At 41.5% G+C, this 72,089-nt stretch overlaps 3 protein-coding genes across 3 annotated transcripts in view; 1 reads left to right on the top strand and 2 right to left on the bottom strand.

Moving 5' to 3' along the window:
- The window catches only part of fah (fumarylacetoacetate hydrolase (fumarylacetoacetase)), a 14,074-nt gene extending 9,257 nt beyond the window's left edge, over positions 1-4,817 (bottom strand). The window contains exons 1-5 of the mRNA XM_086107062.1: positions 4,259-4,817; positions 3,972-4,082; positions 3,414-3,535; positions 2,179-2,228; positions 1,043-1,133 (exon numbers count right to left, since the gene is read on the bottom strand). Coding sequence (XP_085963188.1) covers positions 1,043-1,133; positions 2,179-2,228; positions 3,414-3,535; positions 3,972-4,082; positions 4,259-4,339 — 455 coding nt within the window. The 5' untranslated portion in view covers positions 4,340-4,817. The remainder of the gene's footprint in view (positions 1-1,042; positions 1,134-2,178; positions 2,229-3,413; positions 3,536-3,971; positions 4,083-4,258) is intronic.
- A 3,191-nt stretch (positions 4,818-8,008) lies between these two features.
- On the top strand, positions 8,009-10,910 carry mthfs (5,10-methenyltetrahydrofolate synthetase (5-formyltetrahydrofolate cyclo-ligase)). Its single transcript, XM_086108177.1, has 3 exons — positions 8,009-8,273; positions 10,178-10,442; positions 10,635-10,910. The coding sequence occupies exons 1-3, from the start codon at positions 8,163-8,165 to the stop codon at positions 10,859-10,861; spliced, it is 603 nt and encodes a 200-aa protein (XP_085964303.1). The 5' UTR covers positions 8,009-8,162; the 3' UTR covers positions 10,862-10,910.
- Positions 10,911-19,448: 8,538 nt separating this feature from the next.
- Positions 19,449-55,383, bottom strand: emilin1b (elastin microfibril interfacer 1b). The gene is made up of 14 exons (XM_086107278.1): positions 54,937-55,383; positions 36,182-36,307; positions 35,075-35,301; positions 34,635-34,852; positions 34,095-34,268; positions 33,008-34,021; positions 32,115-32,418; positions 31,025-31,270; positions 30,692-30,940; positions 30,338-30,529; positions 21,777-21,884; positions 21,145-21,162; positions 20,784-20,918; positions 19,449-20,593 (listed from the first exon to the last, which is right to left on the bottom strand). The coding sequence occupies exons 1-14, from the start codon at positions 55,071-55,073 to the stop codon at positions 20,271-20,273; spliced, it is 3,471 nt and encodes a 1,156-aa protein (XP_085963404.1). The 5' UTR covers positions 55,074-55,383; the 3' UTR covers positions 19,449-20,270.
- Between the last annotated feature and the right edge of the window lie 16,706 nt (positions 55,384-72,089).

Raw genomic sequence — 72,089 nt, forward strand, 5'->3', positions numbered from 1 at the left:
CACCTATGGACAATTTAGAGCAGGGGTGCCCATTACGTCGATCCTGATCTACCGGTAGATCTAAGATAGGTCCCAAGTAGATCCGAGGAGTGTCAAGGAGAAAAAAAAAAACAAACAACTGGGTGTCTTTGTACATGTTAGAAATATATTTTTTGTTTTAATGTACGCTGCACCCTAATCATCCTATCAGTCTCATTTTCACAAAGTCTCATTTTCACAAAAAAATATGTAAAAAATAAAATAAAGCAGGTAAATCTTGAATTTACGGCGGCACGTGGTTACGTCACCGGAAGTTGTTAACGCTCAGCAGTCTGCAATTGCAGCTTGTGATCAGAGCTGTTGCGCTCTATCTATTATCGTCATTATTCTCATTAAAGAGTTTGCTTCGTGTACAATTCACCGGGGGCACGGGCAAAGAATAGGAATCTAGGAGGGCCCAGGGAAGCACTTTAAAACGGTACGTGTGAGCTACGATAGTTAACAGGCTGCAAAAGTGCATCGCATGCCTCAGTTTCAGGCTGTTTCTCATCATGGCGTGCCTGTGTGTGTGTGTGCGCGTGCGTGCCGGTAAGAATAGATCCCGGGAGGTTAGTTGATCGAAAAGTAGATCTTCGGTCCAAAATGTTTGGGCACCCCTGATTTAGAGTGTTCAATCAGCCTGCCGTGCATGTTTTTAGAATGTAGGAGGAAACCAGAGTACCCGGAGAAAACCCACGCAGGCACGGGGAGGACATGCAAACTCCACACAGGGAGGCAGGAGCTGGAATCAAATCCTGCACCTCTGCACTGTAAGGCCGACCAGCTAACCAGTCGACCACCTTGCTGCTCATTTGAGGGACATTGCTTCTAAAATACGAAAAGGAATGGTTACACAGCACACTACTGTGCTAGAATATGAGCATCATCTTCATCAATAAAATAATGTTCAACTGTTCCTCTACAGTGCATATCAGTGATGCAAAGAGTGCCGGGCAGTTGGTTTCACGCACTCCTCTCTCTCCACCAGCAATTGCCTGCAGATGTTGTGTTGATATTAGTTTACCAGTTTGGCATGAGAGCATTTTCTTTTCCCCGAAACATGGTGCCAACGTTAGTTGCATGATCCCTGGATGAATAGAAGTCGGTGTAATCACCTGTATTGAAAGACGCACACACATAAAAATATTTCAAACGATGACACAAAGTCAAAGAAATCACCTGCAACATGTACTTATGAACAGGCTATAAAACAGAGGTGGGCAAACTACGACCCGCGGGCCGAATCCGGCCCCTTGGTCTTTTTAATCCGGCCCGCCGAAGGTTGGTCCACAATTAAGGTTCGATGTGAATGATTGCATTCATTTCAATTGGACTTGTATTGACAGGCATTTCACCGCCAGGTGGCGCATTGATTTGAAGTTGCAGAACACGGGGGGGGGGGGATCTTTTCGACCACCTAGGACCTCTGTATCGCTCTACTTCTACTGGTCTGATCACAACCCATCTGCAGCGATGCACAGGCTAAAAGAGGTAATCAACAACACTGTTGTCATTTAAAAAAGTATATTAATACCGTACTTTCATGCTTTTGTTCTGTTGATGTTTGATATGGACTGTCAACAAATGCAGTTTTTTTTAATGTACCATAGCTCGTGCTGACCTGGCCCTTCTGTCAAATTTTAAAAGTCAATGCTGCTATAAAATGTAACATTTAAAGCACAAATTATCTTTGTTATTTCTACTCGTGTAAACCGGATGGGAATAGTCCTTTCCTGTCACATTAGAATGAAACACTGCAACCTAGTACTAAGAGTGTTCATGCATGAGCTCCTCATAACATCTTTAACAGCCTTGTCACTTTGGCAGCTCTGTCATTACACAGTACCGGTAATTATCATCATCATCATGTTTGACCTAAGGTCTGATCCTTTGGCTCATGACATGTTAGATCTACACACTTTTTGCCATCTCGTTACTAATATTCACCTTCAATCTCATCAACATCTCTTTGGATGATAAATTTCCATAGAAAGAATGACAGGTAACTCTGTGATTGGACACATTTTATTAGGACAACTGGGAACTGTCGTAAATTATGAAAAATCAATAATTCACAAAGACAATTTCTCATTTCTCCAAATAGAACATTTTTTTGTGTGTGTGACAGTGTTAGTTTTGTGCATTTGAGTGTGGACTGACCGATATCTGCGGGAAGATGCATTTTGGCTGCGCTCTGTGGGACAAAAGCTCTGCAGACACAAAAGAAAAACAAGTGAGAGGAAAACCAGAGTGGAATAAAATGAGCAAAAACAAAGTAAATATTTTCAAATTTGTAGGAAACACAAATGACGAAAAAAACTAATTAATGGATGTGAAAGGATTACACTTGAAACTTCTCTTTGCATTTACTGTGCCAGACAAAGAGGGGACGGGAAATGTCGATTAAGCAGCAACAAGTGTAGTCAGGAAAATTCCAAAATACAAAATGTCATGGAAAACTGTTGCTAATGAGAGTATGCAAAGAAAAAATAAATAAAACTGATAAAAAACAGTGAAGCCACATACAGGGTACTCAAAGTGACCAGTAAAAACAACAAATATCCAATTCAACAAACTGGTTGATGCAGACCTGACAGGGACAAAATGAAAACTGGAGATTAAATACACAATGATCAATCACGAGACAGCCATTTGGGCAAAAAACAAGTTGAAGGAAAAAGCTGATGGCATGTAGAAGGCAAGCAAATGAACAAGTGGCACAAGACAGGCACAAATAGAAGCTCAACAAAGGAGTGTCCGGAAACTAAATCGGGTCGACCTTAAAATCAGCATTACCAATGAGTTTGTGATTTTTTTTTTTAATTTAAATTTTTCTGATAAAATAATTCAAGAATCTACAAACAATAATTTGTAACATGGTATCATGACATCACAGTTGCTCAGGGCTCAGGTAACAACCAATCACGGCTCACGTTTTTCTGGGTTTGGTCATGTGACATTTGCAAACTGAGCCGTGATTGGTCATTGCTGTGCAACCGTGACGTAATTTTCAGTCGATAGCAAGTGTCAAAATGACTGGTGGATGAAAACGGATGGGTTTTGCTGCCTAATTCATATTCCTCAAATGCAATATAAATCAGAAAACAGTTTTTAGTCTAGTGGGCACGAAGGGAACATGTTATTGTCAAGAAAATTTTGGAGCGGACTCCTCCCTGCTTGATGGACACGCCGACTTGTTTAGGAGTCGATTTTACTACTACTAATGCCTTGAATCACAGTCCTGCACCTGAAGATGGAACTTGAGTTTGGCACAATTATGAGTGATACATTTTCCACGCTAAAAACACCTTGTGTGACTTCACTGATAGAATGTGACCATAATGCAAACATACAAAGCAGTAGCTTGGTGAAAATGATTAACTACACACACTCACCTACTGCGGAGAGTGCAGTCATCTCTTAGAGTGCTCTCATTGGCTGAGAGCAAAAACTGCAAAGTTCTTCTGGTCTCCTTCCATGCTTCATATCCCAGACCCATGAAAGCATTTAATGTAGGCTGACATATGGAACACAATATCATAGAAATGGTAACACACAACATTATGTAAAGGCATGTATGACTGGACAAGTCGTATGTATCATTGATTAATGTCACGGTGTATGATAAATATTCTGCCTTACAACAATTGTGAGGTGGAACCCATGCCGGGGTTTTAGAACGGATTAAAGAAAGATTATGATGCAACTGCGGTACCTTGTAGACACAGCAGCACGTGTCAGTCTGCCCTATGACACACTCTATAGGATAGCACTGGTAATTATACGTACTCGTTCCCAACTCAACATTGTTTTTGAAAAATGTGGATCATGTCATTGTTAAACTTTTAAAAGTAAGAGTAATACTGATTCAACTTGACACCAGTAATCCTCTGGCAAATCCGAGAGCCTTATTGAGGAATATACAATCTCTCACAATGCAAAACAACTACTACCTGTTGAAAGACATCCTGATGTTTGGCCATCACGGGTCCTTGAAACAGTGAGAGTATCACACTCAGGTCCAGAATCTGGTCTCCAATGGCGACCCCAATGCGACGTTTGGGCTGAGGACATCAGAATTTTCGAATTATTTATTTGATTCCTTGAGGGTTCATTCACATTTTAGCATGCTTCTCCAACTAAAAGTAATCAGGCAAGAAAGAAAATACTGTGATGAAAACCATACCTGGTCCTTTCTTGTTAAATGACAGTTCACAGAACAAAAACCAAAAGCACTTACATTGTCCAATGTGGAGAATACGCCATACGGTAGGTTGTGGAAAGAGAAATCAGATGCTGGATCTACGTTCACAAAAGACATTTTCTCTCCAGAGGTCGTGTTCCAAGGTAAACCTAGGTGAGTTTTTGAGTGGACAACATCTGTGAGAGTTTGCAGATGTTGCAGCCTTTGGACAGACCCGCCTGCGACGGCACATCCAATCACAGGCAGTCAATTGGATCCACCCTAACTTTGGGCACTCATACATTAATTTAAACCAGTTTGGGGGATGACTAAGCACTTCTTCCCATTCACATTCAAGTAATATATGTCAAGATAAATATATAATGTAAAGGTTGTGCATGAATAATTTTCCACTATGTTTAAGTGTAAATTAAAATACACGTCCATGTGTTTAATGTATTGTTGCGGTTGAAAGAGAAAGAAACTATTTTATGTTTACTGATTTGTTTTCAAAGGCGTTTGATTTTAATGATGGTTAGATGGAAAATGTTAAAGCTAAAGATAACGTTGCAACAGCAGTACGCTGCTATGCAATCTCCTCGTCCTGAATTGTAACGTTCACTTCTGAAAGCATTTCGAATATCACTTCCTCGTTGCTGCTGACGTATGAGTCATGCGTCATTGCAGTGCATACCTTACGCAAAGTTGCTTTGAGCACAATATGGTACGCCGACATTGCCGCCATATTTGATGTGGCAGAGCGAAGCAACAGGTGAGGATGGCTCATTAATTTGCTTCTTGGAGATGTGTATTTTCAGATTGACAAAGCCATTAAACTGAATAATTGCTTTTGATTGTACTTTTCCATGATTACATTACATCAAGATCAGTGATCATATTTCTCATTAATCAAATTGTTGATGTAAATCACTGAATATGAAACAGATTCATAAAATTCCATTACATGTAATGTAAACATTACAGTGCTCTTTATGCAGAGACCCAAATGCAGGGGTGCAAACATTTCAGAAGAAAAGTAGTTCGATAATGAATTGATCAATAGCGAAACTGAGCATAAAGGTTATTCATAGTGGTAAGAGAACTAAATAGCCAAACCGTCAAACTCTGCCTTAGTTAAAACACAATGGCAACAAAGTAGCTATACTGTATAATCAAATGCCCAATGGAAACATTTAACACACACAGCAAGCTTATTGATCACAAAATGGAAAGGTGGAAAGTTAAAAGTTTTTATTTTAAAGTCCAAATCTTGTGATTTCAGGCTGTCAAATGTGAATAGTTTGAACACAGAAAAAGGGTGCCATGGTGGTTTACCTCACAGAGCAGAGGTCTGGGGTTTGTTCCTGCCCGGCCTTCTTGTGTGGAGTTGGCATATTCTCCCCGTGCCTGTGTGGGGTTTCTCTGGGTACTCCGGTCTTATCCCACGTTCCAGAATGGCAGGGTAATGGAACATTCTAAATTGTCCCAAGGTGTGATTGTGAGCGCTTTTACCTGCACATTAAGTTAAGGCTAGCGAGCCCATTGGCCATTGCAGGAATGGATTGTTTTGTGATCAAGAACCCATTCGTAATCTGAGCCAGGTCATGAAGGAGCACCAGAACAATCGCTGTTTGCTGCTCTAAAGCCCCCTTTTGCAGCATGTCAATATAAATTTTACATTACAAATGGACATAATTTTTTTTCAATTTAATTTTTTAATTTAGAGTGTTGAGATCCGAATCATTAGACACAAGCTGCTTGCACTACTGCATACAGTATATTATTAATCACCCCATTTCTACGTTATTATGTTGTGATATGAAACAATATTGCCAGTGCATGTTTGCTTGCTTTTATTAAATATTGCATATGAATCATAAACGCACTGACACATTTTGGATAAATTGTCTGTTTTATGGCAGGAACATGGACGTTGTCCTTTGCTGTATCTGTTACCTTAGTGAAATTTTTTTGCAATTTCCCCTTGGACACTTGTATTAGGCTTAATTATTCATCCATCCATTCATTTTCATTTTCTATCCTCACAAGGGTCACAGGGCGTGCTGGAGCCTGTCCTAGCTGTCTTCGGGCAGTCGGCAGGATACACCCTGAGCCATTCGCAGGGCACACATTGACAAACAACCATTTGCGCTCACAATCACAACTAGGGACAATTGACAGTGTTCCATTAACCTGTCCTTCAGGAGGAGGAGGAGACCGGAGTACCCTGAAAAAACCCATGCAGGCACGGGGAGAACATGCAAACACCACACCAGAAGGCCGGTGCCAGAATCGAACCCTGCACCTCTGCACTGTGAGGCTGGCATGCCAACCAGTCGACCATCATGCCTCCCTTGGCTTAACTATTTAGTTGAATATTCATTCATTCATCCATTCATCTTCCGAACCGCTTTATCCTCACTAGGGTCGCGGGGGGTGCTGGAGCCTATCCCAGCTGTCCTCGGGCAGTAGGCGGGGGACACCCCGAATTGGTTGCCAGCCAATCGCAGGGCACACATAAACGAACAACCATGCACGCCCACACCCACACCTAGGGACAATTTAGAGTGTCCAATCAGCCTACCATGCATGGTTTTTTTTTGGAATGTGGGAGGAAACGGAGTACCCGGAGAAAATCCATGCAGGCACGGGGAGAACATGCAAACGCCACACAGGAAGGCCGGAACCAAGAATTTGAACCCATGACCTCTGCACTGTGAAGTCGACGTGCTAACCACTGGACCACCGGGCCGCCCTAGTTGAATATTCTTTTGCCAAATTTGGGTAAATACATATGAATAAAGTAAACCTCCGCCCCCCATGTATAAGTCAAACCACATGCAATCCTATCCCCCTACCTCCGCTCCCATCCCGCCTACCTCCGGCATAACCCAACCATTCGTAAACTGAAGAAAAAGTCTGGGAGCATGTCTGGTGTGTGTGTGTGTGTGTGTGTGTGTGTGTGTGTGTGAGAGAGAGAGAGAGAGAGAGAGAGAGGGGAATCAGTTCTTAAAAACAATACTTATGACGTTTAGTCAATTTTAGTCAAATTACTGGCATAATAGTGAATTTAATCCTATAATACCACTTGAAGGCTCTTTTTTTTCCCAAAAAATTCAAACAATCCAAATATGTGCCTACACTAACTCACAATGTTGGACATCAGTGTTGAAGTGCTTCATTCACCAGAACATTTAGTCAACATCCCTCAGGGTCATCAGTGTAATGACTCTCAAGTTGTGCCACTCTGAACTGACTCTGATCGGGTCTCATCTGGCCCCTGGGCCGACGAATAGGGATGCCAGAAACAGCTACTGATGATGCTCTACCACGATATCCCACGGGAAGCCCCAACCTGCACAAAATAATACGCAGATTAAAAGAGAAAATCGTCATAAATAAATCATCACGTTGTTCTAACAATATTTTTAGATGTCATAATGATCTGAGGGACAATCATCCACCCATCCATTTTCTCATCCGCAAAGTTTGCGGGCGTGCTAGAACCAATCCCAGCTGACTTAAGGCAGAAGGCACACTACACCTTCAACTGGTCGGCAGTCAGTCTAGAGTCACATGTAGAGACAAACAATCAATTACACCCACGCGGTCAGCAGGAGTAGGAAACGATCCCACGCTGACGGCGCGCAAGTCAAGCGAGCTCAACACCACACCATTCAGCCTTGGTCACATTCAACAAGGCGAAAGCCCTGACGTACGGTGGCAACGGGCTCACCACTTCAATGAGGGATCTGTGTATTTTAGGTCTGTGGCTGCAAGTCCACAAGCCGGAGGTTGCGTATTTGCAGAGCGCCTCGGACAATAAAGTTTGCTCCCCTGTCACATCCATTGCAGTTAATATTTAATAAGCGCAATGGCGCAACGGATGTGGAAATCAGTTCTGGTTCAGACATCCGAAGCATAGATAAAGTAGACTTTGCACTCAATCTCGAGAGGCAGAATGGCCGCTACACGAGCAGCTAAACAAGCGCTTAGGAAAGAAATAAAGCGTCGGGTCGCACTCTTAAGTCAACAGGAGAAACAGCGACAGTCTTTAATTGTTTGCCAAAAGGTAAGGAAATGGGACCCTGGCACTCATGTAAAGACGCTATTTTTCAATGGCGCCGCAAGTAAAGTACATTTCGGGCGAAAACGGGACATATGTTCATAATTGTAATGCAGTGGCATGGCGTTGCTCAAACAAAACTCCTACTTTCGCTCCACTGGTTTTAGCAAAGTTCATCCACATACAATTGTCTCAGATCACTGGGCGTCAAGTTGCATCGATTGATTAAGTTTTAATGTAAGTTTAGCAACTTGCTTTGCCCACTTTTATACAGTTTCAAAATATACATCATAAAAGTAATTGGCTCGGGAATTTGTACTACCCACATCAACACAATGGCACATTTACTTACATACATTCTTAAAAGAAAAACAGCAAATTAAACCCCTATAGATGGTAGTGATACAAAGGGTCGGGTGTAGAGAAAAAAGATACAGTATCGTGCAAAGGGTTACATGATTTTGTTGTGATAAGAATATGGTTAAATCATGGGCCATGAAAATAATTTCTGAATGTCTTTTGGCATTAACAGCACAGTACTGTTTGATAATCCCCTTACATTGAGGCGGGTTCCATAACAGAGCACCCCGCAATAAGTGAAATCAGCGATACAGAAACACACTATTTAAATATTCTACTGGTGGGTTTCTATGACCTATACAAAACATTTTTTATGTATTTAAAGACACTTTTATTGTCAAGGATCCATATCTGAACTGTTTATCCTCAGGGGGGCGCATGTTGACAGTGTCCAAGAGCAATGGTTAGCACATAAATATTGTACAGCCTGCTGCTCCTTCTCTGCGTTTCAAGGAACAGATCCTCTTTTATTCCAAACTAACAAAATTAACTGACCTCACATAATACACCATAAAGTTGTTGAAAGTGGAATTACAGTTCATATCAAATTAAAAAAAAAAAAAAATAAATCTAATTATATTAACTCTAAACACACAGTCTGTGAATAGCAGGACCACGAACCTGGAATCTGTTTTCGAGGGAAGTTTACTGTATCGTTTTCCCATGATGTCACACACCACAATTGGAGGTTGACTCATTATTTTTCTTCTTCTTCGATTCAACTGAGCGTTTGAATCGAGAATCTTTTTGATCTAAACTGCCAACATGGTGGACCAAAAATACTGATCATGTATAACTGTCTACTTTAGCGGATACGATGAAAACGAGTGATGGGGAAATTAAGCTTTGTGAAGCACTGAAGCTTTCCAGCCAGTTGGTTTGCCCATGGTTCAAAGCTTCATGTTGCTTCATTTGCTCTATGGAGCTATCATGTGGTCAAGAAGATCAAACAGTTACAAGATGTCTATAGGTAGCAATTTTCAAGTTTTGGTAGTAGGTGTGTCATGTAAATATGGCACAAGTGAGGAATATGACACTCTAAATACAATGTGGATGAATATACAGTAAATGAGTGTGAGTTTTAACCTGTCAAAATCTATTAAGGCGCTCAAACCCAGGACACTGTGACTGGAAGAGCAACACTCTATTCATGGCGCCAGCTGAAAATAAGTATATGCAGGCTTGCAACAAGCAAACATAAATACAATGACTACATACCGGCCGCATCGAAAATAAAAAAAAAGGGCGCAGGGTTTCGAGTGTGATGAAATAACATTACATTGAATAAACCAATGACGTCAGTTACGTGATTCTCTTGGAAACGACACGCTCTAAATCGGGGCTTTATTTGGCACGCCCACTCTTGCTCGAGACACGTTCCAACACCTCGGGACATCTCATTAAATCGCTAATGAAAACCCCATGCAGAAACACCAGAGTGAACACCAATTCGAACTGATAAACTTTTTAAAGTTTTGATACGGATATGGCAAGCTTTCATCGGACTCTGCTGTTGAATCGAATTATCTTGCCTTGTTTATTTCTTTCAGCTCATCAGACACCCAAAATATGTGGCTTGTAAACGTATTGCAGTATTTCTCAGCATGGATGATGAAGTACACACCGAGGAAATCATCAAAGATGTGTTTAAAGTGGGTAAAAGCTGCTTCATCCCCAGATATGACCATAGCAGCAACCACATGGACATGCTGAAGCTCAACAGTATGCAGGACATGGCCTCATTGCCCAAAACGTCTTGGAATATCCTACAGCCCGCCGAGGATGACAAGAGCAGAGAAGATGCATTTTCTGGAGGTAGAGACTGCAAGTGTTTGTTTTTTTTACCCCCGAGTCTGAAAATGGCAAAAATAATTCACAAATTAGTCTGTCCAGCGCTATTGTTTGTCTTTTAGCCCTATAATAACTTAACCATAAGTGCATGTTTGAACCTGTATGACTTCATTCGCAACAAACGCTAACACTCATTTTTTTACCAATATTTTCTAGGGGGTCTGGATCTCATTTTGATGCCAGGTCTCGGGTTTGACCTGTCTGGAAAGCGTCTGGGCAGGGGCAAGGGTTTCTATGACACTTTTCTGGAGCGCTGCCTCCGGCACCCCAGAGGGAAGCCCTACACCATCGCTTTGGCCTATAAAGAGCAACTGTGTCAGGATATCCCTGTTGACGGCAATGATGTGCTCATTGATGAAGTCCTTTATGAAGATAAAAATTAAGCATTTTGGTTATTTATGCTGCATAAATAAATGTTTAATTTGCACTGTTTCATGCAGTTGTGTGGATCTTTGCATTAAAACAGCAGGATGACAGAGGTGGGTATGGCTGTGACTTAGCAGGTCATGTGTACTGATGATCCAATCTGCAGTGTCCTTGAGCTTATGCTTACCCAGAAGTCATTCGCTCGTTCAAAACGCTAACTGGTACAACAGAAGTGTAACTCATGCAGGGATGTGCAGGCTGGTGAGGAAGAGTAAAAAGTAAACAATAATTAAATGCAATTATTTTCGATCACGTTCTCTGGTCTGATTTGGTTTTATTTTAAGTCTAATATTCATTGTGAAAATTTCCTGTTCAAGTACATAAATTACTTACATCAAGGCGCCAAATGCGAGACCGTGCAGCCTGTTTTATTTGAGATTGAGCAATCCCCGACTGAAATCAGAGCTAGCACAGAGCAACGGCGCCATCTATTGCTAGAATTCTGCTACTCGAGATGGCACAACACAGGAGGCTTTCTTGGTTTGTCAAGTTGCTGTTCTTTTCAGGTCACCGCATACCTGTCAACCTTTCGGAGCGCCAACCTGTATAAACTACCCCAAAAATCCTTATAAAGAGCAAAAAATCCTTATAACATACCAAAGCATTTTATATGTCAAAATAACGGCAGAAAAAAACCCACGAAATTTTCAATGATATTTTTGTACATCTCCATAATACAATGTCTAATCATCATTCTACTTAGTGGCATTACTGTGTTCAGAGTTGTATTCCGGAAATGAAAGCATTCGAGTAGACGAGCACCATTCTGGGCAAAAGCAAACGGAACTACCTGTTAGGGGGGGAAAAAAAAACAAAAAACGGAAATTTTCAGAATCCATATGATTTGTGCGGATCGGCCATATACGTAAGATTCACCACAAAATCCGTATGAACTATGGCTAAACCGTATGAGTTGACAGGTATGTCACCTTGCATCCGGAAAGTATTCACATCGTTTCTTTTTCTCCACATTTTATCTTCTTGCCTCATTCCAAAATACAATAAATCGCAATTTCCCACTGAAAATTCTACACACAATACACCCCATAAATTGGATGAAGTGGGATCTATCGTCAGCACTGAGGGATAACCGTTATTTGACCCACACTGGGGAAATTTGCAGTTTACAGCAGCAAAATGGGGGGGGGGGGGGGGTAAAGTGTTTCATTGCACAAAATAAATGTTTCAGAAAAGAACTGTACACAGTTCAATGTAAGTGCAATATAAATAAAATATAAAAGATGAACGCAGTGATGCACAGAGACATCCTGGATGAAAACCTTTTCAGAGTGCTCAGGGCCTCAGACTAGGGTGAAGGTTTACCTTCCAAAAGGACAACGACCTTAAGAACGCAGCCAAGATGACAAAGGAGTGGCTTCGGGACTGCTTCTCTTCTTTGAGCTTTCTAGTGTCCCTTGAGGGGCTCTGTACCTTGAAGGCAAAAGGATGATAAAACACATTCTGGCTTCAGCACGCTGCAATTCAACCGGTGTTCAAAGTTGGGGGATGGTTATAAAAGCAGATTGTCAGTATTGCATTCACAGTACTAAGTAATAAAAAGACTGTGTAGTCAGTCTTAAGATGTAACACTGAGAAATTGTTAAAATAGGATGTCACCTGCATTTTACCCTGATTGGTGTCTATTTGAAATTGAAACCACGGCCTTAGGTAATGATTGGAGTTGACTGGTTCTCCTTGGAAAATTTTACTCAGCATCGATTTCCTCTTCGCTTCCAAGAGAGAATCAAACTTGCCCAAGGTAGGCAAAACTCTCACATGGTGGTATTTGATAAAAAAAAAAATGTTTTTCTTTATCACTTGGTCCCCACTTGAGTTTTATGATTCGTATTATTTAAAATGGATAACATTAATTCAGAGTCCACATCATGTTACATCTTTACAGTACTTAAATGTGTGCCGGTCACATGGGCCTCTTGGTTAATCATAAATCTGTGATGACGCGTGCTCACGGGCAATTGGGTTCATTAACATTCAAGTTAATTTCACATGTTTTGGTGCAATCTGCCAGAGAGACGAGCTGCACAATTTTTTTTTCAAATGTATTTAAAAGAGTTTTCATTTCACTCTGTTTGAATTAAATCTCGTGTGTGCGTAAATATATAGTCCATTCAGTCTATCGAGCGTAATTTGTCAGCTGCTTGACAAAAATATGGCTATTCCCCAAAATGTATCATAAAAATGAGATGATACGAAAAGCCAAGTGTCCTTCCTCCAATCTGGAAGACAAGGACAACTAGTCATGTGCGTATTGAGTTGCACACACCTCTCGGGTTTTCTCATTTCTGGTCGGTGAAGGGAAACAGGCCAAGAAAATTTGGCCCGATAATACTGTCCGTTTCATATACTGTAGTGGATGTACTGTATTAGGTGTATTCTAATCCAACACTGTATCATTACACTGTCAATAATATATTTTGGAGTCGTGACTGGGAATGGTTCATGAGTTTGTGGTTGGTGCACAAAATTATTGTTTTTACAGTGTAAAGATGTCATTTTAATGACCGTTTATAATCAATAATTACAACCATATAATTTCCAAATATATCGCAGTCCCGAAGGTATCACCGAAGGTATCAAACACATGTGAGCAATTTATTGAAACACGACAATATGCTTTTTCTAAATACTTACAACATAATACAGAGAAAACTGAGGTTACCAAGTTGGCTTGGCCGACGGCAAGCCTTTCAATTTTTCATGTTGCCACCAAATTACTGGTAATAGCCCACCACTGATGTTGAAAAAAGTTGACACTACGGGTGTTGAATTAACACCAGCATATATACAGGCTTGATTTGTATCTTAAACACTTTCGGGAAAGTAACATGATATTGTATCAGTTTGTGTCATAATATCAGACCAGCTAACATAACGTGAAGTTAGCTGCGGGGGAGGGGGGCATGGTTTCAGTGTGATCGATTACTTTAGTGGCAGATGACCGGGTGCATACGTGAGTGCGTGTGTTCGTCATTCTTTACCATACCATCCACAGTCAGTGTTTCATGAAATGAAATTCACACCTCTCCAAAAAAATGCCCATCACACTCATAATCAAGCAGGAACAAATCAAAGTAGAAAGCAACATTTGTCTGATCTTAATTTACTTGAGAATGCCATTTTCTTTTTAGTGGCTTTGCTTTTGTGTCCTACCTCATAATCGACTTCTATCTCATGCTTTGATTCGCGAACTAACGGCTAATCCCAGTGATCATTTCTCACAGACGGCCAGCCGACACCATTTTGCATACTGAGATCAATGGCTCATTCATTCAAATCACATCTCAAAAGCACATTGACGTAAACAAGTCTCTTAATTCTTCACAATTCTAAATGTTGCTTTTTTTGCACTAAGCATTCTTTATTATAAGTATGAGCATCTATTTATTAAGAGCATAAGTATATCTTTATTAAGCGCACAAGCATTCTTCATAGTAAGCAGAATCAATTCACACACAAATGTATGATAACTAAACCTAAAATACATAATTATTCCTTCACTTAGTTTATATTATGGTGTGTGCGCAAGATTGGTATGTGTGTGGATTTTTTTAAATAAAACTATGACTGCCGATGTTATGATATGATGGTATGATAAAATGTGAAGTCGCATTATTGGCTTAATATGGTGTGAAAATAATGACTTTGATTAACGTTGACTATAAGTACTTCAGAGTTTGCATTTAGATCAATTGTGCATTCATTCTTTAAATATGGAGTTAATAAATAAAAAAAACTCGGGATAGGGTATCAAAGGGTGGCCTCCATGTGAAAACGGTGCAGATAACAGATATTAAAATTTCCCCCTTGGTATATGGGTGGTCAGGGGGATGGCCCAAGAATGATAAGTGTAATGTCGCCCCTGAATTCTATGTAAAATGCTTTGGATAAACACAAGTTGAATGTGTGGTTCTTTGTAAGACTGTAGAGTCCATGAGCTGTTTTCTGGTTATTCATGCCAGTTCAGTTGGGCAACAAAGGCCAAGTCAGGGTGGCATTACATAAGGTCCCCATGTGTCACACGTGTGTCTAGCTAAATCGAGGGGTGGGCGCCCAAAGAAGACCGAAAACCTGTTTATTGGTCTCATTTCTTTCTTGTCTGACTTGGCTCGAAAGCATACGCCCATAAAGAAATATAGAAGCTTGGTGACAATCTGTAGGTTATTAAAATAGAATCTTTGAGGCATATCGATGGCAAAAGAAATCATCTTCGGCTAAGTCTAAGAACAGAAATACACAAGACAGACAGTCCACTGTCATGAAACGGGCACAAGAGAGCATCTCCTTCCATCATTTAATATTATAATATTAAATGGTAACAATAAAACTAGAGAACTACTCCCTGATTCTTTTTTTTTGTTGGGGTGAAACCACTGCACTACCGTTGCAGGTCAATGTGTGACCTGATTCAATCTTTTTGTCGTGCTATTTGCGCAACTTGAACTGACCCCCAGAATGTTTATATCCATGAGTCGCCCCTCCCACAGTGACATGGGTAAATATTCAATAGTAATCTGAACTGAGCTGGAGGAGGTGGAAACATCTGGAAAAGCTTAATCAACCAGCAGCCAACTCAATGAGCTCAGCTGGTTCAGTTAAAAAAAGCTTCTGGTTCAGTCTATGGCAGGGGTGGAGAAATATTTCAAAGAATCTGGAGGGTTAAAGAATTGCTACAAAAGCTTTGTATTTGATGGACACCGTGAATTGATTCAAGCCTATCACCTGCCATGTGAATGATGGGAAATTATCTGGTGTTAATGAACCCCCTTTTTTCATGATTTCAGTACAGTATAAAAAATGTCACAAATGTCTCCCATGAGTTATTTTGCAGTTTCTGAGTGAAATGTGACACTTCCTACTGCCCACCTATGAGAAAAGACTGGAACAAAATAATTAACAATATGACACAGGTTTTTAGTATACCTTATCCATCTATCCATTTTCCAATCCGCTTTATCCTCACAAGGGTCGCTGGGCATTTCTGGAGCCTATCCCAGGCGTCTTCAGGCAGTCGTGGGAGACACCCTGAACCAGTTGCCAGCCAATCACAGAGCACACAGAGACGAACAACCATCTGCGTGAGTGTGAATGGTTGTTTGTCTATGTGTGTCTCCGCATGGTGATCCGCGCGAACAACTCACACTCACACCTTGGGACAATTTAGAGTGTTCAATCAGCCTTGCCATGCATGTTTTTGGAATGCGGGAGGAAACCGGAGTAAACCCACGCAGGCTCGGGGAGAAAATGCAAACTCCAAACAGGGAGGCCGCCAGAGCTGGAATTGAACCTGTTACCTCTGCACTGTGAGGTCGACGTGTTAACCACTGGACCACCGGGCCGCCAAGAAGTCAAGTATGGCCTTTGCACATGCCATGAACAGGATTCGAACCAGGATTGCTGCAACCACAACGCAGGGTAATAACCACTACACGATCACGGTCTCAATTAAAATCCAATTCTGTCATTTCAATTTCAAATTAGCTGTGACAGGCATCCAGGTACTTTAGGAATAGTAATTGGGCAAAGTTGGGAACAATCTGTTCAACAATCAGCAATTTCATTTTTGAGCATGTGACAAAATTGAATCTCCAAAACAGCTTTTAACCTTTATAGCACATTGCCTTAAGGCTTAAGCTCTGTGGTATAATGCTGCATTCGAGGAAGGTGGGAATTCTGAGTTTTCCGACCTCTGAGTTGGAAAAGTGGACTGGAATACCCCTTTCAAGTCCATGTTGTGACTCAGAAAAAAGGCCCCCGGAAATGCTTTGAAGATCGGAATCATCAGTCTTATTGGCCGAGTATGAAAAACACACAAGAAATTTGTCTCAGGTAGTATGAGCTACACTGGTTTTGCACAAAGACTTTCCAAAATGTAAGGGTACCGTTGTGCCAGAGGCGATTGCTCTAAGACTGCAAGGGAAGCTCAGCTTCCCCTAAAATGTCCAAAAGTAAGTGACCAAATATATGTGTGTATGTACAATTGTGTGGACATGTCATTGACTAAATATGCACTACAACGCGCTCAACCTTTGTTCCAAATCAGCTTCTTATTACTGGTTACGATGCGACTCTCTTCTCATTCATTCTCGCAGCTTTATCCATCCATTTTCTGAACCGCTTCATCCTCACAAGGGTCGCGGGGCGTGCTGGAGCCTATCCCAGCCGTCTTCAGGCAGTAGACGGGGGACACCCTGAACCAGTTGCCAGCCAATCGCAGGGCACACAGAGACGAACAACCATCCGCGCTCACACTCACAGAGGCAATTTTGAGTGTCCAATCAGCCTGCCATGCACATTTTTGGAATGTGGGAGGAAACCGGAGGACCCGGAGAAAACCCACGCAGGCCCGGGGAGAACATGCAAACTCCACACAGGGAGGCCCGAACCCACGACCTACGCACTGTGAGGTCGACGCGCTAACAACCGGGCGGCCTCCCGCAGCTTCACTGTGCTTTCAACTGTGGACGCTGATCGTCTACAGCGCGGACGCTGGGCGTCTAGAGAGTTCAGAGTCGGTTGTCCCAATGCATTGAAACGAGACGAGTCATTGGATAACTGCTGGTTTTGTCCCCCCCATCAGACGCTCAGCGTCTCTGGGAGTCTATTGACATTGGGCTTTTATGGGCTGGCTCGGACGCTGAGCTTTTCTGCATGATGATTGGATGATCTGTCTGAGGCTGAATCTCTTTTTGATTGACAGCGAAATGAGCCAATCACCGATCTTTTGGTGTCGGCATCCGTGGGAACATCTTTCAATTCTCATTCGTTCTAAGTTGAACTGGAGACGTCTTCTATTCATCTTAGCCACACTCTCTTTGTTGAAAACGACTAGCGACGAATTAATCTTTTATTTCTGGTGGGTTTTATTGCAGTTGCTGTAGTTGTAGGACACTAGTTCAGTCCCTGGAAAAGACGCCTTGTTGGTTTGACAGGGTCACAGATAATTTTTTTTGAAAAGGAACGGAGAGTAGAATCCACGTATAATAAATAAACGGACACATTTTATGATGTGAGCTTCCCCTCCTTGACAGACCAGCATCAGCTACTGCCTTGTGCAGTAGTATCACCCAATAACAGCTGTGCGACAATATGCAGAGTCATCAAGCAGAGATAAAGCGATCAGTGGTACTTACAATAGTATGACGGTTGTGCAGTTGGCACAGATGATCATTGCACTATTTTTAAGTGACCAGGAGCAGTAATTGTAGTCCAACTTTATGTGTGCAATTTTGCAGAAAGTCCTAGAGTGCTTTGTGTCTAGTGCTCTGGAATAGTGATCAACGGCAGTTCTTCAAGTATGTAGAGAGCTGAAGCTACAATAATCAGTGAGGTAATACTGTCCCACAGGGGTGTGCAAAATTTGAGCCGTAATCATCGCTACTGCATCAAGTAAGTATTTAGGTCATTTTTTTGATTAAGATAGATTATTCTGGAGAAATAATTGGTTTTAGCTAAAACAAGAGCTTCTTTGTATTTCAGCAAGCTATCGCGCCATGCCTGACAGAAGACCACGAGGTTAGTCACACGCCATTTGCGCTCAGCATGCTTACATGACGGATTTCATCTGTACACCACAGAGTAAGCCTCTAAGGTAAAAATTGAAGTCTTACTGGTGTGATGGAGTTGAGCACATTTAACAGTGTTGAACTCATACCATGGGGGACAACCAGTGAGCAGGGCTCGGATTCAGCGCTTTCCTGAGGCATAACTGGTGGTGGTCGTCAAATTTGCATTCTGAAGGACCGGTCGAAGCAGTAACTTCGAGTTGCCGGGAATCGCATGTGTACGTAAGCAGCTGTAGCCTCACAAGTTTGCTACACGTTGGAGATAAGTCCTTTCAAATCAGCAACTTTCTCAGTGAGGCAAAATCAGTCACCTCAGGATGAAAAGGGGAGTGGAGACATCTCGGTAAACTGCTAGCTATTTACAGATGATGGTTAGCCACCAGAATAGCAAGTGAGCGATCTGTGCCCCAGCGTGACGAAAACAATGTAAAAAGGGTAGGCAGGAAAGGATTTAGAAGGGTCAAAGACATGGTAGTGCTCTGCAAGAAAAACAAGGGGAAAAAAAGTCCAAGAAGATGAAGTGTGAGGGAGACAGAAACTCAGAGAGCGGTCTGTGTGAACCAACACACCAGAGCCGGACCAGACTGGGGATTATGACTCCCCACAAACTGTCTTTGTCACCAGAGAGAAGAGTACAAAGGAGAGAAGAGAAAGAATACATCACAAAATATGTACAGTACATATGTAGAATTCACTCCGCTGAAAGAAGTTTGTAGCATCTGGCTAACAGCAGCAAGCTCACGGCTTAGCAGCAGCAGCTAACCGGGGCCGAAAAAAGCAGTGTGCAGGTAATTGCAAATTAAATTGCCCCCAAAATGCGGCATATAGTCCAAATTATACTATAAAAAGCAAAATATTTTGAGTGGTTCACACGCATGCACACACGCACACACACTGTTATTTAGCTGTTCAAAAATCTCAAAGCAATACTGTACATCATAATGAACATGACAAAAATGTCTGCATTAAATAAAAAATTTAATACCTTACATACTCTTTCAAACAACACATTAAAAAAACAAGAACATTTGACCTTTTTGGAAGACAGTAATTCTAATGTGCACTTTTTACATCAAATTCTGGTAGCCAACTGCAGACACTAACCAAATAGAAAATACTGCTAGAATCGACTTTCCTTTTCAATCAAAATAGTCTCGTGAGTGACATAAAGACATTTGGCAACACAAACAACAACAACAAAAATGTGCAATTTATGATAAAACATTCAATCCGAAACTCATACCAGTAAACTGAATACTGTAGTATAATTACTATCAGACAAAACAAACATGTCAGAGTTTTCACAAAGATAGCAAGATTCAATGAAAACCTTTGAGAAGGGTGGGTGATACGCCCACAAACATGCGCTTGTTTACCACAGGATATAGCTTGACCTTGACATAAAGTTGCCTACTAAATAGGTTAGGTTTTCGACACCTGAATTGGAATTAATGCTAACCTCTAGGGATACACAGCTGTGGAGTATAGTCCTACTGCTTTTATCTACCTCGGTAGAAAAGAAAGCTCAGAGGACAAATCACATAAAACTGGTAAAACAAGTTTCTGGTCACATGATCAGATACATGATAGAGAATCTAATCTTCTCAATACTCTAGGTCTTTGTCAAGAAAAGTTCTCCATCAATTCTGAATACCAAAATGAGATTGTTGTTTTGGTGCTGCCTCCGGTGGGATTGTCTTGACTCATCTGGAAATTCTGTTACTCAGGTCCTCTGTCCTTGTCATTTAATGTCTTCAATGTTTCAGACATTGGCGGGAAGCCATCACATGTCTTCATAGAGGAGCATCCCATTAAAGATGGTAAGTGGTTCCACAGAGTGGGCCAGTTTTCCCATCACCAAGTCGATGCAGACTGTGTCCTGGGCCTGCAGGGGCAAGATGATATTGAAAACAGCAAGCGAGCCTGGAGAGGTTTTAACTTCCGCCACAGGGTTGTTTTCCAGCCCCTCCGGCTGGTAGCCACCAGAATCCACGCGGGCCATGCCATAGTTGGATTTGGAAAGAACTGCCTCTATCTTCTCATTCTTGTGGCCTGTTAGGATGGCGCTGAAAAAGTAGTGTCCATCAACTGGGGCAGTAAAAATACCTGAGATGAAGAGATGAGCAATTGGTTACTGCACAAATATACATCCGTATTCTCCAATGAAGTGACATTTGAAGATGTGGATTTATTTAACTCATCAGGGACCGACCGGGCCAAATGTTGGCTTGCGAATCATCGACGAGAGTAAACGAATCTCGAAGGACAATGAACGCTCACAGAAAGTTCTGTTTACCTGTTCTGGGGTCATAGAAGTCACCTTCATTAACAAAGATCTTGTCAAAGATAATGGTCCCCGGGATCTCCATGGGAACAGTGAGGGCAGCGGAGAAGGACAATTTTGGTAAATGAGCATAAATACCGGGTAGTCCTGAAAAACGCACATTTTGGCAAATTAGCATATGATTTGCCCCTCGTGAGGACAAGCAGATTAGAGAATGGATGGATGGATGGTAGGAGTGTGCAATGTTTGGCTGTAATGATCATTATCATAATCACTGTCATCTGTCATCATCACAGTGATTTCTGTTGCAGAATAAAATGAAATAATGGATTATGAGATCATTTCATCTTTCAAATTTATAAGATATACATACCTGTTTCTCCTCTGGGACCTATAAAAAGCATATCAGTAATTAGTTAAAAAAACATTCAATAGGTCACAAACACTGATAGGTTTTATACTAGGAACCATCATTAATTTTCAAATTAACTAAAAAGAGACATCTTGTTCAATAAATCTGGAAAATAGTATGTGTACATTAAAACCTCGTTTTTTAAGATGGATCTAGGACTTTCCTCTAGGCTGAGTTCATTAAATGAGTTCAAAATTGCGGGCAATTTTGGCAGGAGACTTTCAATGGTCTCCTATAGGGGTCAAAGATGAAGAAATTTCATCTTTCGAGACAACCAACCGCATCGCAAAGAGTTAACATATATATCCAACTCAATAAAACATTGGCTTTACCAGAGGAAAATAACGGGTTTTATTGGACAGAGCCCAGACCTAAATCCAAATGAAAATCTTTGACATCAAATGAGCTGTGTGCAGGCGATACCCGTATTTTGAAAATATGTACATGCAATTTAAAAAATGCTATGATGATCCACCTCTACCCCCGCAAAAAAGATTCAAAATCACAAGACACTGCAACAAAGTTGCTTCAGAGTCTAAATGAATCCAATTTCTCAGGCTTCACATTGGAGAATAAAGATTTGAGTGTTATACCTGGGAGGCCATGTGTTCCAATTTCTCCTGGTCTTCCAGTCGGTCCAGGTGGCCCTTGGGGACCTGGCAGCCCATCGAAGCCTCTCTCTCCTGGAGGTCCAGCTGGGCCTGTAATATTATGACACACCTTGTTATGAGGTAAAATAAGTTGAGTAAGTATATAATACGTTTGACACCACATCAACAGGATCTCAGGAGCAAGTTGAAGTACCATTACACATTTTATTTTTCATGGTAATAAAATAGGCAACGATTGATAAAGGGAACATAACTTTGGCAATGTGTTCATTTTAAGGATTTCGATTCTGGACCTGTGTTGACCCTCTTCCCAGATCTCTTGTGACGGTTTGATTAATCCGTGTGTAGTTTTTTTTTGAACAATTGGTCCACGCTTTTTGTGATGTACACTGCGAGATGTTTTCCTTTCTCACAATCCACTTTAATTCGTATTTCTACTTGATCGCCAATGTTGGAGCTTTAGTGCTCATGAACTAACACAATGCAAGTAAAATGTACTCAAAAACTCTCTGTGTCGACTTGACTAGTTTTTGTTTTTTTCCCAGTGTTTTATCCTGAGCCTGCCTTGCTTTGACAAAACTGGTTTGTTCCTCTGCTATAATTTCAGGCATGAATGACTGAAATTGTTTGGAAATATTTGTAGTCTGTAGCTACTGCAGAGTTCTTTCTTCTTGCCCTCTTTAGGGATTCTAGACACGATGGCCTTTTTCCAGGATGGGGGATTTTCGCCCCCATTCACTGTATATGAAGGAGGTGTGTGCAGCCGTGAATTTGTGTTAATGTATTTCTCAAATGTGCAAATGTGGAATATGCAGGATGTAAGAATACAGAATTTGAAATAGGTGACTCACACAACACCCCCGACAGCGCAGACACAGAGCACAGGCCAAGGAGACGTGTGAAAAATCAAAAAGGTCTCAGCAGTTTGACAAACAGTCCTTTTTTTTTAAATGAACATGGGTTGCATGTCTTTTTTTTTTTTGTTTTTTGACAAGACATACAACCACAACGCTCTGCGGTGGCAGAGTAAAATGAGATGCCATTTATCTGCTTCACACTGTCCTCTTTTGCCTGGTTGCACAAGGCTGTAATGTCAGCTTGTAAAATCACACGTTTTAAAGCAATTTGACTGCAGCGAGGTTAAAAGTGAAAGAATGATCACAGGAAGTTTGTTCATATCACTATCATCATCATTACGATCATTACTGTTGACTATGTCTTTTGCTTTTTGTTTGAATACATTTTGGATCGTCAGATGTATATCTGTTCCTATATATGCCAGTGGAATATACCTGTACTGACAGGCAGTAAAATGAAATGTTTGGCCATTAGAAGGCGAAAATCCCATCAACCTGTGTAAACAACTCTTAACATTCATCCAACACGTCATATGCGTTCAATTTAAAACGCCCGGATTTCACAGTTAAGTCAGTACATCTATGATTAGACAAGATCATTATTTCAGTATTGATACTCTTTAGATTTTTGTTTGCTGGGTATCCGTGATGTTATTGGAATATAAAAAAGGTGCAACTGATCGACTCAATACTCTCCTAAATGATAGCCCAAGTTATGAAATAAGTCCCATATGATGTACAAAGACGAACGCATTCAACGCATGCGGGCTGTAAGCTCCCTGGAGGCAGTGGCAGTGGGGTGATACAGACTCGGTACGTTGGTCTCGCTGTCAATTGTGGCACTTGGAACGAGTTCCAGGTGCCAGTAGCCAACGTTTTTAAGTTCCTGGCGGGCATCATGCATCAAATAGGCAATAAAAAGAAGTAAGAAGAGCTGTTTCTCAAATGCATGGTTGCGCCGGATAGCTTTAGCACCAGGTGGGTGTTGTTAGTCATACTGTGCACACTGCAAAAACACATGCGCCTTCAAAGTGGCCCGTTGCATGAGACACGCACACACATCACAGGCGAGGAGGAGCTAAACTTCCACCACGTAAGTTCATTTCACATTTGAAGTGTGACATATTTTCCAAAAGGGTCTGTATGAAATTCACATGTCTCAGGAAAACTCATCAAACTCACTTCACCAAATCATGGCACTTTGGTGATTGCGTACAAATTCCCAGGTTACACATGGTGGATGTGTTTGAAGTCTGAACAGGAGAATCGCCTTGAAAGTGCTCAAGCCAGGCACAGAAAAAAATGACTTAAGCACAAACGGGAGAATATGCCCCCTATTGCATCTGAAATTTAAATCTCAGAATACTGAACTCTCAAGAGATGGGTTAATGAATCTGTATTATGGGTAGGTGTCACAAATAATATAATTAAATGTTTTCACTGATGCCAAGCTACTGTGTAGTTTTGTACTGACAGCTTATGGACAGTCCACCGCAAAAAAATCCAGTGTTGAATTGACGCCCACAGAGTTGATCTTAGCACTTTTTCTGGATTTTTTATAGCCCCACACGCTCCAGAGCTAAATCAACACTAAAAACACTGGGAGAGTTTTTTGGGGTTTTTTTTGTATACAAGTGACTCTTGTCAGACACATTTGTTTTCCCTCTCAGTCAGTTTGACACTTTAAAAGCTCACTAAATTTGATAACACGTACCCCAACACCTAAATCAGTGAAGCTACCCACTGAGCCATCCCACCGCCACACATCGTATGTGCATGATAATGCGATCAAAGGGTGTAATATATATATATATATGTACATATATATATTCATTAATTAATTTTCGGATCCGCTTATCCTCACGAGGGTCGCGGGGGGTGCTGGAGCCCATCACAGCTGTCTTCGGGCAGTAGGCAGGGGACACCCTGAACTGGTTGCCAGCCAATCGCAGGGCACACAGAGACGAACAACCGTCCGTGCTCACACCCACACCTCGGAACAATTTTAGCGTGTTCAATCTAGCTGCCATGCATGTTTTTTGGAATGTGGGAGGAAACCGGAGTGCCCGGAGAAAATCCACACAGGCACAGGGAGGCCAGAGCCGGAATCGAACCCTCCACCTCTACACTGTGAGGTGGACGTGCTATCCAATTGAGCACAAAAACAGTAAAACTCAAATCAAGTCTCATGTTGAGTCAGAAGCCAAAGAACACCAATTTGTTTTAAGGCGTGTTTTAAAGATGGGCAGCGAGGGAGCTTGCCGAACATTCATGAGGGCCATTCCAAAGAGAGGGACCGGCAACGGAAAAGGCTCAATCCCCTTCGGGACTCCGCTTAGTCCTTAGTACTTCATAGCGTCTGGTCTGTAGACCTGAGAAACCGGGCAGGTGTGTATTTTTTATACAGCGGTGGTAGTTTTAAAGTGCTCTATCAATACAATTGAGTTGAGTTGAGTGTATGGGTGGAGGAATTCAGAGTGGGTTGAGTCCATTGAAATACTTGACATCTATTATTTGACAACAAATATTAGAATCTGAAAAAGATCTCTAAAATGTATAGGGATACAGTGAAGGGATGCCAGGGTAAAAGTTATGTGATCCCTCTTACGAGTACCAGTCAAGAGGCGAGCAGCAGCATTCTGGACCAAGTTTGAAACAAGTCCAACTTTGTTTTCAAGACCATTAATTTTAACCCAACTAGTTTTGAACACCGCTTTAGAAGAGATCATTTCCGGCGAGTCACTGTTGATCGGTCTCTTCTGTGAGAGAAAATGGCTTCATGGGCCCAAAATCGTTTCATTTCAGTGTCAGAGTTTTCCAGTGATAAGCAAGGAGGAGAGGAGGATATCTTGGAGTGGTTTGGAAATATCTGTGTGAAATATCTACTCTGAAAACCATTTAAATGTTAAAATTACACTTTGTGAGTAAAAATGAACTCCCACAAATTTTACTCTGGAATTTTAACAATTCAATTTTTGCTGTGTAACTACATTTAATTGCCATTGTTCACTCTCAAAGGTTTTCAACAGACTGTCCTGGGAATATAAGAGAAAGTACACCTTATAATTTTCAGTTTTTAATTTACTGTGGGAAGGTTGAATATAATTTTCAAAAATGTCTTCCTAGTCTAATCTCATTGCATGCTGTACGTTTGGCTCAAGCCGAACGATAGCCAGTGGTGAAACACAACTCCCTTCCAAGTGGATCCTGCAAGACTTGGCCTAACTCTTGGAATTGCACACCCACAGATAACAACATGGTGTGGCTACATGGAATGACAAACTATTCCCTTTTAAGCGTGTCATAAATTTGGAATGAGCTGAAGTCAACAGTGAAAGCCCTGTAAACACCCTTGGAGTTAATTGAGAACAGACCATGTTTAAAGTGAATCAGACGTTTATAGCCAAACAGGCAGTTGAGACCGAATGTGTTGTTGGACAGTGCAGCCAGAACAGGAGGTGAACAACAGAAAGTGACAGTTTTGTGAAAATTCTTTGAGCTTTGACCATGTGATTGACGTGCTCTTTTTTTAGGTGGCCAACCTGGCCGTAATGTGCAGACAAATTGTCTGGGTATTGTATTTGATATACAGTACATACAGCAATACAGTATATCAAGCTCTCTGGCTACAGGACAAATATGGACACCATGAGAGTTCTTTAAAACCAAAAGACCACACACCGCTTACCTTGACAAATTTCAGACAATATTGAGATGGTCACATGTTGCCTGCACTTTCCCGCAGAGGAATGTGGTGAATAACCATATTCCTGAATACTCCAGAAAGAGGACACAAATCCGAGCATTTCACGTGTATTTGCAAAGTGGATGACCTGTTTTTGTTTTTTTTAAATTTCCGTCTGTTTTTCTATAGGTATGCTAGGTAAGTATTTATTAGGGCTGCATACGAATTTGTAGTGACTCGAAGTGAGCAACAAACGGGCTACTAAAAACAAACGAGAAATCCGAATTTGCGGATTTGAGTTGGTCAAAGCACATTGTCGCGTTTTTCTGGGTGGCAACACTCATCTCAGTCCGCCTGACATATTACAGCATTGCCGAATGAATCAGGCAAAGTATTTATTTTGAGCGCAGTCCAAAAAATGATGGCTTGCTCTGTTTGCTTTTTCTCGAAGAGTCATCACAGCACTGAAATTGATGTCGTGACAACAGAGCAGCTTGAAGGAGTGTGTGTGAGTGGCTTTGTTGTCAAGCAGTGGAATGATTCATGATGGTTGCAGCCAATTGGAGCAGCTGACCCTTGGGTTCCCCATATATTTTCAACAATAAATTCTTACCACAGGTTAACCAATGGGCGGCCCATTGTGGTTAAGTGAGTCGCACTGTTGCCTCAAGCAAGATGTTCTCACAGCTTTTCTGTGTGAGTTTCGCATGTTCTCTGGGTTGTTCGAACTCACAGTAAAAAATAAAAACTAAGTACAGGTATATGTTAGGCAACTGAGCACCCAGCCTCTCACCCTTTGTGACCCAGCACTGAGTCTGGCAGACAGTAACCACTGGATGTGGCTGAGATAATGGCAGAATAAGAAATCCTAGCATTAACCTAATTTATGATGAGAGAAATTTTGGTGAAGAGACCAGTTCTAAAACTTATTTGAAGTTTTTGACAGACGTCTTTTAATATAAGATATAGCTGAATTGGATAAGACACCAGTCAACGGCGAGTTCAGTTACTTTGTGAATATCACTAGGCTTTTGCCGATTCAAATGTGAATCTTTCAAGGCGAATTGTATGGCCAATGAAAAACTTTAGAAAAAAACTTTGTTGAACAATGAACTAAGAAAAAAAAAGGAACGAGGAAAACAAGCGTGCAAATCAGAATTTCAAAGCAAAAAAGAAGAATCAGAATTAGAGGGTTGGCTACATGAGAAAACAAGAAACAAAATAATGGGAAAAACAAAAACAAAATAAGACCACAATAAAGACACTGGATAAAAGAGTGATAATAGCGGAACACATAATTAATTCTGGGCCATATTCTGCCATGTACGTAAATCAGAAAAGGCACGCAGCTGTCTACTCAAATCTGTCATTTATGTACCCTCATGCCAGGTATGCACTCTGGATGGAGTAACCCAAAGATGTGGGCATTCCCTGGAGGGGCTTTTGTATTCTGTATGAAATAAATCCAATCAAAATAATTTTATCGGAATACCGTGCTTATGTATGAAGATCACGCATGTATGAAGATCCATTCATAGAAAAGGGATAGCTCAGCTGTTCCCAAGCTTCCTTGCGACACGGACAAGTATTTGAAAGTACAAAGTATTTGAGTAAAAGTATTTGAAAAGTGGGGGCGGCCCGGTAGTCCAGTGGTTAGCACGTCGGCTTCACAGTGCAGAGGTACCGGGTTCAATTCCAGCTCCGGTCTCCCTGTGTGGAGTTTGCATGTTCTCCCCGGGCCTGCGTGGGTTTTCTCCGGGTGCTCCGGTTTCCTCCCACATTCCAAAAACATGCATGGCAGGCTGATTGGACGCTCTAAATTGTCCCTAGGTGTGAGTGTGGGCGTGGATGGTTGTTCGTCTCTGTGTGCCCTGCGATTGGCTGGCAACTGATTCAGGGTGTCCCCGCCTACTGCCCGAAGACGGCTGGGATAGGCTCCAGCACCCCCCGCGACCCTAGTGAGGATCAAGCGGTTCGGAAAATGGATGGATATTTGAAAAGTACAAAGTATTTGACAACTAACATGGAAGCAAATAAGAACAAATGACTCAATACCTCAGTCACCATTGTGCCACTGCGAATGTAAGATGTGACTGCGGTTGCTGTAATAGTGGGAGCTCTCCACATTAAAAAAACAAACAAAAAAACAGTCTGCTAGCACCATATTTGAAGCAAAGGCCGCCACCCCCTTCCCAAAAGTTATATTTTGTCAATTGATATGATATAATGCCGACGAATTTGAATTGCCGTGGGCGTAATGTAGTGGGGACACATTACAGCCGTTGAATAGTCAGTGAGCATTTGGGGCAGGCGTGTACCGCAACGTCAGCATGAGTCAGACCGGCGGTTAACCAAATTGAAAATGTTTCACCTTCAAAAATGTTTCACAAGAAGAAAGGCTCTTAAATCTTTGGGAGAATGCGGTCTAGGCAGGATTTGACAGGGAGCACACGATTTAAGGTTTGCTCCACTCAGAGTGCATACGTTTCATAAAAGTGCATACATAAGTGACACATTCAAGTCAATGAGAGCATCTCCACCGCCCAAAAAGTGTGCATCTGTGCATCTTTTCTGACTTAAGCCTAAAGAAGAATATACCCCTATGAATATCCCCAAGAATATACCACTATGCACATAGAGGAAAGGTGTACAAGCCAGACACGTAAGAAGAAAATAAAGACTTAACGTGTAAACAGGAGAAATGGCCTGCTATGAAAAGTTGATGCAACATGAAGCAATTCCCGTATTTTCTGCACTATAAGGCACCTCGGATGATAAGGTGCACCTTCAATGAATGGCCTATTTTAAAACTGTTTTCCTATACAGAGCGCACTGGTGCATAGAAGCTACAATAGTGGCCGCGGTTACGCGATGCATCCACTAGATCAGGGGAGTCCAAACTCAGTCCGCAAGAGCCACTGTCCTGCCTGTTTTCCAGCTCTCCCAGGACCAACAAACTCGATTCAAATAATCAGGATCGTTCTAATGCTGCTTCAGAGGTGGCTGATGAGCTGATCATCGGAATCAGGTGTGTTGCAGCCGGGAGAGCTGGAATACAGGCATAACAGTGGCCCTCGAGGCCCGAAGCTGGACATGGCTGCACGAGAAGGAGCTACGCTCAAGGGAATACAATACAATACAATACAGCTTTATTTATATAAAGCCTTCGCAATTGCTGCAACTATAACAAGGCCATGAGAACTGGTCACAAACATAGACATGTGACATATACCGGTAAATAAAAATGGCATTCCAAATCAATAAATGAAAGACAAAAGTTATGAAGTCAATTGATTCAACAAAAAGGCACACAAACCTTGTGGGATCCACGAGGGACTAAATATCCTTAGAAGTCTTGATTTTCTCCGTCTTCCTTTGTTTAGTCAGTAGTTAATTATCTTCAATTCATAATGGTGTTTGAGTGTGGGTTGGCGAATGCACATGTCAATGAGTGTCGGGCAAAACCCTTTTCAGTTCCAATTGCTTCCTGCTAATAATCACTGGCGTAGGAACACGAACAGGGAAACAACTCAATGGGGAATATAAAGAGACTGCGACACCATATATAAGGTGCATTGGATGAAAGGGAGCACTTTCGACCTTTGGGAAAAATGAATGCTTGTAAGTGCGACTTATAGTGCTGAAAATACGGTACTACTTTTTGCCTCAACAAATGTTGATCAGAACGAATCCTGAGCAGTTACTGTAACACAAATACATGTTGTCAAATATTTCTGCCAATTTTGAGTAAATCGATTTGAGGTTCCGTTGATTTTCTAGATCTGTTCCATATACTGTATTCAGTGCCCTGAGGTAAGATCTGTTGAGAATTAATGCTATTTATTCCTTTGGAATAGAAACGATTCAATGAGGATATTTCATGATTTTTGTCTTCCAGAAACTAGTCAGCAAGACTGATCGTTGTTTAAGTGTTTGTATTAAAAAAATATACGTTTGTTATAAAATATGCAAATATTGAATAGAATAGAAAAGAATCCTACCAGTCAGGGTGAGCTCTGAGAAGCTCTGCATTTCTTTCAAGACATGATTCAGGCTGGAGTTGAGGTTCTTTATCCGGCCCTGAACATCATCCTGGTTCTTCTGAACAAAGTCGAGGATCCCTTCGTGATCAATGACTGTGTTGTTTAGACCCGAAAAACACGTCCATAAGCTAGATACATGTTGGTTAAGTCCTGAAAGTGGAGGACAACAGCGGAAAAGAGAATCACAAAACAATTGTTACAAAATATACTTTGAAGAGAATGTCTCAGTTTTATCGAAATTTCCATCAGCAAGTGTCGCCAATCTAACTACTCCAGCAATTGCAGAAGAGAAAGAAATGATGATGCAATTACCTTCCTTGATCTTATGGATGGAGTCATAGACTCCGTCCAACCTTCCACAGACTCCTTCAATTTTGGATAACCTCTTCTCTAGCCCATCGCCAGATCTCTTACAGTCTCCAATTTCGACCAGCATCGTGCTCTCGTAGCGTCTGAAATCTTGGTCCATCCCATCCAACCGGTCCCGACTTTCCTCAATGTGTTCGGTCACCTCCTGTTGTATTTTATCCAGTTCTGAGATAATCTTATCCTTTGTGTTTCCTGTCGATTGTTAGAGAATTATAGGGTCACAGCATGTTTTCATCAAGAATGTGTGCTGAGTCAGTTTGATTAAGCTGAGCTCACCCAGGTCAGTGATGACACTGCCATGTTTCTGTACAGTGTGTTCAAGACCCTTGAGGGTGTCGTTTATAGAGCTGAAGGTCAGGATGACTTCAGACAATTCACCCTGCAGAGTCTTCATCTGGTTGTTGTTAAGGGCCCCACCGATCACACTGTGACCATCTAAAGGTCGCTCAGCGTCCAAACTTGGACCATCTCCCCTGGCACCTCCATTTGTACCGGTTGAACCCGTGCTACCAGAACCATCACCTAAACAGTAAAGAAAGTGAATACTAAGGAAGAAAAATCTTTACCTTTTCTTTTCTTATCCCTGTTGTTTCAAAACATCTGGTGCAAAAGTTTCCATCAAATACAAAGTTAAAAATAACATAGCCGGGTACCCCGTCAGGTCCATTAGTTCGTCACTGATGGACATCCATTTTACTGATGAACGATGAAAAACTTACAAAAAAACCTGACGATATAGTTATTAAAGGTTGTGAAATGTAAATGTCATCTCAATGGCTTGTGATGATATGCATATCTGTGGATCAAATGTGAGACTGAAAAACTATTTTGAGGAGTGATGTCTCAGCACACCGTGGTAAGCACATCCATGTGTGGAGTTTTCATGTTCTCTTCTGCGTGGGTTTTCTCCGGGTACTCCGGTTACCTCCCACCTTCTAAAACCATGCATGGTAGGTTAACTGATCACTCTAAATGGTTCCTCGGTGTGAATGTGAGTGTGAATGGTTGTTGTCTATGTGTGCGCCAACCAGTTCAGGGTGTACCCTGCCTACTGCCCGAGGTCAGCTGGTATAGGCTCCTGCACGCATGTGAGGCTCGTGTCAATCAGTGGTTCGAATAATGGTTGGATGGATGGACGCTTGGCCATTGCCAGACAAGTACCGCATGGCCAGTCAGAGTGTTATGCTTATTCTCTTCTAACATCTCAGCATTTGCATATTTTACAGTGTATAGTCAACCCTTCTCCATTGCGGGGGTTATGTTCCAAATCACCCCCACAAAAAGTGAAATCCGTGATATAGAAATACACCATAGAAATACTTTCAAGGCATTTGTCAACACATTTCGACATTACATGACACCTTACATTTATTGGTGCAACGTGTGACATCCTCTCGCAGAAGACGAACTTCATCTTGCAGGTGAGAGCACATCTGGTTGCAAGCACCTCCAGAGTCCACACTCAACTGAAGTCGGTTGATGTGGTTCTGCAGGCGGCCCAAAGCATCCCTGGAATGATTCCGCAGCTTCCGCAACTCATCCTCGACTGTCCCACAGATTTCGCAGTCCTGCCCAAGTAACTCCACCTCTGTCACAATGCGGTTAAAGTGTTCACCGTGGTCCCCAGTCAAAGCCTTGATCTTACGAATGTCATGACTCAGGTCCACGACCTAAGATATGAACATTTACATGTTAATATTTATCCTAGCAATTATAGCAACATCTGAATTTCGATTTTTTTTTGCCTAAGATATGAACATTTACATGTTAATATTTATACTAGCAATTATAGCAACATCTGAATTTCAATTTATTTATTTATTTATTTTTGCAAAAGATATTTACAAGATGTACCCCTTCTCACATCTTTGATTTGATTATAATTTACTATAATGTCGCTGTCGTGTGAAAAACACGAGTGCACATTTTGGCATTAAAAAACAACCACGTTCACGGGGTGTTCGTGTTTTGGACATCCCATAAACACTTTCATGCACCCTGTAACCTGATAACATGATAAGCTGCCCACTGTAGTAACCGCTGTCCCTGAAAGTGTTAATGTGACAATGTTTAGAAAATTACAAAAATGGACATACAGGTACGTGTTTGTCATCACAGGACAGCGACGGTAATTGAGATGAGATAGAAGCAGAACCCAGGGCTATGAATAGAACACTGGCAACAATTGAGAGTTTTTGAGAGTCGTTTTTTTCAAATGGTCGTAGGGTAATGTTAAATTGTTTGTGGACTTGGAATTACCTTATCATTAAGAGAGTCTCCAGACACGGACAGGTCTTTGAGTTTCGTGTTAAAATGTCTTATTTGAACCTCATTGGCAATCACTCTCCATTCCAGTGATTTCCTTGTGGAATTATCTTTTTCTCCTCCTATTCCCGGTAATCTTCCTCCTCCCACAGTCCCACTAATTCCTTCATCTACACCAGTGCCACCACTGCTTCCACCAATGCTACCTTGACTTCCACCAGTTCCACCTCTGCCACCACTTGTGCCACCTCTGGTCCCACCAGTGTCCCTGCCACCACCAGCGGTGTCACCGCGGCCTCCACCATTTATAGTAGTCCCCCCTTCTTTTCCGACTTCCCCTCCTGCTATCATGCCTCTACAGCCACACTCCTCCAGTTTCATGTTCAGGAGGGAGGTTCTGTTTTCTAGCTTTGATAGTGTCTTGTCATGTTCATTCACCCTTTGCTTCACAAGCCCTACATCCAGCTCCACATCTGTAATCCTGAAGGCCTGATCATCAAAGCGGTCCAGGAACACAGTCCGAAGGTCACCAAGTTCTCCATGGAAGTAGTCCTTTAAATCATTTTCCAAATATGCACAGCTTTGTTCAGTTTGCTCCATAGTCCCATTGACCCGTCGTTCCAAATCCTTCAGTCTATTATTTAGTTTATCCTCAGTCACCACTCCATCCCCACTAATACCCCTTCTTCCACCTTCAGCACCAATCTCCCCTCCTCTGAAGCCGCCATCCTTATTACGGTTGTCACTTCCTCCATTAAGCTCTTTGTTCAGGCGGTTGTGCAGGACATCAAAGCTTTCGGCCGCTGAGCTAATCTTGCGCTCAGCATCTGTGACGCGGTTTCGGAGGTCATTGATGGTGTCGCAGCATCTCTTTGAGCTTGCTAGTTCCCTCCGCAATCCATCAATTTCCTGTCGATAACGAACATCCATTACATTAAGCTGCTTCTCCAGGGCCCGAATTCTTTCCTGGTCTTCCTGCTGTTGCCTGTGCAGGTCCTTCACACCAGCCTAAAAGAATATACAAAAGTGAATGCATATTTCTGTGACAGTAGGTGTGATGATGAAAATAGAACACTAATACCTGACAGGAAGAACATGATAGTGAAACCCTTCTCTCAAGCTCTTCAAGGATCTCCTCCTTCAGTGAGTTCAGACTTTTTCCATTCGTAGTTCCTCCTGGAAGACCTCCTTCCAGATCGTTTCCTTTTCCATTTACCAGATGATTGTTGATACTTACAAGGGTTTTATCATGAGCCTAATACAAGATAAAACAATCTGAATTATTCTTTTTATTTTTTTGACAGAAAAATAAGCAAAGCAAAGACTAATCCAGTGCGGGTATGAAACCATGGTCCTAAGAGAACTTCTGAAAATTAACATGTTAATTGATCGTTAATTGATTGTTAGTTGATCGGAAATGGGTGGGGTGGAGGTGTTTTTAAAAAAGTCAGGAATTTGGGATGCTCTCCATCGTTGCTCTCACTCCGCATATTATGAAAGAAACGCAAACATGACCAAGATTTGACATTGCACTGTACTGTGTTCGATCACATGCAAATTTCTGTGACACTGCTATTTATAATAGCAGTAGGAGGAGTAATAATGTAAATGCTGATGTCACCTGTGTGCGATTGTCAAGTTGATCCAGTTTGGTCTGAATGCTGTGGATTGTTTCTTTAATCTCTGGTTGAGCTGCATCAGCAGGGTTTCGTGCTCCGGAGGATATACCAGCATTGATACCAGATTTGTCAGTGATGGTAGATTGCAAGTCCTCAATAGTCTTAGTCAGGGTGTGGATCTTTTCCTCCAGCTGTCTCATCTTTTCATTATCGACCCTTCCTGGAGAAGAACCAAACAGCAACTTCATTGTTTGTCTTCACATGGCAACAGAGGAAAGCCAAGAAAAGATCATTCAACAAGACACTAAAGATAACTAACGTTACATTTGCTTTGAATTTTGGTATATGATTCAATTGACCGGGTTTTCTCATGTGCCCTATCAAACCTGGTTCCTGTCAAGTGGTTGCACCATTGTGGTAATAAACATAAGAATGGACTGACCACTGTGTCCTCCATTCTGTCCAACGCCAGTGTTGATGCCTCCTTGTCCGGTGCTCATCCCACTTCCTCCATGTCCTGGCTGGAGCTGAGGCCTGTTGGTGCTTCCTGTCCCACCAACTGGACCGTTGCTACAGTTGTCACCACTGTAACCCTGGCAACACTTCCACTCCATCTGCGTCACCATTTTATAAGCTATTTTGTACCTGGGCCTCATGTAGGTACGATAGCTGAGGACAAATGAGACAGATATCAGAAAAATGGGGGGAAAAAAAATGAAATTACCATTAAAACTAATCAAAGTTCTTTTAACAATTTCAATGCATTGGTATAAAACATGGCTAAATCGGACCACTGTTGAATTGTATGATTAGTTTTGTTATTTTTTGCTTGGGAGTGGAATGGTAGAAACAGAACAGAACAGTCATTAGCACAGACATTCGAGGTTTGATTCCGGTCTCCGGCCTTCCTGTGTGGAGTTTAGATGCTCTCCCCGTGCCCACGTGGGTTTTCTCCGGGTACTCCGGTTTCCTTCCACATTCCAAAACATGCAAGGTAGGTGAATGGAATACTCAAATTTTTTCCTAGGTGTGACTGTGAGCAAGCAACTTTTCTTATCTGCAAATAACTGGTCAGCATTCAATGGTACAAACAGTTAGATACATTTTAGCACTGTTAGATGTCAAATTCCCATTACATAGGACCCACTGTTTTTTTTTTCCTTCAGTAATTTCTTCCTTCAGTGACAGACATGGCTATGACGATGACTCAACAAGTGGCACTCTGGTTTCTAATTTAAGTCCTGTCTTGAGAGGAAAAAAATGCTGTAAATATGTTTGAAATGAGCTCTCCGCCAACCGGGTCATTTGAAAACAGAAAGTGACACTTGATTGCATCAGATTGTGAAGCTGCAGACACAACTCACAAATACCAGACTATTAAAATGGATAGCAGGCATTCGAGAGCAGCAGATGTTAAAGTAATTGAGCAGTTTGCGTCGGATTTTCACCGAGGTCATCTGGACAGTGATACAATGCAATATTCACACCCAATGTGAGTCAACAGGAGAGAATAAAAAAAATGTTTAGATTTGGAGAGTGTAGTACTCACACAACCACGCGGCTGCACTGACCGCTGCCCCAAGCACAAGGATGGTAGTCTGGTTTCACGTATGTCTCCACTCCATCTTCAACGACACAACTTACTGTCTTTGTTGCCACATATGCGCACCAATTCCTGGGGAATGCACACATTTTGAGGTCTCAGTGGAGCTGTCCATTGTCAATGTAACCGTTTCACAACAAATCAATGTTCCCAAGAAATGTTTAAAACACAACTAAAGACTTATTTATAAACCTTTGCATTTACTTCAACTACATGTTGGCCTAATTGACTACCGCTTCTACTCTCTCTGCTGCTTGCTGGCTTGGGGAGGGGGCTAGGTAACGATGACTGAATTGTGAAGTCACTGTTTGGATTCTAAACCGACTGACTGAGACAAGAGCTGAGGTGGATCACCTCCTCGGAGCCACTGTGTCGACTTCCGCGTTGATCACCTGGGTGGGGATCCACTTCAGGCATCTTCTGCAGCGCTTCATCTGATCAAATGGACCTTTACACTATTTTAACTAATATTGCATACATTATGTGTTAAATGTTGGCCACTCGGCATCCATTGCAGCCTGGTCATCCTGGAAAGGGGATTCCCCCATATGCGGCTCCTTCTCATTTGTCCTCAGATTTATTTATTTATTTTTAGTTTTTCCATGCCCTCTTGGTGGTTAGGGAATGTCGTTAATATTTGTCAACTGTTATGTGAAGCCCTTTGAGACTTTTCTATGATTTAGGGCTAGATAAATACATTTGACTTGACTTCTTCTCCCTTATTGTTTTGCTATTGTCACCCACATTTAAATAAGCATTCCTGCTTAACAAGACAGGCATGGCACTTGTGAAGAGCAACTTGTGGCTTTTCAAGTTTATAACCATGCTTTTTTTCTTTTTACTTTTATTATGAAAAAAATTAAGGTTTGAAATTCAATAGTCGTCATCCATGTTATAAGATTCCTGTTTAAAACTCGGATGGAGGGAGGAATCGACTACACTACTATATGGTCTTGTCAGCCCTGTGGACGGCTCAGCTCTATTCAGTGCTTTTCTTTTTAATATCTTAAAACTGTTTTTGGAAGATGTACACTCCATTTGGCATGCTAAACCTACAATGTTGATAGTCCTTCATTGGTACAAAAGTGAAGGCAGAGTGGCATGCCAAGACACCTGACATATGGCTTTGCATCTTCTGTTCTATTTGTTATGGAAGGACTCTTTCTAATTCATTTTTCCAAAGCATGTCAAACATACCGACATTTCATTTGCGTCGCAACCCAGTTATTAAAAGTGGCAATGTCAAATGCTACTATAAGTTAAAGCACATTTTGAACAGATAGCAGCGTAAGTCTCAACTGATATTAGAGAAAATAGGTTGCAAAGCCCAGGATGATTCACTGAATAATAGGATATGCTATCCTAGCAAAATGACGCCGCATTTAAGGAACCATTGTAGGGCCAGCTGAATGTGAGACCTCTGACGTGTCGATCAATGCTCGGCTATTACTTTATGGGAGGAATTTCAAGAAAGACAAGAGTATGTTCTGTGAGGACCTGTTAGGTATCGCTCTCAAGCCATTAGCAAAGCTAAAAGAGAGAGAAAAAAGCTTATTTTTGTATTTCTAAAATCAATGTCTTTAATTTAGAGGGGACATGTAAAATTTTCTTTTTTCATGTTTATATACGGAGTTGCCAAGCCTTATCGTCAGCTCTCAGGAACATTCTGAATAATTTTGATTTTGTCAGGAACATTTGCTCCTCAGCCAAAACAAACACACACCACCAGAAATAATACAAACAGAACTATTTTTAATTTTTTTTTTATTTGACCTACAAATATAAAATTATATATCGACAGTATGATGACCTATATTTCAACAAGATTTTAACACAAGCTCATTTAGTGCTGTGCAATATAGGCAAAAGTTTGTTTCCGGGTAAAAGTAATTTCACATGGTGCATAAAAAATATAGCAGCAATTCAAAATTTGAATCGCAGGTGAATGGCATTGCAACGTTGCAGATATAATGAGAAAACAGGAACAGGACCAAGCAAGATCTAGCCATTTTTAAACAATTAACTCTCTCTCTCTTCTCTCTCTCTCTCTCTCTCTCTCTCTCTCTCTCTCTCTCTCTCTCTCTCTCTCTCTCTCTCTCTCTATATATATATATATATATATATATATATATATACATATTTACTGCTCAGTAAAATCAAGGGAACACTTAAAACGCACAATGTAACTAACTTCAAGTTTTCCCTTTATTTTTTTAGCAGTATATATATATATATATATAGAGAGAGAGAGAGAGAGAGAGAGAGAGAGAGAGAGAGATAGAGAGAGATATAAAACCTGTGACTATGAAGTAAAGTGTGGCGACTTGAGGAAATGCACCGGTAAAGTCTATGAATTGAGGATGCTTGTTTATTGACAATCATGGGATTTATTTACTTATTTATTTGTGGTTCAATAAAATATGATGCACTTCAAACATTGCTTCAGTTTTTTTTCACGTTTGTAATGATGCACTTCGGTCGTATAATCCGTCATAAGAATCATCATAAAAACAACATTGAATGTTTTTCAGTAATTCCTTTTGACTGAACTGTTCAACTGTTGCAAAGAGTGCCCTATAAAGATCAGATACAAGCAGAGTTCTTCACACTTGCTCAAGGCACACAGACGAGGTATCTGGCAGCTTCATCTTCATCGTCAAGACAAAGTACAATTGTGAGTTAATTCCCAAGAAATGCTTAGCACATGGTCGGACTACAATTTGATGATGTCATCATTGTTGACTGATGAATATGTTGACCACATTTGTTCTGAGCAGACAAAGCATCACATTGTGGGCTTGATACCAAACAGGGGTCACTAAATTGCGTGTTCACTCGAACAGTGATGGCTTGTCGAAGGATGTATTGTATATGATCTGAGTTTCTACGACTATAGCGACTAAGATCTAGTCTTCAAGAACTAAACTGAGGCTCAGAGGGGATCGAGCCTTTTCTGTTGCTGGTCCCTCTCTCTGGAATGACGTCCCACTGAACATTCGGCAAGCCTCCTCGCTGCCCATCTTCAAAACCCTCCTCAACTCACTTGTATTCTTTGGCATTCGACTCAGCATGACTTAGATTTGTTCTTGGTTTTACTGTTTGGTGCTTTCTACCGTCTTTTTTACCGATTTGTTTTACTGTTTATTGTATATGTTAAATTGCTCCATGTACAGCAATTTGTATGCAGCGATGGCTGTTTGAAAGTGCTCTATAAATACTGTTGACTTGACTTGACTTAAGATACCAAACAGCAGATACTACACCGCGCATCCACTTACTCCAACAGCTTGCAAACTGTTGGCAAAAGGTGTAAAAATTATGGAGACAGTAATATTTTAACAAATGCTGAAAGTAGCTCTGAGGGTATTTGTGCTTTAAGTAGCCGCAAAACCTTTATGTTTTAAGTGATGGAATTGGATGCGCTGAGAAAGAGGCAAAGAAACAGAAATGAAATATATCACACAGATAATTTTGGGAAAGTCAGCAACCACATAAAAGCCATGTTTTGTTTGATTTGAATTCTTCCCGAGTGTGTGACAATTGGATGCATTTGGCTGCCCTGCGAATACTGTGTTTAAAATTTGGAACAGCACACCCAAAAAAACAGAGAAGCCAGAACCAATTGTTTGAAATGTGTGCTGAAATGATCCCTGACGCCAGGACAAGCATTGTTGAAAGGAGTTTTGTCATAGATGATGGTATGACTCCCTCTTTTGACTGGCCTTGATATCATTCAAAACCTGCAAAACAGATTTTGCCTGTGCCTGTGCCACTGCCATAATGACACCAGTCATTGCTCCATACACAGACTGTCCATTCTGTTTTGCACCTCACCTTACCACCACCCCTCTTAAAACTCATTGGTGTTCTTTGGCTTTCGATTCAGCATGAGACTGTTTTTTTAGTTTTATTATTTACGTGCTTTTTACTGTTTTTGTGATTAATTTATTGCTGTATTGTTTGTTGTTATATTAATTGTTTTTGCTCCATGTACAGTACTTTCTATACAGCGGTGGTTGTTTCAAAGTAATCTATAAAAACAGTTGAGTTGAGTTTTCTTTCAAATGCAGGATTTAAAGATGCAAAATCTGGCCTCGCTAATCGATTTAGGATTGACAAATCAGATTGCACATGCTACATTCATCTCTTTGTAAAGCTTCCTACCAGAATGAAGAACTGAGCAGTAATTTTGCCCACTTGGCAGACAAAATCGTAGGTGAACCCAGTTAGTGGATTAGCTTCCACATCTGTGTGCATGAGCAATCAAGTTTACACCCATTTGTTTCAAACATAAACCTTTGGTAAATAGACCCTGTGTGTTTAACTTAATTGATTTGGTCAATTGACTCCTCCGACAATTTGGGAACAGAAAGTAGTCTGCGCTCAGCGTAAAAACAGGCACTTTGTCTTTTTTTGCTGGGGGTATTCAGCGTATTTGTGAATTTGGGATAAGTGCAACGCCTCACTGGGCATTTCTGCCTCGACGCCCAGCGCATCTGCAAATTTGGTCACAAAAAGTAAACTAGTCTTTAGACTATCTAAAACCACATTTAACTGTGCACAGATGGTGTAACTTGATTTTGCTGTATTTCATCAAGGCGCTGGAAGGACAGTCTAAAACGCTTTATTTGCGTTGTTGACGTGGCTTAATCATAGAAAACTACGATCGATCGCTACCAAACTGCATATGCAGGTCTCCATCTCTGCCCATTTCATTCATTCATTTTCCGATCTGCTTATCCTCACAAGGGTCGCGGGGGTGCTGGAGCCTATCCCAGCAGTCTTTGGGCAGGTTGGCGGGGGACACCCTGAACCAGTGGCCAGCCAATCGCAGGGCACAAATAGACGAACAACCATCCGCACTCACGCCTAGGGACAATGTAGAGAATGTTCAATCAGCCTGCCATGCATGTCTTTGGAATGTGGGAGGAAAACGGAGTACCCAGAGAAAACCCACACAGGTCCGGGGAGAACATGCAAACTCCACACAGGCAGGCTGGAGCTGGAATTGAACCCGGTACCTCTGCACTGTGAAGTCGACGCGCTAACCACTGGACCACCGGGCTGCCATGCCCATTTCAACCTCTGAAAATATCAAAGCAATCATCACAGTATTTTTAATTTTATGGCTATCAAGCTTTTTCTCCACCATAAGCATTCACTACAGAGAAAAAGCTTAACATAACTTAATGTCAGAAAACTAGGACCAATCACCACCAAAATACTTGTGCACATCTCGACCTATGCCAATGCTTGGTCATCGTTTTCGGACTTCACGTTAAACTCTTTTGCAGTACCGTTTTAGATTGTGCTGGCGGATGATTCAGCGCCGGGGAGATGTTGCAAGTTTACTTGTCAATGTCATGCAGGGACCCCAGAGAGTCTAATTTCTGTTTGCGCAATTTCAAGCACAGCATACTTGTGCGAACCGGAGAAAACCCACGCAGACACAGGGAGGACATGTAAACACCACAAAGGAAGGCCGGAGCCAGAATCAAACCCTGCACCTTGCAGTGGAACGTGCTAACCAGACATCCAGTGGGCCATCCACAGCAACAATTCTCAAAACTTCTATCCTGTATGATTAGTTCTGCCCATATGCACAATCATCCAGTAGCAGTGATTTTGTTTTGAAAGGCCCCATGGAGGAAATTCGAGCGGGGTATTTTCCTCGGATGTGATACGCCAAACACATAAAACAAGTATGGTATTTAAATTGGGCTTTGCTGCACATTACTTTTATTTAGATTTATCGAACAAGCATCAAGCCAGTAAAACAGAAAGTAAAACTGTGACTTTGGAGACAGCATGAAGACTTTCAAATGAGATTTGCCTGTAGCACTGAAAAAGAAGTAAAATTCTATTCATCACTGACCATGTCTATTCGTACACGCTAACATTGAAGGCTTAGTTTTTGCAGAATTATTGAACTTGTCGGGCCAAGTTCAATTTAATACAGCTGAAGCAGTAATTATTCAACTTTGCTGGAAGCTAAAGCCTTAAGTTAGTCTTGTGATATGTTGATAATATCACTCCCCCTCTATGTCCGCCCTAATCCTCCTGACTTCTGTGGCAGCTGAACAGAAAAGAGTAGTAATATCATAAGGCCATGTCAGAAAACACTTTTTCCGATGATTTTAAGGGGGGTGTGGGTGGGGTGGTCTAAAAATCTCAAAGCATTAATCACACGTTTGCTGCACGAATAGATTACTCACCTATTGTGTGGAATCACACTCCTCCTTTTGGCACGGTGAGGACTAGGATGTCATTAGAAGCACATTGAACTGGTATTAGGCCAATAACATATTTCCTGCTCAAGATCTGACATCATTTTAGTGTGTGTGTGTGTGTGTGTGTGTGTGTGTGTGTGTGTGTGTGTGTGTGTGTGTGTGTGTGGAATAGATACTGTGGAACAAAGAAAACGTGAATATCAAACAGGAACAAAGTAAGTTTGAGTTGGTGAAAGACTGTGTCCACCTTATACCTACGACGCATGAGAAAAACAAAAAACAAAACTTGGATTTTGTTTACACGGAAACTGTGCGAGTCCGCTTTCTATGACAGTTTAAGACTTTAACAATGTGGGAACGCCAGTTGTTAACTGCTTATAAGAGAAAACATTTCAATCCCACTTCCTGCTAATCCAACGGGGTAGGAGGATGACTTAAAAAAGTGGTACGGACAAGGTGCAGTCACGTTTAAATATTTTATGAACGCTTCAGATGAAAGGCAAAGAGCAATCTAAAGAGCTGTGAGGCGTATCAGTACGGACACACTCATAAAGTTGGTCGCGGTTTGTTAAAAGAGGTTGGACACAGTCTTCTTTAGCTTAAAGCAGATGGAGGACCCAGCCAATCCTCCCACTTCCACACTGTATGGTAACCACATGACCGGGATGCTGAAAGGGAAACTTGAGTGGGCTGAACATTGGCACTTATATAATAAGTCTGTATGTATAAATGATGTCAGCACTAAAATTCACCTCCCGAAAATAATTCATTGTGATTTAAGGGCGTTTTTTTTTTTTTTTTTTTTGTGATGACAAAGGCCACAGATTGGCCCGCCCCTTTTCGGGGCTTGGCTTGTCCCCTCCCACAAAACTTATGCCAATTAACTCCCAGTGCTATGGAGGAAGTGGGCGTATCCAAGGAGGGAGGGGGGGGGGGGACATGCATGAATGGGAAGAACTCCACACATGGCCTGAGCTGAGATGAAATTGTACTCCTATCTGTTTGACTGTGAGGCACAGCATCATAAAAACATGTTAACTTATTTACCAAACTTCCTTTGTTTGAATGATCTGATTACAATGCTGAAAAAGACAGAAGGGGCTCAGGTATAGCTGATCTGCTCATGTCGTTGTAGGGAAAAAAAAAACTAAAATGTAAATTGGCTCCCTGAGTGTGGAGGTGGATCACCTTCAAGTGGAGATTGCTCTGAGCTGCAGAAAACGTGCACTTGAAGTTAGCCAAATCGTTAAGACGGCAGTCAGGTTGAATTCACTGCCACGTAGCAAACGGTTCCATTGATCAGATGATGTTGAGAGGTTGTGCCCTATTATACTCGGTATACTGCATCTTACGCATGTTTTTTAGTTTTGTTATTTATTCCATTTCTGAGTGGAAATCTTTTTCCATGTTGACTGGATTGCAGCAGTGTCTGCTGAGTTTCTGTTAGTGATGTCATACATGGTTTTATCATTTATCCATCTGCTCAAGTCCTCAGGGATCACAGTCTTGCACGCTTTGGAATGGCAACAGCAGCCTGATGATTTGACTTTTTGTTTTGTTATGTTAGTGATTCTGACTAACTGAGAAACACAGAGTCCCTAAATGTCATTTTTGCCCAAAATACGAAAATATATCATCTGCGCAAATACAATCGCTTAAAGCCAGCTCTTCTGTGGTAATCATTGCAGACATCAAATGTCATAAGATTGAAACTATGTCATTTGTCATTTTTTTACTTCAGCCATTTCACTCTTCCAACAAGGTATTCAATCACTAAGACGTATCACAACCATCAGCCATGCATACTAAATTCTGCTTTTAAATTTACATTCACAGCTCCAATTTTATAGACAACATCTGGAATTGTCATACTGTAATACCGTTTCCCATTATAATAGAGGCTACTTATAGACCTTTATGCAAGTATAAGCCATCCATACTTACATATGCATGCCACATACTGAGGTCGAACGACATGATATACAGTATATATATATATTTATTTATTTATTTTGCAGTCGACACCAAAGCAGAACTTCTCATTTCTTGAATGTCCACTCTAGGAAGAAGAAACACCTCCCCCACTCATCGCCACAACTAGAGATAGTATCATTTGCCTGTAAAATTGTTCAAAGCATATTTCTGCGTAACATTGTATCCTTATCAACACGAAAGAAAACAAAAAAGAAATACAGATTACAACAAAGAACAACTGAACCTTGTTTTTAGTCTCTCGCCAACTTTCTTTTGGTCCCTCTCCAATATTTTCCCATGGTGTCCGTTAAGCGTTGGTTCACCGCAATTCATTCTTTCTGCTCTGCGCTGCGTGTGTATGAGCATGCTTGTTGAATTAAAATTACAAAAAAACAAACAAAAGAAATTAAGATATCCTTTAGCGCACAATGCGACAATGACGGTGCCACTGTCACTGATCAATTCCAGTGGATGCACAATTAGACATTATTCCAGTACAACGACAACAACAACAACAAAAAAGAAAGTCGACTGGTGGACAATGTCCTATTTTCTCAATTTGCTGCTCATGCCAGTATTTACAAAAAAAAAAATCCAAAATTGCTTTGCTGTTGTTACAATTTTGTTTGAAGCACTTTATGTTTTTCCTTATTTGGATTTATGAAATTTGGAAATTTTGAGTTAAAAAAAAATAACATAATGAGGTTTCATTTATTGAAAATATCTCTTTCCAAATGAATTCCCGGAAATGCAAGTGATGCTTATTTATTGATGAGTTTGTGCGAAACTAATAAATGGGATCACCACTCCAATCCTACCCGAATTGAATGCTGTTTTTCTGGATCAAACTGATCCAGATATCCCATTGAAGTTTTGAAAGGCTCCAATCTGGATTAAAGGCAGGACTGTATTTCCAAATCTGAATTTGAAAATTCAGGATTAAATGTGGTTTGAGGTGCCCAGTTTTGGATCTAATTTGAGTTTCATCCAATCCACCAGGACTCATTCTAGTGGATTATGTTTGAAGTGATGGTCACTGAAAATGTTAGTTGAAAGGATTTCACAGAATCCATTTGTGATGCAGAAAGCCTAGGAATCATGTCAAATTTAATATGGATACAAAATCGACAAAAATGAGGCAAGTTGCATCATCTCGGATTTGGACGATCTCGGGAAGTAATAATTGAAAAGTGGAGCAAACCAAGGGATAAATACAAACCGAATGATTCTATTTTCTAGACCGCTACTTTAATATGAATGTTACTATCCCATTGAAAAATCACTCAGTAATATCTTTTCTTCAACCATCTAGACATAATCTCTGCGACTTCAAAAGTATTTTAGCGCAAAGTGTGTCTTGTGAGCCAAAGTCATGTCAGCACCAGCACCCTCAAAAAGCTGACGCCATTCTTTGATGCTTCCACACAACAAGCAGCTGGCAATTGCAGCTGTTAAATCCCATTTTCATGACAATTCTAACTGCTCAAAGGGAAACTTTTCTCTCTAATGTTTCAGTTTTGTTTTGTTTTTAATTGACGGGCTTGGCTTACTTTCTGACAACACAATGGCATGTTTTGCATCCACTGTAACAATGCGTACTTATTTTTTTTTCTTTTTTGTGGTTAACGCTGTACACATATTCCGTGTTTGGTACTGTAGCAGACGGGAAAAACATGACATCAAACATGGACTTTCAAGTTTTCACACAGTATTGCCAATCTCTGCTAGCTTTGCGAGCTCACATTCTGTGCATCCCGTTGGGCCTAAAATCCTCCTGTCCGTAAAAGCTAGTGATTCTCCTGTGTATAACACAACTGCAGTACAGGGTCGCTACTGGCTACAATATTTAGTATAACATTTCCAAAAAAAAAAAAAGGGGAGAGAATGGTTTTCAGCTGTATTTTGACAAACCTTCAGTTTTGTTGCAAGAGTTTTATAATGTCTGACTTTCTCTGAAATCCTGAAGGCTGTGAGTGGTGCCAGTATGTGTCTTTCTCCCATTTGGTCTTTTTTTCCTTCCCTGTGTTCTGGATAGTTTTGACCATTTCGACATGTTTGCAGAATTTTCTGGCGTCACATCAATACACTTGCCCATCCCCCCCATAGAGAGCAAGCAGTACACCACTCAGCCAGTGGGGGGAGTATTTGGTATTATCGTTTGTAGTACAGTAATCCCTCGTTTATCGCGGGGGTTACGTTCCAAAAAAAAAACAGTGATAGGTGAAATCCGTGAAGTAGTGAGCTTTATTTTACAATTTTACAAAGTATTATACAATACTGAACTATGTATACAATGAAACCAAAGACCAAAACCTGTTTTGAGGCCCAAGCACAAAAAAACCCCAAAACGTTTTCAACAAATAACTGTAATAGTTTTTGGAAATACTGTACTGTAAAATGATATTGCTTGAGTGCGTCCTCAGGTGCCTTTGTCGGTGCAGAACGTTTCGTCGACATTGTGGGGTATGTATGTACAAAGATGAGGTGCGGAGACTGTTCACTCACGTTGGTCAGTACCTTAGCCAATCAGGATGCAGAACGCAATTCACTGTTTAAAAGCATTAAAAAAACTGCACTAAAAAAATCTGTGAAACAGCAAAGCCGCAGAAGGTGAACCGCATTAGAGCGAGGGATCACGATAATGTTAATTTGGGTATTGCTTTAAGTTCCCAACTTCATTTGAATTGGAGATTGCACAGATACATGTGAACTACAGTATTTTTATTCCTTCATTTCTCGAAACGTGTATTATACTTATTTATATCTTAAACAGAAGCGTAGCTCCGATTCTTTTTCCCCCGTGACGTGGTTCGATATGCAGAGCGGTCGTGTCCGTCCGTGCAGCTGGTCATTTTTCGGCCGCGTCGCGGTCACCCCCCCCCCCCCCCCTTCCCATTCATCCTCCCCCTTATTACATGTTATGTTTTGTGACTTGTTGTAACTGTCATATGCTTATTTATGTGCTAGGGTCTTTTTTTATCCTGGACTTAAATTATCCTCAGAAGAGGATAGTTCGAGCGTGCTTTTTTTCCCTCTCCCTACCCAGCGTTTTCCTTTCTGAATTTTGATTGTAATTTCCCCATTGTGGGACAAATAAAGGATATCTTAAAACCTTCATGTTTACTTTGTAAATAGTTTGTCATTGTATTTCATTTAATTTTACCTTTATCCAGGTAAGGAAATTGAGAACCGATTTTCATTAGCAATGCCAACCTGGCTGCAGATTCAAATACAATTTATTTATACGTGTGACCAGCACATTATTTTTCATCAGCATTTCATGACACATAAGTCATAAATGATTTTGTGTTCAGAAAAAGTTAGTGCTCAGATGCATAAACTTTCGCACTACATCTTGGGGATGAAGTAGATAATAAATTGTGATAAAATCCCCGAGTGTTGTCCCTTCAAGATATGGCATGTATCCATCCATCCATCCATTTTCTAAACCGCTTAGCCTCACAAGGGTAGTGGGCTGTCATCGGTCAGGAGGCGGGGGACACCCTGGACCGGTTGCCAACCAATCGCATGGCACACACAGACGAATAACCATTCACACTCACGGTCACAATTTAGAGGGACATTTTAGGGACAATTTCGAAGGTTCCATTAACCTGCCACACTGTACTTGGCAACACTATCCCCTGCTGCTTTCCAGCTATGACATCTCTTGTACTCCATACGACTTTAAGGAGTTTAGTACTCTGCCAACATTACTACATGGGGTGGTTTGGAATTGCAAATGATCGTTCATTATCAATTGTGTAGACGACGGAAGAACCGCTGTGCAAATGTTTTGGGAATGTGGGAAGAAACCGGAGTACCTGGTGAAAACCCACAAAGTCATGGGGAGAACATTGCAATTTCCACACAGGAAGGCCGGAGCCGGAATCCAACCCACAACCTCTGCACTGTGAGGCGAACGTGCTCACCAGTCGATCACCGGGCTGTCCATGTGGCATGTAATAAGTAGTATTTTGTGACTGAGGAATTGGATAGAATGCAATGTGTGTGCACCTGAAATATTTAATCAACACCAGTCTCGCGGGTTTTTACACCACGTCTATTACAACCATCCCAATCTGCTAAATCACCATTTAAGGGGGAAAAAAAAAACTTCCCTGGAGTGAAACAATGTGCATGAAACTACAAAACTCCTTCAACAGGATCCAGAAAGTTTCAATGGAGTGAATCGTCCCTTTTGATTTAACAGGTGGTTTCCAGGTAATTTCCCAAACACGTGTGCGCGCGCGCGCGGGTGTGTGTGTGTGTGTGTATGTATGTGAAGAAAAAAGAGATAGATAGATAGATAGATAGATAGATAGATAGATAGATAGATAGATAGATAGATAGATAGATAGATAGATAGATAGATAGATAGATACTGTAAATCATCCCCAAAATACAAACACATATAAATAGGGCTCAATGATTCCATGACAAAGAATTGTGATATGAATCCTTTTGTGCACCAATAATGATAACCTGTAACCTGAAAAGATGATCGGCTGTCCACTGGAGTAACCACTGTCCCTGAAAGGGTTAAGGTGACCAGCTATGAGTGTCAGTATGTGATCAGAGTCCAGCTTTTCCTTCTCTACTGTGGTTTGCAAGTCAAAGATGTAAACAGAAAGTCCAAGAAACAAGAAGTAAACAATGACTGAATGCGCAACTGGTGGGCAGCTCTGATTTGGAGTTATCTTCCCAAAGACGAAACTATTCACACAAGATCGTTCCTCACCCTCGCTTGTGTGGCGGTATCTGCAAAGCGATGGGGAGTAAATGAAGCCATTGTGCAAGGTAAGTCCTCCAAAACGGGCAATACAAGAATCCTGTTGAATCATTGCAACAAGAAGCATGATGTTGAAAGCATGATAATGCCAGAGGGGTTTGCACAGCCTGTCGACATATCATTAGCAATTTAGTTGCTACTCTGCAGCTGTGCAACCACCGGACCATGGACACAATCCACCAAAAAGCATGCACTTGTTTGAACCGGTCTGTAGGAACCGTAGGAAAGGTTGGAAACCACCGCTGCGCATTCCTTGAGGCGAGATTCCAGTTTTCTTTGCTTCTGAAAGCATTTTCAATCTGCTATCGCCAGCCATCGACACTGTACTTGGCAACACTATCCCCTGCTGCTTTCCAGCTCTGACATCTCTTGTACACCATACGACTTTGAGGAGAAATTGCAGACATAAAGTCAGGGGGCAACAACTTGACAGCAAAGTTGAGCCCAACTCTGTTGGCTAAAAGCAGAAGCAAATCTACCCTGAATTTGTACTTAGGTTGCCCTAAAGAGCAACATTGTGAGCATTTAAGCCTGAAGCACGGCCGCATGACTCGATCGGTTATTTATATCTGCCGAACCTCAATGACAAGAACACGGTCCTAATGCGACTGGTATGTTGCGGTCTTAAGACATTCAAACAGTGGTCACAAGATTGGAGAGGCTGCTTTCACTCATTTCCAAAGTTCACATTGCCTACTGTATGACACAACAGGCAAACAAAAAAAATGGCTTTTCTTCAACACCAGGTACTTCATAACATTGAGCTGTTTCATTGAGAGGCGTTCTTTTTTTAAGTGATTCGGTGTACAGTTGGATACAGAATTTCACTTTTTCAAACGCATGTCTAATTTGCATGATTTCTCACACCAGCTTAATTGGACTTGATTATGGTGCAAAGGGTTGCAAGTTCAATTCAGCGCTGTTGTGAGAAAGTCTCCTTCCTGAGCACAGTCCAGGTGTCTTAAGAAACTCACTCATTCTTCTAACTGCTCAGTGGCATGCCAACGTTGAGCTTCACCGTGATTCTGGCATCTGTTCCCTGCCTGCATGCCTGCAAGTGGATGAATTAGATCTTTGTATTGTGTATTGGACTTCCCAATTATTTTGACAACATGGAGAGCTACGCATCATGCTAAACCTGTGACAGACCAACAGCAATATACTGTTTGGATTGTCATAGTCGTACTAATAACTTGATTTGCATTCCATGCTTTCTGGCTGCTTGAACATCCATGAGCAAATATTCATGTTTAATGATACTAGAATAGGTGGAAACAGAGTAAGAGTAATGCAAAATTACTCCCAAGGCGAAATTCATAATTTCAAGTTGTCATATCTCTTCACACTTTCTGTCATCACATATACAAGTTTTTCAACTACAGGAAATGAAGAGGGAAGAAAAATACAATCATCTCCCTTTTGTAACTCAGTTATGTTAAACATGAATTTAACCCTTTCAGGGACAGCGGTTACTACAGTGGACAGCCGATCAATGTTATCAGGTGACAGGTTCTCATTATTGGTGCATGAAAAAGTTAATGTCTTTTTTTATATATATATAAAGCAGTAAATTGTATTGCCACTTGAGTAGCCCTAATATTGCTTTTTGTAATTAGAAAATTTAAATTAAAGACTTTGGCGGCTCGTTGGTCCAATGGTTAGTGTTTCGACCTCACAGTGCAGAGGTCTTGGGTTCAATTCCAGCTCTGGCCTCCCTGTGTGGAGTTTGCAAGTTCTCCCCGGGCCTGCGTGGGTTTTCTCCGGGTACTCCGGTTTCCTCCCACATTCCAAAAACATGCATGGCAGGCTGATTGAACACTCTAAATTGTCCCTAGTTGTGAGTGTGAGTGTGGATGGTTGTTCGTCTCTGTGTGCCCTGCGATTGGCTGACAACCGGTTCAGAGTGTCCCCCGCCTACTGCCCGTAAATGACTGGGATAGTCTCCAGCACCCCCCGCGACCCTTGTGAGGATAAAGCGGATTGGAAAATTAATGAATGAATTAAAGACGGGTGAAAAAAAATGAACAGCAGTCACATCAAAATGACTCATTTCTACATACGACCATTAAATCACGATTTCATATGCGTTCATGCTATATTTTTAAAGCGTGCTGACATTTCCAGCATAACCGACTGCAGTACAGTATTACTTGTTCTTATAACGACCAAATCATTACCACGGCAAATTCCACTCTTCCGAAAATGTGCAGGGAAAGAAATTGCTGTTAACATGAAGACCACAGTTGGTGTTGGTGCTTTTCACCTTTTTTGAAAATAGTTGTGATAGTGCTGGTGTGATCAGAGAATTCACTGATTGAGGCACATTTAAAGTTGCCTCAAACTGTCTAAATTGATTCCATATTAAAGGTATTGCGCGTCTTGGCGATGTGCATGGGCCATTGTTGGAATAACAATTTTTTTTTCAACACTATACTGTTATGATTAAGGCACAAAGAAATGGTTTTACTTGCTCTGAATAACCTCAACAGAAATGCTCACATCATTGTGGAGCATCCGAAAAGTTATCGGATGTGATGCACACTTGTGCTCATAGTTTGTCATTTTGGATGAGCAAACAAACTCATTTGTTTTTCTTATATTAATCCATATTCGATCGATAATGCAAATATATATCCTCTTCAAACTATGCACATCAAAGTGCCTGTGTTTGTGTGCGTTTGTGCGTGTGCGCGCATGGGTGTCGACATGTGCGAGTGCGCACTAGATGGTAGCGAACAATTTCAGAAATTCCTTGACCAGTGAACTTGGTGTTCGCAAGTGAACTCAAGCGAATTGTATTTACATTTGCACCCATGCGTGTTTGATATGTATGAATATATAACTCGCCACACAACAAAGGACAAGACATACTGTATTCACTGCTGTCGGGCCAAGGATGGTTTGGTCCTTTTTCGAAATAACTCAGATAATTCGAGTCAGTATTTTGAAGTCCGTTCGGTCCGCTTGAATACCTTTGCTATTAACAATTGAGTATGACAACCACCGAGCCACCCGAAGCCTCATATCCAAACACATTCCCTAGGAGTAGCGTGGCTTAGTTGAAGAGATCAGATAACAGGGGAGCTTTCTGGGCTCGTATGGCTGCACTTACTCCAGTCAGGTTTATTTGTACAGCCCTTGAAACAAAAGAAGCGCAAAGGGCTTCACAAGCCCCCATTTGACAAATATTAGCGACAGCAGTAGCCAAGTTTCTACCGAGTGGTACACTTTAATCCCGTTGACCACACATGATTTGAAAACTGTCATAAGCCCTGACCTGGTTTCAGTTTACATTGTCGGGTGCATAGTTAGAGTCAGGAGCAGTGTTAATTTACCCGATTATGCCATTTTCTTTGCCGTGGCTTTGCTTTTGTGTGTACCATCTCAAATTATACTTATCATATCTCATGCAGTGACTCATTAGCTAACAGCCAATCACAGTGTTCAATTGTCAGAGACGGACGACGCCATTTTACATATGGCGATCAATGGCTCATTCTTTTGCAAGATATCTAAAAAGCACAATGACACAAAAATTTCTTGATTCTTACATTTTGTGCCCGCTTGTAATATGTGTGTTGAGCAAGATTGGGATTTCATGAAACCATGACTGTGGATAGTATGATAAACAATGACTTCTCAGCCATATTGATGCATGCTGTGAAAAGCAATTGTTTTTTTTTAAATTTAGACTGTAAACATTTATTGTCCTTAATTGAAGATGAATAATTTGAGAATATGCATTCAGATTGGTAGTTCAGTGGTTCGCGCGTTGACCTCACAGTGCGGAGGCACTGGGTTCAATTGCGGCTCTGTTCAATTCCAGCTCCAGTCTCCCTGTGTGGAGTTTGCATGTTCTCCCTGGGCCTGCGTGGATTTTCTCCGGGTACTCTGGTTTCCTCCCCCATTCCAAAAATATGCATGGCAGGCTGATTGAACATTGTAAATTGTCCCTAGGTGTCAGCGTGGATGGTTGTTCTTCTGTTCAAGGTGTCGCCCGCCTACTGCCCGAAGACAGCTGGGATAGGCTCCAGCACCCCACCCTCGCGGCCCTTGTGAGATCAATTGTGCTTTTGCTCTTTAAATGTGTCGTTAATATGAAAAATAAGTATCAAGCCGTTGAAGACTCCTGCATCGATAAGAAAGTGGCAGAAAAATCTCTTCCCAACATTTTCCCGAGGTGTGGAGTGTCAGAGAGTGGTGGCCTGGCAAGAAAGTGGTTGTGGGAAGCCCACACTCCAGCGCAGCTGGTCGCGGTTCAAAATGAGGCGTCCAATCAAATTAGTTTATTTGCTGGGGCGTTTCCTTCGTGCGCAATGTAACTCTTCAGTGGCAGAAGTCCATCCTCATTCAAAATTATGCGCATGAGAGACGATAGTTTGTTTACATCATTCGGCATTAAAGTTGGAAATAATAATGAGAAAGTCAGAGAGTCATTTAAAGCCCAGCAGTTGACGACACTTATTTCAAAAGAAGACATGGGGTATTTTTGCAACGCATGCCTGCTCTTTGTTGATTGGTTCATTTCACTGTCTGTATGCTCAGATTTGCCTTGCCTTAGAAATGCACTTGATGAGACTCAATCGCTGGTACAGCAATGAATCTGGATTTCCAGGCTAGTCCATGGCCACCCCTGGCCAACACAAAGCTCCACCCTTGGGCAGGATGTCATAATATATGACATCATCGTGCCAAGATGCCACACATATGAACGAGAAATACTGCATGCAAAATTACATTCTCGAGATGGACATAAAAATCCACGTGGTGGTCGGCAGCAACTTTTGAGATGGTGACAAACTGCTAACGAGTGTGTTTCACATCTTTGAGCACAGGCAGGCAGCTAAACGGGAGGCGTCTGCGGTTGGATCCACAGGAGAGCATTTACCACTCACAACACTTGAGGTGATTTATGTGGTTTGTGCCAATAGCGGGCCTTTGTCGTGGACTGTAAATGCATTCTTGTGTCCACCTGTCGATGTTTCCATGCTCAAAAGTCTGAATGAACTCCTCCCTCCTCGACACAATTCTTTTGAACGTGGACAAATACGTCAGTTGACCACGTTTTAGTCATTTGCAGCCGGACATGATCAAATGATGTCGAGTTTTTGTGTGTGTGTGTGTAATTAATAGGATGAAGACATACCTGTCAACTCATACGGTTTAGCCATAGTTCATACGGGTTTTGTGGTGAATCTTACGTATATGGCCGTATCGCACAAATCATACGGATTCTGAAAATTTCCGTTATTTTTTTCCCCCCCCTAACAGGTAGTTCCGTTTGCTTTTGCCCAGAATGGTGCTAGTCTACTCGAATGCTTTCATTTCCGGTAACTTTCCAGTAAATCACGTGGTTCCTAGTTGAAAACAGCAGAGTATTCATTGCATACTTTGGCCAGACATTGTATTATGGAGATCTACAATAAATATCATTGAAAATTTCGTGGGTTTTTTTCTGCCGTTATTTTGACATATAAAATGCTTTGGTATGTTATAAGGATTTTTTGCTCTTTATAAGGATTTTTTTTGGTAGTTTATACAGGTTGGCGATCCAAAAAGTTGACAGGTATGTGAAGAGGTGCTCGTTGAAACGTCTTTCATTTGGAACGCTTTGCTGCGGGGTTGTTTTTTGTTGTTGACTTAATCTACAAATAGAACTAACTGCAGAGAAGTCATAGAAAAGCAGAGTTGTGTCGTCGTATTACCTGTGTCTGCTGGCGACTCGAGCACCTTGAGCGTGCGCATTCCCGCCGGTGTATAGGTTATAGGAGCTTCTGAGCGGGAACGCGCTTTTGGCGTCCGCACAAGTCAAGAGAGCCAGCAGGAGCAAAAGAAGTGCCATCCCGTTGACCAATACGCGATCAATACTGGATGTCGTTACAAATCAGAGAGGGAAGGCTGCCTCAACTGGAGAACGACATCCCAGCTCCATGGAGTCAAATATAATAGACGGTCATATTTTTTTCTAAGTTAAAAAAAAAAGTTCGTCCGATCGACTCTGATCAATAATCCCGATTCTGATCCAAAATTCGCACTTGACGCACTGTTTGAACTCATCTGATCCGCGCCGAGTCCCGCCTTTTGTCCACGTTTACTCCGACCTAACCCGGCAGTTTTTCTCCATCAGAACAATTTATGTCTCATACGAAACAAAGAAAAGGTTGCGACAGTCCAGGCTGAACCCAGTCCAGCTGCTCCTCCTCTACATCACCGCCCCCCAGAACTGCCCCCGCCCCTCCCGGAGAAGAAAACCGACACATCCATCCAGCACTCACTGCAGAACTATTCTTTCTACTGTTCGTGTTCTACTGTTTCTCGTTTATTTTAGAGACGAGACCACTCTTGATTTAGTGAACACTGGTTCGTCACTTTTGTGCAATGAAATGGCTCACAGTGAAATTGAAGAATGTTGAAGTAACAACAACAGCACAAAAGCTTCACCTCCCGTTTTTAAGTTGGTCTGATGAAAACAGCTTTCCATGAACACACCACATTTCGGGGCAGTGACAGTAAAAAAAGCATAATCGATTGAAAAGGTAGAAGTAGTAATAATAATAATAAGTAGTAGTAGTAGTAGTAATGGTAGTAAATACTTGTTACTGTACTGAAAAAGTACTCCCACCACTGTCGGAAAATGTAATACAGTGTGTTTTTCCATGTCAGTCTTCACATTCTCCCGTCTTTAATCTCTTTTGATGTAATTTCAGAGGAGCAGTAAAATGCTGGTGTTGTGCCAAGTTTGTGAAATTTCAACACCCAAGACTCCATCCGTCTATTTTCTAATCCGCATATCCTCACAAGGGTTGCGAGGGGTGCTGGAGCCCATCCCAGCTGTCTTCAGGCAGTAGGCGGGGGACACCCTGAATCGGTTGCCAGCCAATCACTGAACACCCAGACTCACTCCAAGCAATTTTTCCCACGTGTCTGCTGGTTTTACCCTGCAGAGGGAAATGCCCAATTCTGAATTATTGCCTCTATCTTGGTACAGTATGTGTACTGTACATATTTATGTATTTCTTAGGGATGCATGTTATTGATAAAACTTGATAAACTATGATTTGGTCATATTTAAAATGTACCAAAGGAAATGGCATCTTACTCATGAAAAAACAAAAATTCATTCATCCATCCATCCATTTTCTGATTCGCTTGTCCTCTCAACGGCCGTGAGGCATGCTGGAGCCGATCCCAGTTGTCCTTGGGCAGGAGGCGGGGTCCACCCGGAACTGTTCGCAGCCAATCACAGAAAAAAATTATCTTCCGGTAAAATAAGTAAACTCTTAGCTAATTAACTGTAATAACTTATAAATGTGCTTGTATGCACTGTATGTTTTTTTTTAAATCATTTAGTAATGCCCCTAGATACCATTCACCTATTGGATGTACCTTTAAGGTTGTATCTCATTGGTCAAAGTCAGATGAAAGCATATAATTCCATTCCACGATATTTTCAATATATATTGTGCAGCCATACTGTAGTATTTATGTATATTCCAAGTGACACATGTGATGTCACTGTGCACATTCACAGAACACATGGGGGGGGGGGGGGAATCTGCATGCACAGACACCCACATACTGCATTGAAATTTAAAAACAATTGCAATGATAAAAACAACAAATATTAAATGTGACACACCCTACCGTCTGCCCAATTCAATTTTGATTGTGGAAGTGACTTTCGGGCAGGTTTAAAACAAAATGAGACTTAAATTTTAAATATAGGTGTAACAGTAGCCAAGTAAAAAACAACTTGGAAATACTTAGCGTACTGCATTATAATGACAGAAAATCTGTGAAATGATGAATACCTGACATGTTCTTTTACGTTATCGTCCATTATATATGTTTACTGTGTCATTGATCATTCATATGACCTTGTAAAACTCTGAAGGCTGAATTATACAGTGCTCACTTTGATATTTGTCAGTTCTTGCATGGTATACTGTATGTTTATCATGTGGCGAATGAATTATGACGTCAGTATCCTCAGGTGTTTCTTCATCTTCATCTTCAAGTTTCATGACCTTGACGCAGAGTTTGTGAAGCCAAATGGGGGGATAAAAAGGGTGTGTTGGGTTTCGCAAACCTTCGGTGTTTTATCGTTTCAGAAAATTTGAAGAGCTATTTCAGAAAGATACAAACAAAACAAAACAAGGCAAGAGTAAACAAACTATGATGTGTTTCAGAGAATTGTGCATTCGTGCAATGTAAAAACTGGCAATAACTGACTTTCAGTAGAAGAGAACGATAACATCCATCCATGAATCAATTTTCCGATCCGCTTATCCTCACAAGGGTGCTGGAGCCTATCCCAGCATTAAAAAAAAAAAAAAAAGAAAAGAAAAAACAACCCTGCAGAGTTCCTGGAGCACAAGGAAATTATTATTACTATTATGATTCAAATATAAATAATTGTGAAGAATCAGTTTTATCTTTAAAATGGCAAGAACATGTTGGACCGTATTCAATTTTTTCATTTTATGCATTCCATAACATTGTCTGATTGTTACTGCTTTGATCTTCTTGTATTCTTTTGCTTTTGATTTTGTAAATTTTGAATCAAACTCGAGGTTTGAATTGGCTTTTGCAAAATATGACCGGTGAAGCATTTCTGATGTGTCCCTTACAGGTGAAACATTTTCCGAACAAAGACATGGCTGAAATGGGAGCTGTATTTCCTCCCGATTCCTCACCGCAAGCTTTTTACCAAATTTTTTACAGCCTGTTTTCTGTTCTGTTTCACAACAAGGCATTTCTGAAGAAATCAGAGCCAGCATTTCGAAATTGTTTCGATTCACCACCAGGGTACACGGCAAATATGGATGACAGCATGCTGAGATTTCTATTCCTTTTACCAAGGTTTTATGTTCACTATCACAACTTCTTCATTCGGAGTATCAAATAGAACTTTTTTGTGTCCACATTTGCATTTTTCTCAGGGCTTGATCTTGTGCGAATCTCAAACTCGTGAATTGAAGAGGTGGTCTTGATGCACTTGGAAGTTGACTGGAGCAATTCACTTCACCTCAACTGTATTAAGTCTTGCACCACATCTCTATGTGTGAAGAACTTTTGACACTTTTCAATTGATCAATTTCAGAAGCTCTTTGTGATCCATAAAACAACAAGCGGAAGTAACCCAGTAGATATCATCATTGATCTGTGAGTGATTGAATCAATATACGTACCAAGAGTACCAAATATAAGCATGAAGACAGTCTTAAAAAGCTTTTCTGATGTCTCAAAGACCTGAAGTATTCCCCAGAGTACGAACTTATCCCTAAAATAATTGCAACAATATCGCCCAGTTCCAACATTGGGGTTCACTGCAAAAGGCACAAATGTTGGGATGATGCCTGTGACTGCTTTGTATTTAACCTGAGAAGAAAACAACCTTGTAGATTTCCCGCAGCACAAGGAAATGTCATATCAGTGACTTGCAAAATGTTATGACATTGAAGAGTGACCAGCATGGATGTGAGCGCGCACGCGCGCGCACACACACACACACACACACACACGGTAGATGAACTGTCAGCTCCCACTGATTGTTGGTGGGGTGTGTGTTGTATTTCGGACACAATGCGTTCCGCCAAAAATGTCCACCCTTTGCAAGTCCAGTGAGATTCATCATGAATGATGGAAGAGCAAGGCGATACAACCTGTGAGAAATATTTATCATACAAAATATGATAAATGTGCTGAAATATCCGCTTCCAGTGACTTTTACACTGGTTTTCCTTCCTGCCCTCTGGAGGTTGTTGCTGATGTCACCAACAGTCCTTTTTTTAAAATGAGCATTATTATTATTATGATGATTATTTTTGTAAAGCTTACTTTAAACTCTCGGCCTAAATATGGAGTGTCATCAGCAGTCAACACTTCAACTCAAATATTACTGTTTGCCTCCCTCCTAACAAGTACAACAGAGACAGCAGCAGAAAAAAAAATCCCTCTGGAAATTTTCTTTATCTGAACTCATAAATCGGAGCCGTAAGCCCACCCAGGCAGCATTTTCCCCACTGCCCAGTCGCTTTACTTTCATGTGACTATTTTCAAATAAAGACTTGGGTTGAAACGATTTCCCATGCCAGAGTAAGCATTGCAGTGGTCCCTTCACTTAATCACCTTGGCGCCTCAGCATGACATTTGAAATCACCCATCTATCCATTCATTCATTTTCCGAGACGCTTTATCCTCACAACAGTCGCGGGGCGTGCCAGATCCTATCCCGGCTGTCTCCGGGCAGTAGGCGAGGGACACCCTGAACCGGTTGCCAGCCAACCACAGGGCACACACACACGAACAACCATCCGCGCTCGCACTCACACCTAAATGGGCGATTTTGAATCTTCAATCAGCCTGCCATGCATGTTTTTGGAATGTAGGAGGAAACTGGAGTACCCGGAGAGACCCCACACAGGCAAGGGGAAGAACATGCAAACTCCACACAGGGAGGCCGGAGCTGGAATCAAACCCTGCACCTCTGCACTGTGAGGTCAACGCGCTAACCACTGGACCTCCAGGCTGCCCCATTTGGAAATCAGAAATCCATAATCACATGTCAGGACAGGGCGGCCCGGTAGTCCAGTGGTTAGCACGTCGGCTTCACAGTGCAGAGGTACCGAGTTCGATTCCAGCTCCGGCCTCCCTGTGTGGAGTTTGCATGTTCTCCCCGGGCCTGCGTGGGTTTTCTCTGGGTGCTCCGGTTTCCTCCCACGTTCCAAAAACATGCATGGCAGGCTGATTGGACGCTCTAAAATTGTCCCTACGTGTGAGTGTGGGCGTGGATGGTTGTTCGTCTCTGTGTGCCCTGCGATTGGCTGGCAACTGATTCGGGGTGTCCCCCGCCTACTGCCCGGAGACGGCTGGGATAGGCTCCAGCACCCCCCGCGACCCTAGTGAGGATCAAGCGGTTCGGAAAATGGATGGATGGACATGTCAGGACTGTTGGAGTCAAGGTGGTTAAGTCTACTTTCATTCCGCCCTCCCTTTGTTTAAAAGTGGATCCTGTATACTGCGGTCAAGTCCATGTATGTTTTTTTTCCCCTCCTATATAAAGAGCCCATCATAATCCAGTAAGGTTTCCCCGTGGCACATCGTCGCACACACGCACGGTGCTTTTTCATGCTGTACAAGTCACAGTTTGGATTGAGCTACAGGTGTATTGTTCTACTTCAAGACAAGAACACACTGATATCAAATATTTTGCACAGTGTGTAACAATCAAATCGGTGCATTTTCTACAGGTTTGAATGGATCCCGTTTATTGATGATGGAAATTCCCTGCTATTATTTTCTATCATCTGTATTGATATCCACATTGTTATACAGTTATACTGAACTACATTATTTGTCAGCACCCTAAAGGGATTCTCCAGTCTCGATGGATTTGATACTAGCGTTGAGCCCCACTTGAACACTGCACTCCTTGAGGTCAGTCCTACAAAGTATTTTTTGTGAACAGATACTCCAAAAGCAGAATGAGAAGCAAAGCAGTCATCTGTCTGGCTCCTCTCCCATGGGACCATCTTCAAGTTTCGGTCAGGAAGGTATATTTTTAGGAACAGATTGTAACGTTCTTTTTGATTGAACCTGCAGTTAGGGCTGGCTCAGGCTCATCCTGAAGAATCACTCACTCTTGGATCCAAGTGGGAGAATGGCCTTCTGTCTGTCATGCTGACTAATTTATTGATTATATTCAGACAGGGCTTTTAGGTTTGTGTTTTGCTTTGCAGTCAATCTGTTGTGAAGTACTTTGTGGAAAGACCCATTTACAGACTTTGAAAAAGGAGGACGACACCAACTATGCCTCAAGCATAAAAAGAGGTGTGGTTGTTTTCCGGAAAGAGGAGTGTTTGGTGAACAAATTAATAGCTGGCATCTGAAAGAATGTATCGTCAAGATTTCCGCCTGCTATCTACCGGAGGAAAAACCGGTACAAACTCATAATTATACAGTAACACGTGTTGCTCCATAAGCTGCTTATATCAATCGGTTCCATGACAACACTATTATTGCATTTTTTTTCTCAAAAATAATTGTGACAAATGTGATCGTTTTCATGCACGTTTGAAACACTCATAATGTTCTCTGGGTTTGAGAAGCAACTTTCACAACAACAACGAAAACATTCGTTAAATGTCCTGGATCTTGTTATTTGCGGCGTCCCAGCAAATGCGTTCATCCCGAGGCTAAAGCCACGCCTTCTTCTCCATCAGCTGTCTGACCTGCAGGCGATCACCTGGCCATCGTATCTCAGGTGCAAATTGTAACGAAGGCCATCATCAGTCCACAATTTTCACAGATTGAGGGAGGGGGGGGGAAAACATTTCACATTGTGGAAAGAATCTGCAGTATTGCCTCAGTTAAAAAAAAGAAACATATTACTTAGAACTGTGGGGGGTGGGGAGCTTGGGGGGGGGGTAAATTTTTGAAGTAAATCATTTTGGATTGGTTTACGACTTCATTGAAGAGTCTTTGTTTATGCGCTGATGTTATCTGCAAAGTAGCCACAATACCATCAATAAAATCGGCTCTAATTTGTTGAAGTGTGATTGTAAAAGCACAGAAGTCGCCCAGGGGGTCATCCTCTTGAATTTTTTTTGCTGTGACCTTCACCAGGAGGGTGAAAGGCCAACAGGATGAGAGAGAAGAATGTAAGAAGCCGTCCTTGTTTTTTTAGCGAAAGCGAAAAAAAAACATTTTAACCTCAAATATTTTAACCTGAAACAGATTTTACAGAACAAACTTAATCCGCCAATTGATAGCCTTCCTTCAAAAGCTTTGAAAATGTATCCCCTTGCAGTTTATTGATATTTTACGGAGTATTTTTCGTACCGGTACATGTCAAAGTATACAAAAAACAAAGAAAGGAAATTGTAGTTCCATATGAAAGTCTAAACTCTGATTTGAGTTCCTGATTTTAGGATTCGGATTCTCCCAGAACCCTCCTGTGTTTGAATAATGCTCTGTTTTTGTCTTTCATTCTTTAGTTTCACCTGATTTTCAGCCTGCCTATTTCCGCTTGTGTCAAGCCAGTTTGGCTTCTGTCCATATATTTTCGCTCCAGATATTTTCTTGAGGGCGGCCCAGTGGTCCAGTGGTTAGCGCGTCGACCTCACAGTGCAAAGGTATCGGGTTCAATTCCAGCTCTAGCCTCCCTGTGTGGAGTCTGCATGTTCTCCCCGGGCCTGCGTGGGTTTTCTTCGGGTACTCCGGTTTCCTCCCACATTCCAAAAACATGCATGGCAAGCTGATTGAACACTCAAAGGTTGTCACTCGGTGTGAGTGTGAATGTGGGTGGTTCTTCGTCTGTGTGTTCCCTGCGATTGGCTGGCAACTGGTTCCGGGTGTCCCCCGCCTACCGCCCCAAGACAGCTGGGATAGACCCCCCCGTGACCCTTGTGAGGATCAAGCGGTTCGGAAATTGAATGAATGAATGAATATTTTCTTGACTTAAAGTGCATTGTCATGGATTTGAGAAACAGTGTTTAAAAAGTCCATTCACAAAGTATCGCTTCAAGTACACATTTTCTGACAAGAGTCAAATCGCACAGGTAGGATCAATTAACATTCAAACATAACACAGATGACAACCTCCAAAACAGGAATACGCCTGTTCTCAGGGAACCTCTAAAGAGAAATAGTGGTTGGGTATTTTCTGTAAATTGTAACTACATGTATGTAACATACACATATTTGATTGAACATTAAATCATAGATGATATTTAAAAAATAAGCTTATGTTAAGAGCTCAGTGTTGGCCCAGTGATTGACAGACACTCTTGTTAAAAAAAAGAAAGAAAACCCCCCCACAACAAACTGTTCTACATATGAACAAAGCAAGAACCCAAAGCAGCTGTGTGTATTCAGTCAAACACCTTCAGGTCATCATAAAACCAACACACACACACACTTCTCTGGTTCAGATTAAGCTCTCACTGATATCAATCATGCTTTTCAGGAATGTTGGTGAAATTGCAGCAGTGAAAAGTGGGTCAAAAATTCAAAGGCTTTGCTGCTTTATTTCCCAAGCAGTCGAGAGGGGGAAACCTTTCAAACCAGATGATAGGTTGACAATAGTCTTGCTGATGAGACTGATGAATGTACCTCTCTTAAAGTATACCGACATTATCACCAGTTGTCTTATTTACTAAATGTTCACAATTTAACCGGTTGGCGCCCCAGAATATTTCTATAGACAGTAGAACCACAGCGTCGAAATTTACGTCGCACATCAGGCAATTGGCCTTGGGCAGCTCAACCAACTCACTGCAACGGAAAAACTGCGACCCCCCGGTGTTCTCACCGGGAAACAAAATTATGAGGCTCCACGTTCACTGTACTCTCTGATTTTGAACTTCAAACGATCGTCAAGGGAAAGAGAAAGAAAGGAAACCGGCGAGAATACTTTGCACATTGTCTCACAATTGTCACTGGGTGGTACCACCGCACTACGATTCACTTACATTACGAAATGTCCTTCCATACCTATTCGTCATGTCCTTGTTTACGATGATACTAATGCAGCGTGTTATACCGGAGACAAATTCCTTGTGTGTTCTACATACTTGGCCAATAAAGATGATTCTGATTCTGATTCTGAGAAATAAAAGGAGGGAGTGCATGGGGATATTTCAGAGGCAATGGATTGTGACTTGTGCATTTCTAAAACTGAGACTCTCCAACACTTCACTTTACCATAAATACAGATGGAAATCGAAATGCAGATCAGTATTATTCTAAACTCAAACACATCTAATATATATTATAGTATACCGTGTAAATGTTTTATATACATTGCAATGCATATAAAACGAGAGCTAACATGACAGTTCTGATTGCCGTTACATCTGTGATATCGGGAGACATAGTTCACTAGCAATTCACGTTTTTAATCGTAGCAAAGCTAGTAGCCGATGATCAGCTAGACCACGAACACGAGTGACAGAACAGCACAAACTGCACGACGGTTCAGTCAGGTTGAGTTGCTTCGCTGTGTGTTGCAGTTGTAACTTTAGAACAATTATCAACAAATGCGTCGCCAAGCAATTAATAAAAAAGGTCTTTCAACAGTGAGGTATGAACTTAATTTCATTTCAGTTCAGTGTTTCTTGAGAGTTATCATTGTTCATTGTTCAACAGAAACATATTTAGTCTGTGTCTGGTGTTAATCTAAACTGCTTGAACTGTCTTTGGTGGAGGGGCGGGCATAACCGGGGGCCCAAGTTAACCCCAGTAACACCATCTCACACACACACACACACACACACACACACACACACACACACACACACACACACACACGCACACACACACACACGCCGTTTATTTTACTCCATCCAAAAAAGGAGCTGTTAAGGCTGCTGAGATTAGGGTGTAGAGAAAAGAACAAGCAGGAGAGACAGTGAAACCGTGTGGCAGTGAAACAGGACACCACACTTTGCCAGAGGAGATAACATGAGGGGAACATGCGTCTCTACGAAACATGCGTCTGACCAAACATATTTATTATCCAATGGCAAGGTGGGCAAAAAGATTGCCTACAGCGTAACTGACAAAATATCTATGTAACTATTGAATAATTGTGAGAAAATATACACATAAGCGTATTTGGTAAATATTTGGAGATGTAATTGCATATGGCGATATCGATGTTTGGTAAGGAACATCTGTTCGCTTTTGTTTTAAAACTGCTTCCAGCCTAGCATGCTGGTCATTCTCTGACCACAGAGCTTCTCTTTCCAGCTCACGCCACACATATGGCACAATTCAGAATAGCACATGCTGGATGCAATACCTAGTGTTTAAAAAGATATAAAGACTCAATACCTCAGAACAGCAGGATTTGCAGTCAGAATCAAAACCCATAATCTTAAAGTATAACTCCATGTCAACCCCAAACAGATAATCCAGTTTGGAGGCAATCATGATTGTGAATCAACTTTACCTGATGCTGTCCAAATGGGTCAGGAGGCAAGAGTTGGAAAAGAGAGGTAATTACCATGACAACCCCTATTATGGAATGGTTTTGCAGGTGGTGTGCAGAGACCATTTACTTCTGCTTATCCCTTCTGGATGTTTCCTGGCTAGTTAAGCATTTTCCAGTGTCCTCGCCGATTGTGGTGCTTGAAGCCAGCATCTACAGAACACAGAAGGTTTCTGATGTGTCCAGTGTGGACGAGATACGAGGAGACAGGCCACGTCTTTAGGTACAGTTGCGGTGGGGGCATAGGAGCGCAACAACCTAAATCGCATATTTGCCTCTGCGCAAGAAATAACAGAAAGTGCCGCAAATTGATATCCAGATGGTCATTAAACCATCACAAACAGAGTCAATGGCGGTGGTGTGAGATCCTGACAGCTGCTAGTGGGGCTGTGCTCACAACCTGAGTATGTTCCCAGTATGTTCCAGATAACACACAAACTGGCGCATGAGAATATGGTTCACTCCGAGCACCGAACAGAGTCTGCACATTTCATATTCATGAAATTTCTTTCGTAACAATAGGTAATATTTTCCTGTTGAGGTGTTTCGTAACTTGAAATTTTCGTATCAAGAGATGTTCGTAAGGAGAGGTACCACTGTATATACATTGCTTTTCCAGAGCCAGATGTGTGTGTGCCTAAGTCCATGCCTCCTTCCATGAAACGCCTCACATTGACTTACCAAGTCTTGGAAATGGTTTTGTCCTCTGCCCAAAGTAGTCATTGACACCCTCTGATGGTGAGAGACAGTCCTCCACTTTCTGGTCAAATCATAATTTTTATTACCTGCAGGAGATTCCATCTGTTCAGTTGTATGTTTTAGTTTCAGCACTTTCCTCCCACATCCCAGTGTAACTGTTCTAGCGATGTAATCATAAAATTTGGGTGAGAATCCACACATTGATGATATCCTTTCGATGGTGGCATTCTTTCCCTGCGGGCTGGTTTTGGCGGTTCTGTGGGGTTGGCCAACAGCCTCGAGTCTCTTACCTTGGGTGGTGTCCTCTGGAATTAGACCAGAGACTCTGTCCTCATTGAATCCACAAGGTAACTCAAGCACACTTGCCAAAAAGCCCAATTTTACCGGGAGACTCACATGTTTTCAAAACACTGGGCTCTTAATAAATCTGAGTTGTCATTTTATTATTCCCTTAGGGAGGCGACAATTACTTGTAATTAAGGTGAGTAGTTGCTAGGATTAGTATGCTGCTTGTGTGTCACCATAATCATAGTTTTGGCCAAGAAGTGTAATCAGGAGACTCGTCAAGCATTTTAATACATACAGTACTTCACGATTGTGCAGTGGGGACATACCAAGTTTGTATGGGCAAACGGAAGAGCAAGAACAAGCTGTTAACCATGATTTGAGAATGTGTTGAAAAAGAAGATTGGAGGCTGTACGTTGTTTATGTTGGGGGAAAAAAGCCGGCAGCGCCGACTGTCAAACATAGGATGCGATCAGATAGGTGACTTTCTCAGTGTTCCCAAATTCATGATTTAATCATTATCAGCCTAATGCAGGGGTGGGCAATTATTTTTTGCATAGGGCCACATGAGAACCAGAAAATATTATGGAGGGCCGGATCAAAAGGGTGAACAAAATTCGACATAATATTAATTGGATTTCTTTATTTAAAAAGCAGTATTTTGCATTTTTTGGCACGTTTTTCAGACTCTAAGAGTCCATTATTCCGTCGTATCGAACGGGATTTGCTTGACTAGGCACTACTGCGGGCTTCCGTATCGTCTCCCCCTTCCTCCCTATGCTCTGCAACTTCAAGTAACTGTGCCACCTGGCGTTGAAATGCCTGTCATTACACGTCCAAATGAAATGAATGCAGTCGTTGACGTCGAACCTTAATTGTGTACCAACCTTCGGCGGGCCGGATTAAAAAGACCAACGGGCCGGATTTGGCCCGCGGGCCGTAGTTTGTCCACATCTGGCCGAATGTGAAGTGAAAGTTAATTTTTACAGCGTCGCTATTATCAAATTTGAATCTGTTCAATGTATTTTATGATGTTAAACCTTTCATGCACCAATAATGATAACCTGTAACCTGACAACATGATCAGCTGTCCACAGTTGTCACTGCTGTCCCTGAAAGGGTTAATACAATTTCAATATGTTTGGTGACAACAACAAAAAAAGTTTCAGTGAGCTACAAATTTTTAACTTTTTCTTTTGCTCATTTAGTCAATTCTAATTTGATCATTTGTGAGTCTTTTTGGCCTACTGAATGAAGACAGTCGGGACTTTCACCTGTTTGGCCACTTAAAAACGTTCACGATGCACAAAGTTTGAAAGTGACGATGAAGTCAAAAGTGGAAGCGGCTGGCTGAGACATCAGTCCAAAGATTTTTACGCTGAGGGAATATGGTAAGCTTGTGCACAGGTGGGAAAAGTGTGTGACAGTGCTGGGAGACTACGTTGCAAAAAAAAAGGTAAGCTTCTATCTGTATTAGAAGTTCTTATACCGAAAAATTCACCTTATTTATTGAATGACCCTCGTACAACCAGTGTGACCAAAATATGTTTGTCTGCAATTTTTCTTGAAAAACCATATATGCTTTCCTTCTGACCACCACGTGTACACTTTAAGTATGATTGAAACAAGGATTTTTAAAAATATAGTATAATGAAACTTAAGGTGGGAAATGTGTAGAAATCAAACACACAGTGAGCAGCTGGAAATCATTATACCTACCCCCCAAACTGACCACCCCACCCCAACGTTCTAACTCTTCACTCTCTGACTTTGCTGGTGAAACACTAAGAACATTTGGAGAATCTTGGAAAAGCTGAAAGCAATGTTGCTCTGAAAACAATACGAACATGACCTGATTTGTGCCCAATCAGATACTATGCTCAGTAGCCCTTTCAAGGACAGTGGTCACCACAGTGAACAACTATTCAAAAGTTGGTCTCTCCTACTTGAATAAAATCCTGTGTGTGTGTGTGTGTGTGTGTGTGTGTGTGTGTGTGTGTGTGTGTGTGTGTGTGTGTGTGTGTGTGTGTGTGTGTGTGTGAACTATTAACAAAGACAAGGGAACCTGTCGAACATCTGCGTTGATGTGAAGCTCTCTTCAGACTGCTAACCGATGGTAATGGTTGTGCTCACAACCATAGCAGCAGCTAAGCTACCAGTGATCAATGGCTTTTCTTTTGAGTGGGTGTCAAATCCTTGGTTTGTAACAATTTTCGGGAGGCTAAAGGAACCTTTTCTGCCCTTTTCCCCGACGATTACAGCCAACAATGACACACGTACAAGGGACGACAAATGGCAAATTTGTTAGTGGGGCTAGCCTTTCAATATGTCCGCCGGCAATGCATTGTGGGAGATGCAGAAAAAGCCAAACCTCTCTTTGCTCCGCTCAAACTTTTGAACTGTTTACAGTACACTCGCCTCACTCATGCTCCACTCACATTTCTTCACCTTCACCAAAAATTGTATTTCAGAGCACAACCTCCCCTGTCAGCTCCTCCGACTGTCCACCACTGACATGCAGTCATCCACATCAACGGCTCCACCCTGGCACATCTGCTCTGTGTTTCAAAAGTCCGATCCAAACATGGAGAATCAGCCCTTAGTTTCGATGCTCCAATAAATCTGGAAAAAACTCCCAGAAAACGTTTGTTCTGCTGAGAATTCTAAATTCTTTCAAAAATGGGGTTGAAGACTCATCGTTTACTGATACCTCTGAACATCAGCGCTTTTGGTCATCAAACCTTTCTCAAAATCTGCACTGTAATTTGTGGTTTTATTTTCTTATTTGCTCTTTTTGAACATCTTTTACATGCTTATTTTTAAAATGCTTTATTTGTGATTTCTTTTCCCTTTGTAATTGTATTTTAATGTTCTGTGTGAAGCACTTGGTGTTGCCTTTTTGCTGAAATGTGCTATACAAATAAATTTGCCTTGACCTAACTCAGCCTCCACGGTGGCGAATAAGCCATTCTTGTCACAAGGATTGTTCTCACAATAGGAAAACAAGGAGGAATTAACAGAGGGAAAGACAGAGAACCCATGCTAATTGATAAGGTAAGATGACATTTTTGTGAAGAATAATTAAGTGCTTGGGTGACAGAGTACACTTAACAGAGGTCTTGCTGGAAACGCGTTCAAGTGGAGCGTGTCCCTGTGCCCGCATGGGCTTTCACCCACATTCCAAAAACATGCGTGGCAGGTTGATGGGACCTCTAAATCAGGGGTGTCCATCCTTTTTTGACCAAAGATCTACTTTTTGATCAACCAACCTCTCGCAATTGACCCGTTACCGCACATGCGTGCATACACACGCACTTACACACGCATGCCCTAATGAGCAATAGCCATAACGGCTCCTAAGATGAATGAAACAGAAAAAATAAAGTAGACACAAAAGTTTGTGAGTTTATGAAAAGCAAATCACTGCCTACCTTCGTCTAGACCTGATGCGGAGGCAGGGGACGCATTTTTGCCGAGTGTTAACGATCGTAGCTCACGTGTACTGTTTTAAAATGCTTCTCTCGGTCTCCAGATTCCCATTCTTTGCCAGTGCCCTCTATGAATGGTACATGAAACAAACTGAATGAGAATAATAATAACAATAAAAGCTACAGTGCAACAGCTCTGATCGCAAGCTTCGGTGATGCCACTGTAGGTTAAAAGTGACCTGCTTTTTTATTTTATTTTTGAAATACTTTTTGTGAAAGTGAGACTGATAGGTTGCTAAGGATGCAGTGTGCACTAACAAAAGTATATCATATTAATAGCACGCACAGAGACACACAAATGTTTTGGGTTGTTCCCCCCCTATACCCCTCGCGATCGACTTGGGACCAATCCGCAAGCTACGGGTCGATCGCGATCGAAATATTGGGTACCCCTGCTCTAAATTGTCCCTCGGTGTAAGTGTGAATGTGAGCGCAGATGGTTGTTCTTCTCTGTGCGCGCTGGCAACCAGTTCAAGGTGTACCCCGCCTACTGCCCGAAGAAAGCTGGGACAAGCTGCAGCACACCCCACAACCCTTGTGAGGATCCTGCGGATCAGAAAATGGATGGATATAATGTGATAGATTTTCTTTTTTTACTAGTTACAAGCTTTTTAATATTACAACAGTTGGTACATATTACAGTAAATCGTAAATATGGCTCATTATTGTTATAAAACACTATATATCACCTCTTTTTCACAATTTTTAGTGAGCGCTACTGGGAGACCACATAGGACAGCACACTTAACCAGATGTATGACAAAAATCAGCATTTGAAAAGAATGACAAATGTCTATGTTACTGTTTTTTTTTGGAACCAATATCCATCTTTTTAAAAAAGATTCCAAAGGGCTCCCTTACATAAAATTCCCAATCAAGAATGGCACCAAAATGCTGGATTGCAAACCAACAGTAATTCATTGTGTGCATGTTTTCAAAAATATAAATTCACTGAAAGAGTTTAATAATATAGATTTTTCTTGCTGCATGTCATTCAGAAACCCCATATTAGGCTAGCTCACTTACTGTACCTGTGTGAAAAATGCTGTATAGGGCAGTAAAGAAAATCCCTGCTGTGTTCACTCTATTTGGCGAGTCAACCATCCACCACAACAGCCACTTGTCCAATTAAGCGACCATTCACCATACACAAAAATTAAATGTATGTTTTTGGAAGACAAATTCAGTAACTCATCATGCACAAACAATCGGAGATCACATATGCCGAAGAACCCCCGAGTAATTGCAACCCCCACAAAAAGGTTTATAATTGCCAACAAATTGTATAAGATGTCAGCAAAGCATAACTTTAGTTTAAGTGAAGTTACGAAACTCACTTCCACAAAGTCACTTGGTACCAAGAGGATTAAAAAAAAAGTTCTTGGCGTATCTGGGATATGTGATTTTTTTTTAAAACTGAACTACGAAGACGGGGATTCAGTGTAGATTCAGAGGTCTGTGGCATTGACACTGAAGTTTAAAACTGTACCAGTAAACACTTTGATCCTCTCCTCTTTCATCTATAACTGCTTCAGACAACAAAGTGTATGCAGAAAAGTGGTAAAGATTGCACGACTGTCTGTGTCCTATGTGTTGTGTTGTGTTATTTTTGTTATTTTGACTTCAAAATGGTGCCGTGTGAGTGGCTGCCTTTCCAGCAGCTCCTATATTTTGTTGTTCTACTTCTTCCTTTCATAACTTTGCTGCTGTGAATTGAGAATTTCTCCTTTGCGAGACTAATAAAGGTTTTCACATCTTATCTTATCTTAAAGCACAATAGCAAGACACTATGACAAAAGCTTCATTTTGGACAAAAGGTCGCAGAGTTCTTAGTTGAAAGAAGTCAATAATTTTTAGCCTACAGACAGAAGAAAAACATGCAATTTATGCTTTTTTTTAATGAACAGAGAAAGCAACTTTTACAAAGAGGCCAAAGACAATCCACATTAAAACAGTGTCCTGTCCAAAGTAAAAATCTAAATGAAAACACACTAGTGGAATCACAGTAAGAGCATACCAAGGCCAAAGTGTTGACTAATGTGTGCACGTTAAAAATTCCTCTTGGTTCACAAAGGATAACACAAGATGTTATAAATGAGAAGAGTTTATTGTTGGCTCATGAAGCACCCCCCCCCCCCCCCCCCCCCGCCGCCTCCCACCACCACAAAAAAGGGAGAGAGAGAGAGAGAGAGAGATTTTCAAAGGAAAGAAAGAATAGAATAACGTTCTCTCCTCTTGGTAATCTTTACCATAACAGACTTCCTGAAGAGTCATTTATATTCTAACAGTGTACATAGAAATATACATGCAGGTATTTGTGCTCATCATCTGCCTGGATGTTTGTTATTTTAGTTAAAAACCACCAAGGAGCAAAACCCAGAGTCACCACTG

This window comes from Hippocampus guttulatus, chromosome 3 (assembly GCF_054856545.1).
Source record: "Hippocampus guttulatus isolate MCC_2025c chromosome 3, RoL_Hgut_1.0, whole genome shotgun sequence".
Taxonomy (NCBI): domain Eukaryota; kingdom Metazoa; phylum Chordata; class Actinopteri; order Syngnathiformes; family Syngnathidae; genus Hippocampus; species Hippocampus guttulatus.

Coding starts and splice junctions, on each gene's coding strand:
- emilin1b (XM_086107278.1), bottom strand. CDS start 55,073: ATGGCACTTCTTTTGCTCCTGCTGGCTCTCTTGACTTGTGCGGACGCC. Junction 35,302..36,181: donor CAGTGCAGCCGCGTGGTTGT/GTGAGTACTACA, acceptor ATTTGTCCTCAG/CTATCGTACCTACATGAGGC. Junction 34,853..35,074: donor ACAGAATGGAGGACACAGTG/GTCAGTCCATTC, acceptor GTTCTTCTCCAG/GAAGGGTCGATAATGAAAAG.
- mthfs (XM_086108177.1), top strand. CDS start 8,163: ATGGCCGCTACACGAGCAGCTAAACAAGCGCTTAGGAAAGAAATAAAG. Junction 8,274..10,177: donor CTTTAATTGTTTGCCAAAAG/GTAAGGAAATGG, acceptor TATTTCTTTCAG/CTCATCAGACACCCAAAATA. Junction 10,443..10,634: donor AGAAGATGCATTTTCTGGAG/GTAGAGACTGCA, acceptor AATATTTTCTAG/GGGGTCTGGATCTCATTTTG.